Source organism: Euleptes europaea, chromosome 6, assembly GCF_029931775.1.
Source record: "Euleptes europaea isolate rEulEur1 chromosome 6, rEulEur1.hap1, whole genome shotgun sequence".
In the NCBI taxonomy this organism is placed as follows: domain Eukaryota; kingdom Metazoa; phylum Chordata; class Lepidosauria; order Squamata; family Sphaerodactylidae; genus Euleptes; species Euleptes europaea.
The window spans coordinates 61,851,523-61,923,611 of record NC_079317.1 but is presented as its reverse complement, the minus strand read 5'-3'; the positions used below and the strand labels follow the sequence as shown (position 1 = coordinate 61,923,611).

Genomic DNA, 72,089 nt, shown 5'->3' with positions numbered 1-72,089 from the left:
AACTTATTTAGGAATTTAATGTTCAACATTTAGAAACCCCCTTTGCCTTGTTGGAGGTATTGGATCCGCCATGTGCCCCTTGGTCTTATTAGTTTGCTGCCTTTAAAATGGATGCTGTAACAGCAAATGTGGGACTCAATTAAGTGGTTTCATGCTTAGAACGTACTTTTGTCTTGTATGCAATTTGTGGTTATGGATAAGAAGAAGAAGAGTTGATTTTTACATGCCAACTTTCTCTACCACTTAAGGCAGAATCAAACCGGCTTACAATCACCTTTCCCTTCCCCTCCCCACAACAGACACCCTGTGAGGTGGGTGAGGCTGAGAGAGCCTGACTTGCCCAAGGTCACCCAGCTGGCTTCATGTGTAGGAGTGGGGAAACAAATCCAGTTCACCAGATTAGCCTCCACCGCTCATGTGGAGGAGTGGGGAATCAAACCCGGTTCTCCAGATCAGACTCCACCGCTCCAAACCACTGCTCTTAACCACTACACCATGCTGGCTCTCTAAGTCACTAACGTACTCTAGGAAACTTACGTTTAGAAGATGAGGATATAAGCATCCCCCTTGTATTTCTTCACAGCATTTAGTATTTACAGACATACAGCCCTGATCACAAAGTTTCTAGTAAGCTACTATGACCAATAACAGTTTTTATAGGCAGAGCAAATAGTTCTGGATGGAGTCAAGAGCAAGTATGATAGAGTGGGTTGGATTTACATCTCCCCTGCTTTGTGGAAGCCCCATCTGCCCTGAATTTTGTCTTCTGCTAAATCTCATGTAGTTCCTTGTGGCTGATTGTTATATCCACAGTGGGACATTGAACTGATCTTCCACCATCTGTCACAAAACAAAGAGATCTTAAAATGGGCTCTACGTGAATAAATGCCTATCCAAGGTCTTACTTTTTAAACCAATCCATTGCACTAAAAAAAAGTAGTATTAGCATTCTAAAATCTACTGCACCTTGTAGACCTAGAATTGCAACCCTTTTATACTAGGAACACACGGTATGACACCAGTAACAGACACTGGGCAACATATTTTAAGCAGATAGATCACAATGGATAGCCAAGTCAATGACAGTAGAAAAGAGCAAGAGTCCAGTAGAAGTGGGCTGTGGCTCATGAAGCTCATACCCTGCCAGAAATTTTGATAATCTAGGCACTATGTTTTTGTACAACAAATGATTTATTTATTTTATTAATCTTATATCCCGCCCTCCCCAGCAAAGCCAGGCTCAACTGGGATGCATTTCACTCACTCAGAAATTTGTGTGAGCAACCCATGTTTCAAGGAGAAAGAGAAATATACACATCCCAGTGTCTATAGCAGAAAATGGCTCACATTGCCATGATGAAGTATCCCATGGAGCAAGGGATATGGTTGTATTATGTATGCCTTGGAGCCGGAAGGAATGTAAATGCTTCACCCTACCTTCGTGCTGGAATGTGCTTTGGACATGGCCAGCCAGATGCACTCTCTGAGAACGTATCCTAAGAAGCCCCATTGCATTTTATGCTTTCAAGGAAGGTGCCCTTCAAAACAACTAAGAGGTTGAGGATCAAATTGTGGTGTCTCAACTGAAGACAGGGGGGCTTATAGTTCCACTAGGAAGATTTACCATCATCTCTGTCCCAAGGGACAGTGGGGTGGACAATCAGGGAGGTTTCCCCAGTCTGCATATATGGAAGAGCATAGCTTAGGCTCTATCTTGCCCCTTTGGCACACACTGACTTAAAAAGCAGCTTAGTCCCAAGAGTAAGTTTAAGATGTCCTGCTTTGGAGTACATACAAGTTGACAGTATACCTTATATACCTGATGCTCTGTGTTCCTGACTGATAGACATTATATACAGCTGTCATCTGAGACCAGAATACCTGTTTTGTGTGTGGTTGCTGGGGTTAATTCAAGATATTTTTCTTATTTTTCTTCACATGATTGGCCCTCTTCTTGCTATGCATTTGTGGTTATGATGTACAGTTTCTAGAAATGTCTGAGTGGTTGGCCAGTTATTTATAAGTAATTATATTAACTGGTGTTTTCTGTCTACAGTAGAGTGCTCATGGCTATTTGTATGGCATAATATAGCACAATATTAATCTTATATATTTTCTTACTCACTTCACTCCATCTTTCCTGTACACTTTAGCAAGCTAATAAAACAATAAAATGTTCTTAAACTACAGCCTTTACCCTCTACTGATGTACTGAATGCATAATTTAAGTAAGTACACATGAATGCCAAAGCTGCTGAATACAGAATCAGATCATTGGTCCATCAAAGTCAGCATTGTCTCCAGGTTCTTGGGTAGAGTCTTTTTTACATCACCTACAATAAGATGCTTTTAACAGGGGATGCCATGGATTGAAGTGGGGACCTTTAGAATGCCAAGCAAGTGCTTTACCACTGAGCCACAGCCCCTCCCACACCTGCTAGGTTTGCCAGCTGCCAGAAGAAAAAAACGTCCTGCCCTTTAATAGAGGTCTAATGTGATGTTACTTACCAGGTGATGTTTGGCACCTCCCTGCAATGAAGAGCTTCAGCTGCCCATTTCCACACATTGAGCCTCTATTAAAAGGACAGGACATTTTTCTCCAGGCCTGTTTGCAACCCTGCTAACATCTTATTCAAGTATTCAAAAATGAAGAAGCATTCCATGTCTCATAGGTGAACAATGTATAGGTAGGCAGCATAATTCATTAAAGACCTGGTCTGCTTTTGTATTAGCTAGAAAAAAAAATGCCTTAAGAAAACATTGTGCCAAGTTTTTGTAGGGATGAATGTGATATAAGAATCTAATTAAATAGCTACGGTATTGCTATGAAAAGTTTTTAAAATAATTTTCTCTTCAGCAATTCTTTCATGTTTGTAAAAATGTCCTTCCCTTTTAGGTCTGTGTTCCAGAGGGCACATAGGAATAAACACTGACTTCTAATAATCTGTTTTGATGGTGCTGTACCATAATCACTAATGTTATGAAGTCACGGCACAAGAGTCATGCTCAGGGAATTGTTAGCAATATTCAGTTCACACTGCATCAGTTAAAAAATCCCTTTTTAATTTAGATAGTCAATAAGGCATGCATAAATATTTGAAGTTTTTTAAAATTGTGTATTTATTGTGTGATAGGGTTATGGATCCTAGTTGAGGTAATGATGCAGCAACTGGGTCAAGATCACAGACCTCATTAATGCCAAAAATATACTGCCATCCTAGTCAGTGAGAACACTAGAGCAGGAGGACCAAAACTGACTTTTTAAAAGCATATAAAGAAGTTGGTCAGAAATAAAATTAAAAAGCAAAGATTTAGGACATAATTGAGAGGATTATTTATTTCGTTGGGGTTTGTACAGTAGAACTTTCCTGTGGAAGGGAACTCTAAGGCCAATGCCACCTGACAGCCAGTACCAAGGTCCAGGGTGAAACTGCACCATGTAATCAGATGTTTCCATGGCTCCTCCAGCTAAAGGATTCCAAGGATCAGATGTTAGGAAAAACCTTTCCTTGCCAGAAGTTGCCATATGACCTGACTCAGTATAATGCAGCTTCATACATTCATACTTGTTTATTCCAGAATGCCAGATTCCATATAATCTGAAACAGCCCATTTATTCTGATTATATGAATCTGGCATCCTGGAATTAACAATCATGAACATATATGGCAGCCCTACATAAGCCACTGCCCTAACCTGGATAGCCCCAGGCTAGTCTGATCTTGTCAGATACAAGAAGCTAAGCAGGGTTGGCCCTGGTTAGTATTTGGATGGGCAACCTCCAAGGAATATCAGGGTCTCGCCTTGAAAAACCTGCGGAGTCACCCAGCTGTGACTTGATGGCATATATATATAGATAGATAGATAGATAGATAGATAGATAGATAGATAGATAGATAGTTTGGTAATAATGTGTTCTAGTTCTCTGTACCTTCTAGGACTTCTAGGGAGCAATCCCTAAGGGGCTTAATCCAAGGAAATTGTCCTTAAAATGGTAGCCTAGTCTGGTTCAAAAACATCCAATGCCTAAAAATTATTTTAAAAATTCTTAAATGAAATAACAATCCAGAAACGTCTTCCTAAGAAATGTGGAAAGTGTATTTACTTGATCCTAAATTAGGATCATCTGCTTTTGCCACTGAAAGCTAGTTGGCAATGGCATTCAATGATTGGCAGGAAGTATCAAACCACCATAGAAAGAAGTATAAAACATTAAAGTGGTGACACCAGGAATTAAGGCATTTCTAGAAATGACATGCCCATATTTATGTTAACAGAAACAAGCACAGTTCCCGAGACCAGTATTTTGAATTAAATTGGGCAAACAAATACAAAATTAAGATATGGCACATATACATCATCAGAAATGGAGAATGCATTATATTTAATAATTTACAGCTGATATTCTGGCTCATCAATTGTAGTTTTTATGTTAGCTCTCCTGCCTAGTACATAAGGGGCTATCTAACTTGTTATATGGACTTGTGACAATTAGAGAGGAGCAAGCAGGGAACCTGCAAGGACTTGAGGGAGGCATCTCATTTCCCCTCCCCCACTATTTCATCTTTCCTGCTCCTGGCAACCCCCATAGCCTCTCCCCTGTTCCTGCTTCCTTCTCTCATTCCCATCCATCAGCCAACCTACTGTTATCTCTCCCCCTCCAGTCTTCAGTTTTCCCAGCTTCCCTGCCCTGGCAGCCTTTCCCCGGGAAAAGTCTGGGCAAGTTGTGCAGTGTCAGCTGTCAGGTCAGGCCCAATTCAACAGTGGTGAACCTACAAGGACTTGTGAGCCGCAAGTCAGTTTCCCCTGTAACCCTATCTACATATTATTTCCTCTTTTCCTCCTCCTGGCAATCCCCATATCCTCACCTTTCCCTGCTTCCTTCTCACCCACCAACCAAACAGCTTACCTTTTATCTGCCCCATTTTAAGCTATATTTATTTATTTAGAACATTTATACCCTGCCTTTCTCCTCAAAAAAGAAGAGCCCCGTGGTGTAGAGTAGTAAGATGCAGTACTGCAGTCCAAGCTCTTCTCATGACCTGAGTTCAATCCCAATGGAAGTTGGTTTCATGTAGCCGGCTCAAGGTCGACTCAGCCTTCCATCCTTCCAAGGGGTAAAGGGAAGATGACTGGGGAAGGCCCTGGCAAACCACCCCATAAACATAGTCTGCCTAGTAAACGTCGGGATGTGACGTCACCCCATGGGTCAGGAATGACCCAGTGCTTGCACAGGGGACCTTTACCTTTTACCTTTCTCCTCAAAGTGGACCCAAAGCAGCTTACATAATTCTCTTCCATTTTATCTTCACAACCTGTTCCTGAAGGTGAGATGATTGCCCTTTAAAAAGTTTTGTTTAAACACAAAAAGTACACAACTGTAACATGTATGCAAATTTAAGGTGCCCTCCCCTTTTTTTCTTGATGGCACATGTGGGGGGAAAAACAGCAGTCTTCCTTTCAAGAAAATATGAGTATTTATTTTGGTGACTGAAAAATTACACTGTGAAGCAGCAAAACAGAAGAGCTCAGATAAGTTTAAAAGTTTAATGCACTAAAAGGCTATTGCATCGTTTATGAAATATGCTGCAACCCCACTTTTTCCAAAGAAAGTCTAAACCCCAGAAATATTAAGAATTGCTATCTCTCGTTACTTGAAGCTACAAGGCCTAACAGCCATCATTATTTAAATCCAGCAAGAATATAGGTTCAGTTGGATTGTACATGCTCTGGCTAGAGGGACGAGGCTGGCCTATGTATGCAGCATATGGCTGTTGAAAAAATTTTTTGGGTACAATTCGGATCTGGCAAAATCCAGCTCTTTTTGATCCGGGAAATGCCGAAGTCCGAACTCCCCTGCTTCGGTTCTGTGGAATCCGGCCCAATATTTGAGTTTGGGGAAAAATTTCGGCCAAATAAAGCCATAAAAAACACATTTGTGCCTTTCCGCAGCTCCGGGGGGGATTTTTGGGGTTTGAGGTCCCAAACTTTCAGCGTAGCTTGAGGGGGCCCTTCTTGCAAGAACCCCCAAGTTTTGTGAAGATTGGATCAGGGCTCCCCGAGATATGGGGCCCTGAAGGGGCCCCCCTCCTTAATGTGCATCTTTATTCCATTAAAAACACATTTGCACCTTTCCGTGGCTCCAGGGGGGCATGTTTGAAGGTAAAGGTCCCAAACTTTCAGCGTAGCTTGAGGTGACCCTTCTTGCAAGAACCCCCAAGTTTTGTGAAGATTGGATCGGGGGGGGGCGAGATATGCGGTCACCCCCATCCACCCAGTGGAATAAATAGAAATAGACAGACAGTTTGGACTTTGCAAAACCATGCAAGGCAACACATGATGCGACCTTGGGAGTTTGCAAAGCATGAAAAGGGACAGAGGCTATGCATAAGGAGCAGGTGGGGGCGGAATTTCCCCTTTTGCATCGGACTCGGGACTCGGGACTCGGGACTGGGCAAATGCATTATTTAAGTCACAATCTGAAAACCAGTTTTGAGCAAGCATCAATAGACCTAACCCATCTTATGAATGAGGGAAAACTTGAGGATACACAACTGAAGCCCCTCACCCTCAAACCAGGGAGAGAGCGATGCGAGTGGGCACACACACCCAGGCAGAATGGGCGAAGCCCCCCCTCAAGCCAGTGCGGCGCGGCTCAACCCCAAAGGGGAAAAAAAAAACCAAAGAGGAGGAGGCGCGGCCTGGGTGCCAAGCGGAGACTCGCTAGCAGCTGCACAGACTGCTTTACACTTTAAAACTTTAAAAGCAGAACACACACTCCTGCAGAGGCGAGTGGGCGAAAGCCCCCTTTGGCTCCCCCCCACCCACAGAAACTGCTCCCCCCCCACACACACACTCAGACTCTGCTTCCCCACACACACACAGAAAATAAATTATAGAGAAAAGCCCCAAAATGGGTCTTACTGTGCATGTCTTCTCAGGAGTAATCCAATATGATTCCATTTATGCACGGGAGGTTTTGCCTTGGATTTGCCGCTCTCTAGATGCACAGGATCGCACCTGCTCGCAATCATTCCAGTGGGTAAATGGGGGGGACTGCATATCTCGGGGGCCCTGATCCAATTGTCACAAAACTTGGGGGTTCTTGCAAGAAGGGTCACCTCAAGCTATGCTGAAAGTTTGGGACCTCTATCTTCAAACATGCCCCCATCAGCCGCGGAAAGGCGCGAATGTGTTTTTAATGGAATAAAGATGCACATTAAGGAGGGGGGACCCCTTCCGGGCCTAATATCTCCCCCCCGATCCAAACTTTACAAAACTTGGGGGTTCTTGCAAGAAGGGTCACCTCAAGCTACGCTGAAAGTTTGGGACCTCTACCTTCAAACATGCCCCCCCAGGAGCCGCGGAAAGGCGCGAATGTGTTTTTAATGGAATAAAGATGCACATTAAGGAGGGGGGACCCCTTCCGGGCCTCATATCTCGCTCCCCCTGATCCAATCTTAACAAAACTTGGGGGTTCTTGCAAGAAGGGTCACCTCAAGTTACGCTGAAAGTTTGGGACCTCTACCTTCAAACATGCTCCCCCGGAGCCGAGGAAAGGCGCAAATGTGTTTTTAATGGAATAAAGATGCACATTAAGGAGGGGGGCCCCCTTCAGGGCCCCATATCTCCCCCCCCGATCTAATCTTCACAAAACTTGGGGGTTCTTGCAAGAAGGGTCACCTCAAGCTATGCTGAAAGTTTGGGACCTCAACCTTCAAACATGCCCCCCCGGAGCCGTGGAAAGGCACGAATGTGCACATGCACCCCCCCCCAAGGGGATCTCTCTCTCTCACAAATTCTTTCTCTCCTCGGGCCATGCAGCAGCTGGGCTCACGCACTCAACTGCGACTGATTGGCCAGAAGAAGACCCAGCTTGGCCATCGATTGGCCGTGGGAGAATGCTGCTTACTGACGGTTATGCTACTGATTCTGAGCCCCCAAATTTGATGGATTTATTCGGTGAGCCCCAAACTTGCCGAATTCGCTTGTCGTTTTCCCACCTTTTTTGTATTTGGTTCCATCCAAACTGAAAACCGCCGAATTGGGGGAAATTCGGCTGTTTTTCGGTTTGGGACGAACCGAATCAACAGCCCTAATGCAGCAGAATAATATGGGGTGAGCTGGTAGAGTCCCACTGTGGCAGCTGGAATTCAATTCCAATAGCCTCAGGACCACCTTATTCTGATGCATGTATACACTAGGCCCAGTTCCAAAAACCACTGGTCAGATGGTAAAGAAAATAGTGTATACATGATAGTTCAAATCTCTGCATGACCTTATCAAGCAGCTTCATGTGGTAAGCAAGATGTGAGCACAATAAAGTACCCAAGAGAAGTCCAGTGGAAGCGGAAAGAAATAATTTATCCATTCCCCATGACCTGTTTGAGAAGAATGTACTGAAGTATAATCTCATGAACCTTTTCTTCTATTCAGGAAGCTTTTTACACACAGAGAATAGTCATAAACATGACTCCAACATACAACATGAGGTGGAATAATCCAGAATTCTACTACCTCAGCCTGCATAATGGGCAACCTCCATGGAATACCAGGGTCTTGCCTTGAAAACCCTATGGGGTCATCATGTCACCTGTAACTTGATGGCACAAAAATATAGACCACTTTGTGAGCAATCAGATCTAGAGTACTATAGAATTTATAACTAACTTGTCATATGGACTTGTGACAATTAGAGAGGAGCAAGGAGGGAACCTGCAAGGACTGAGGGAGGCATCTCATTTCCCCTCCCCTACTATTTCATCTTTCCTGCTCCTGGCAGCCCCCATAACCTCTCCCCTTTTCTTGCTTCCTTCTCTCATTCCCACCAGCTCTTAGTTCTAAGGAAATGGTATTTTGGATGAGGCTTTTCATTGACTGGGAGTAGGATTATTATAGGAAATACATTACACAATGAAATTCATTTCCATAAGATATGGTGATAATAACTCATTAATATGGCTTGTAAAAGACCAAATTCTGCTAGCATAGGCAAAAACAGCATCTCTGAGTCCTAGATACTAGGGAGAGACATAGATTTTCAGAAGGCTTACCCAGAAAGCAATCAATCCATTTCAAATTAAGGTCTCTTTGCTTTATTTTCAATCCAAGAAATATATTCTGTGCCGCTGTGCCTTTGTACCACCACCAATCCACTTAGCACAAATCGCTGTACCGTCAAGTCACTTCCAGCTTTTGGCCACCCTATGAATTAATGTCCTCCAAAATAGCCTATCATTAACAGCCTTGGTCAGGTCTTGCAAATTGAGGGCTGTGGCTTCCATTATAGGTCAATCCAACTCATGTTTGGTCTTCCTCTTTTCCTGATGCCTTCAACTCTACCAAGCATTATTGTCCTTTCCTGTGAGTCTTCTGTTCGCAGAATGTGACCCAAGTATGATAACCTCAGTTTGGTCATTTTAGCTTCTAGGGACAGCTCAGGCTTGATTTGATCTAGAACCTTCTTCTTTGTCTTGTTTGCAGTCCCTCTCTTCCATGTCATGTGATGTTCTGGCACAATCTTAGAAGCTTCAGTTGAACTGCTCTTTTGGTTAAGATGAGACTGACTGCTGTGTAAAGAGAGCTTCTTTACTGTGTTTTAAGCCTTAGAGCCTGTTAGCCACGTGCTGACAAGTTTAGGAAACGAATTGTAGTTATGAGTTATTAATATATATTCCAAGTTTACCCTTTTGATTAGTAAACCTCTATGCTTTGTGAAGGAAAGCAATGTGTCTTGAATCTTTGTGTGTCTAATTTATGATCCACAAGATCATGATTTATCGCAATCTATCTCAACACAAACCATTAGTTTATTGTGATCAGTATTGTCTACTCAGACTGGAAGTGGCTCCACAGGGTCTTAGGCAGTCTTTCACATGACCTACAACCTGTTTTGAACTGCAGATGCCAGGGATTAAACCTGGGACCTCCTGAGGGCAAAGCAGGTGCTCTGCCACAGAGCCATGATAACATGTTAAGGACCAGTGAAGAATTATTGGAGAAAAAGGAATACACAGTTGGGAATTCTCCCCCAACAGCATGAGTCTGCTGTGCTCTGGAACTCATGAGCAGCCTCCTGCTCCCGTAGTTATGAACTTCAGTGGTCTAGTGCTATTGCATTAACTGCTATGGTTAGGGGGGTGGGTGGGTAAGGGAGCAGAAAAATTCACATCTAGCACCAAACCAGAACATAAGAAAGGCCAGGCTGGATCAGACCAAGGTCCATCAAGTCCAGCAGTCTGTTCACACAGTGGCCAACCAGGTGCCTCTAGGAAGCCCACAAACAAGACGACTGCAGCAGCATTCTCCTGCCTGTGTTTCACAGAACCTAGTATAATAGGCATAGTCCTCTGATTCTGGAGAGAACAGGTATGCATCATGACTAGTATCCATTTTGACTAGTATCCATGAACATGTCCACTCTCCTCTTAAAGCCTTCCAAGTTGGCAGCCATCACATCTTGGGGCAGAGTCCCACAATTTGACTATGCGTTGTGTGAAGAAATACTTCGAGTGGTACAACATTAAAAAAACATATATTTTTACTTTCCCTTTCCTGTACTGTATGGGATATGTGTGTGCAGTATTAGGGATACTGTATCACACATGGGTTTTAAGTGGCCAGTTTCCTCCATTTCTCTGTGTGTGTGCATGTGTTTTTGACTTTCAGCTTTCTGTACTCTATCTCTTGGAATATGCTCTGTCCTCTACTGGTTATATGTTCTGTCTTCTACAGTCATATTTTTCTGCTTTTCTGGGGAGTTTCCCAAGTATGTTCCCTCATTCTATGTATGGGGTGTGTGTTTGTGTGCAGCAGCTGCTCTTGCTTCCTTACGCCGCCCACTTTATATTGTTAAAAACTATTATAGGGCCTCTTCCTGACAGCACTTTGACACCAGAATACCCCACAAGTGAAAGCAGTTATTTTTAAAACAAGGTCCATTGCAGGTATTTTATTGGAGTATCATTCTTGGGTGTAACAAACAAAAGAGGTCAAGAGTAGGTTAGAAATATTAGTTTACTTAGAAGCCATGTAAATGTGCATAGGATAACGTTACTTGAAGTTTAACCATGCAAGCCTACATAAGTTCACTAAAGTCAATGAGTTTAAAAGGGTGTAGCTCTGTTTATGCCCTGACCTGGATGGCCCAGGCTAGCCTGATCTCGTCAGATCTCAGAAGCTAAGCAGGGTCAGCCCTGGTTAGTCTTTGGATGGGAGACCACCAAGGAATACCAGGGTTGCTGTGCAGAGGAAGGCACTGGCAAACCACCTCTGTTAGTCTCCTGCCATGAAAACCCCAAAAGGGGTCACCATAAGTCGGCTGCAACTTGACGGTATTTTACACACACACACACAGCTCTGTTTATAATTATATTTTAAGTCCTGTAGAGATCAATGGGACTTAGTTGAGAGAAAGCATATTAAAAATCCAGTTATCAGTATTTTAATCCCATTACAGCATAGTTCTAATGGTTACAGCTGATAGTGCCAAACACCCCTTTGCAGAAAGTTCACCACGGGATGAAAATAAAAACGGGGCAGGAGTAGAGGGACGCCTGGTGACCTCGCAGGGCTGCTAAAAAGAAAATGAGAAAAACAGCCAAGCAACGCCTGACATCGGACTGATCACCGTTATACTTAACGGGGTGACTTCTGAGCAAATCCGTCTAGGATCGGGCTGCAATTCTCTGCAGCCATCCTCCGGGCTAAGCCCACTGAATCCCACTGAACTAACTTCTGAGCCAACGTCCCTAGGATCGCGCTGCGCCACTGCGCTCCTGACCCCACTTGAGCGGGAGCGAATCCCGTTGCAGCGAGTCGCGTTTCTCCCCGGCCCGAGCACGAAGCGCCGGCTCTGTACGCCCCGCACCGTTTTGGCAATGCAGGGAACCCACGGAGTATGGCGCGGAGGGAAGCGGGGCTGTTTTGGCTGCCAAGGGCGGCTGGCTGGCGAGCGAGGGGGGGGGCGCTCTAGGGCCCAGCCGGGGGCATTAGGGGTGGGAGGTGGGGGATTCCCTTCTGGAGCAGAGGCTGGGCCTGCGAGCCCGCGTCGCTTCCCTCCTCCTCCTCCTCCCCCCGGTTCGGGGGGTCCCCGGGCTCGGCCCCCGAACGCCCCTCTCTTCCGTTCGCCATGTCATTTCCTGTGCTAATAAGATGGTGGTCACGGCCGGGAGGGAGGGAGCCGCCGCCGCAGCTGCCTCTTCCACCCAGCCCGGCCGGGGACTCGTCCTCGCCTGGGACTAGCGGGCCAGGCTGGGCTGGCCGGGCCGGCGCCCGAGCAGGAGGGGGGGGGCACGGCGGCGGCGAAGAAGCGGGGAAAGCGGGGCCTCCCCCGGACGAGGCGCCAGGGCCCCGCAGCGCTGAGGTGAGTCAGCCTTTCGGTAGCCAAGGTGGCCACGAAAATGGCGGCGCGGCGCGGAGGGGGGGGGAGGCAGGCGAGAGAGAGCGAGGCGGCCAGCGCGCGCGGGCCTGCGGTGTGTGTGTGTGTGGGGGGGCGCTGCGGTGAGGGGCGGAGGAGTCCAGGGGGGGACGAAGGAGGAGGGGGGGGGCTCTCCCCGCAGTTCTCCCCAAGCAGCAGAGGGCGCGGCCAGGCAGGCAGGTAAGTGGCCGCCTCGCGCTTCCCTCCTTTCCTCCCCCCCCCCCCGCTCGGGCGAGCGTTGGGCTCGGCCGGCCCCTTCCGGCCACCCTCCTCTCGCCGCCTCCCCTCGCTCTGCCCCCCCCCTCTCTCCTCCCTCTCCGCGGCTGCGTTTCCCCCCCCCTTCTTTCTTTCCTCCCCTCCTCCTCGAGTTGTTACGCTCTATCCGGAGAGTGACGCGGCCGCGGCCCAATCGGCGGCTGAGGAGGGCGGGCGAGGGTTCGGGGATGGAACGTATAGAGGCGGGAGTGACTTAGGGAAGTGCCGCCTGAGGGGGGGGCGGGGAGAAGAGAGAGGCAGTGTGCAAGATGTTGAAAAGAGCAAGAGTCCAGGAGCACTTTAAAGACTAACACAAATATTTTCTGGTAGGGTGTGAGCTTTCTGTCTGCAGTAGCAGAAGTCGGTCTGCAGTAGTAGAAAAGGGCCAGAGTCCAGGAGCACCTTAAGACTAACACAAATATTTTCTGGTAGGGTGTGAGCTTTCTGTCTGCAGTAGTAGAAGTCTGTCTGCATCTTTCTGTTAGTCTGTCTGCAGTAGTAGAAAAGGGACAGAGTCCAGGAGCACCTTAAAGACTAACAACAATATTTTCTGGTCAGGGTAGGAGCTTTCTGTCTGCAGTGGTAGAAGTCTGTCTGCAGACTTTCTGTTAGTCTGTCTGCAGCAGTAGAAAAGGGCAAGAGTCCAGGAGCACCTTAAAGACTAACACAAATATTTTCTGGCAGGGTATGAGCTTTGTTATCTGAAGAAGTGAGCTGTGGCTCACGAAAGCTCCTACCCTGCCAGAAAATATGTTTGTTAGTCTTTAAGGTGCTACTGGACTCTTGCCCTTTTCTGCTACTGCAGACAGACTAACACGGCTACCCACTGTGAATTATCTGCAAGATGTTGAGTGGGCAATCAGCTTAGCCCCGGGGTAGGGGCGGGCACACTATGGGGCTTACTTAGGAGTAAATGTGGCTAGGCTTCAGCCGTAGAGGCGATCTCAGGGCCGGGCGTCCGGGACGAAAGAATTGTTTTGGACAAGATTATATGTGGAGCTGAGGATTTCGTCTTTACGGGTGGGTGTCCAAGGAGGGTTGTTTCCCCGTGTCGTTGTGGTCTGAACGTCAACTTTTTAAAGAGAACACATCTGTTAAGGTAGCCGGCAAACAATACGAGGATCCTCGTGACCTTTACATATTACCCCCACCAATAAAAATGAATAAACCTTGCATTTGTTTAGGTCCTATTGCTTATTTATGAAACTTCTCTTTTTAAGTTGTAATCATTTGCACTTGCAGCGATTGCTATGATGTGTGGGTTAAACAAATAAATAAATGAGCTAACGGATTGATTAGGAGTAAGCCCCTTTGAAATCAATGGGTCCAACTCCTGTGTGTCTTGGATTGCAGCCTGGAAGAATTTGGCTTCATTCCAAACTGAGAATCAATGTGGTATAGTGAGAATACTAGCGTAAACTAGGAACATGAGGCCTGGATTCAAATCCCCCCATGAAAGTTCCTTGGGAGATCCTGTGCCGGAAACTCTCCTTCAGCCCAACCAAAGCCTGGTTTATTTATGACTGGGGAATGAGCTGGAAGAATAGATTGCACCATCTTGGAGTGCTCATATGAATTCCTGCTTTGCTTGCCTCTTCACCTAGAAAACTAATTGGGGGGGGGGCACTTATCCCCCTTGCTGCACTGGCTTCCTATTTATATTGAACTGTTAACAATGGAGAGCATTCCAATATCATGTGTGTACACACACACAGTCTTCTACTTGCAACTTTAGTTAATACAATTTATTCTACAAACTTAATACAATCTATTCTACAAATTTAGCAGTCTACTACCTCTTCCCAGCTCAAGTATAAAGCAGATCCAACTCACAGGGGTGTGGAGGATTAAATGGAGGAGAGGAGAACCTTGTAAACCTTGAGCTGCTTGGAAGAACTGTGGGGTTAAAATATAGCAAAATAAAAAACTGCAGACTTTAACTTGTGGGTAAGCTTAGTTTGAAGCAGATCGAGAATAGAATTGTACACACAAAGTCCTGTAGGTCTTGTAGTCTGCGCTTGGATCAAGTATCTGATCAGTAATTGTGGAGGGGGGGGGAAAGCTTCATCTTAATTTTGAGAAACACTGCTAATTGTCCAGTATACGTTTCTTACATCACAATCCTATACTTGTTTACTTGGGGAGGGGGTGTAGCTCAGTGGTAGAGCTGCTTGGCATGCAGAAGGTCCCAGGTTCAACCCCTGGCATCTCCAGTTAAAGGGACTAGGCGAGTAGGTGACTCGAAGGGAACCCTGGGTACTTACCGTGAAGGTCCTTTCTTCTCTGAGGTAAGGAGAGTATCTTGCAGAGACGGGTGATTCCTGCCTATCCCAAGGAACTGGAAGGGAATCACCGTCTCTGCAAGATGCTCTCCCCCTCAGAAAGAGAAAGACCTCTGCCTGAGAGCCGCTGCCGGTCTGAATAGACAGCACTGACTTTAATGGACCAAGGGTCTGATTCAGTATGACAGCTTCATGTGTTCATGTGTGTACTTGGAAGTAAGCCCTGCTCTGGTGCTTATTCCCAGGTGTACATGTGGATAGGATTGTTGCACTACCAGCGCCCCCTCATTTGTGTTTGGTGCAGGGATCTGTAGGTGCCAGCCAGCAATGAGAGGATAAGGGCAGCTGTGCACTGTGGGTCTCTTGCTCCACTACCTGGGTTGAAACTGGCTGAATGAGACAGGCTGGCAAGTGAGTGGGCAGGAACAGCATCCTTCCATCAACTCCTGCTCTCCCTCATGCTCTGCTCTGGCCAGCCATGAGAGTGGGTGGCTGTGCAGCACGACCTAGCTATATGGCCACCCAACCCTACTGTTGCCCCCACAGCCTCTGTCCCTCACCATCTGCTCTTGAGTTGCTGTTGCAGCAATAGCAGCCAGGGCCGTTGCACAGCAACACCCCCCCCCCCTTCAAGCACCAGTCCTGGGACAGCTTCCCCAGTTGCCCCTTAGCTAAGACTGTCAGTGCCTTGTACGCACATGTTGCTGTTACTCTGACTTGCACAGACCCTATAGAAGCTTTGCAGGTAAATACAAATCTGTATTAGGCTGTGTGCCCAGATATAGTAGCCTGGAAAACTGCTTGCCGATGGGAATGCTTAGGCCCCTGTCCTAACTTGAATTGTAGCCTAATACCATAAAACAGAAGCCCTAGCAGAATTTAGTTTCAAGTTGGCATGCATAGGATTGAAAGGCTTACGTGTTGCTTTAGTCACTCAAGCCGAATGTCTTACCACAAGAGTACTATATTAATGTAAGCATTCTTACAAAAAAAATAACAAAAAGGCAGAACCCAGAAATTGTTATTTAGGTTTCTTCAGCCAGCGAGGGCCAGCATGGTGTAGTGGTTAAGAACGGTGGTTTGGAACGGCAGACTCTAATCTGGAGAACTGGGTTTGATTCCCCACTCCTCCACATGAGTGGCAGACGCTAATCTGGTGAACCAGGTTGGTTTTCCCATTCCTCCACATGAAGCCAGCTGGGTGACCGTGGGCTAGTAACAGCTCTTTTAGAGCTCTCTCAGCCCCACCTACCTCACAGGGTGTCTGTTGTGGGGAAGGGAAGGTGATTGTAAGCTGGTTTGATTCTTCTTTAAGTGGTAGAGAAAGTCAGCATATAAAAACCAACTCTTCTTCAGCTAGGACTTCATGTGTAACATGCTTGAATTTGTTATTAGCATTGTCTCGTATAAGCCATGACTCTGGGAAGGGAACATACACTCTTGGGTGTTGTTGTAATTAATTATATAATTGGTGTTTCCAAGATCTTGAAAGTGATTAAGGAATTGATTTATCCAAGGTTGCAAAGAATATGATTGTGATATCCAAAATTACAATTTTGTAGAATTTCCTGTGCGTGCTTTGAATACATTGTCCCTTTAACCCCATAATTTTAAGGCTCTAATTATACAATAAAAATAAACCATCCAAACATCAAGCAAGTGTTAAATATCTTCTGACAATTGTTCAAACTTAATTATGTAATTAAGTTGGCTGTTTTTTGGTCATACAAATAGTTCTACCATATTACATTATACTTGTTATATCTCAGAATTATGGCTTTATTCATTGTTTATAGTCAGTGATTTTGGCCTACTTTGAGCACATGAGTAAATGGACACGGTGTTCATGGGACGGTAAGGGAGCCTTGATGTATGTTGTGTAAGTTAAATAAACATGTGTGACCAACTCATGAAGTTTACATTTCGTTGCACAACGGTGGCTGAAATAGGAAAACTTGCCTGCAGCTCTTAACAAATTGATGTATCGAGTTTCCAAGGAGCTGAACAGGAGTGTGCAGAATACAGTGTCTCTAGTGAGACTTTGTTAGGTTGCCTAATTGTATACAGGGCTACGCTCCTGCACTATTTAGAAGTGTACACAGCTTGAGTTACTTATATTCTAAACTTTGTTATTGCCATTCTAGCTTATGAAGTGTGACTTTATTCAGTAATTTTTCAAGTAATGCGTCCAGCTGTGTTGTGTTTTGATACATGTTTTCCCTGTATCACTCAATTTGATCATGCTTCAAAATGAATTTGGAAAGGAAATGTAAAGGGCCCCGTTGAGGATAGCTTGCAGGTCTGAGCTGGAAAGCAGAGCATGAGGTGAGAAAATGGAGTAGAGCAGGTCTCAGCTGGGAATCACAAACTTGGGGATTGTTCTTAACGTACAACCCAGGGCGAGGAGTGGGGGAAAGCATGCAGGAGGCCTATAATATGCCTATAATATGCATTAGGGCTGCCACCTGGCCAATTTCAAACCAGTCTGGCTACTTTCTTTGCCATTTTAACACTATTGCATATTTAAGAAGAAGCAGAAGTCCAGACGAAGTAGAGTTTTTTTTTTAACAACACATAAAATCCTATCTCCTCCTTAAACTCGAAAGAGCACAACAATGCTGGGAAATCTGATGGACAACTTACCAGGAATGTGCACAGAAATGTTACTCAGTTTATAATTTTGTTACTTTAGTTATTATAGCTAATGGCTTCTGCTCAGATTCTTTGTATTGCATTTTCCATTGCTTTCAATGGAAAACACATATTTTCCCCTTCCATCCAATTGGGGTGAAATGACAAAAATACAAAGGGTCCCCCCTTTATAGTCAATTAAAACTCTCACTTGCAAGGTAGACACAGAGAAATCATCTTCTGGAGACGTGACTTGATTTTTCAGTGAGATTTACCTTCCTTAGAATTCTTGTGGCTTCTACACAGTTTAATTTTAAATAAATATGGCGTGGAAGGTCAGGGATTTGTTGCTTGGTAAATCTGAGCATTTTTCTCCCGTCTCACTTCTCATGCCTCAATTGGTTTTACCCTACCCTACCTTTAGTTGATGTGTGTGTGTGGGAGGAGTATTTGTGGGCGTGTCCCTCCTCCCTCCATGTGTATTCTGCTTGAGCTACCCTGTCTGTCTTCCAGAGGAAACAGTCAGCACATTTGCTTCTCCCTGAAGGCATTCTGCCTGTCATGAGGGGGAGATTGTAGTCTCTGTCACTTGTTTCTCCTTATTAGTCTGCATGGCCCGCATTAGGACATATCCAACAGAAAGCTTGCCCTACAAGCAAACATGGCACAGAGCAGAAAATTAAGATGTGCTGAAATCTGAATACTGTGTTGATGTGGGTGACTGGTCTACAGCTCTGTGGTATCCTGACAGCCCATGGCTACCCTGGTACGCCGTGCAAGGTGGGCGAGCAAGTGTACAGGGATGGAACACTGCTGTATAGCCAGAGACAAAAGGGGTCTCCTGGCATCCATCTTGTGTGCCAAGCTACAGAGCCGACTGGGAAGTTCAGGCTTGTTTACTATGGGGGTTACCGCATTTGTATTCCCAGCGATGTATTAAGAGTTTGAAAATGTTATAAAAAATACTGTTCGCACTTTCTGTGTATTCCCAGCGATGTATTAAGAGTTTGAAAACGTTATAAAAAATACTGTTCGCACTTTGTTTGGCCCCTTTAGCTGTGAAGACGTCTTGCAACCATTTTTTAGCCGTGGCATCCAAAAATCCTTTTAAAGCGCTGTTTTTTATAACATTTTCAAACTCTTAATACATCGCTGGGAATACAAAGTGCGTTAACCCCCCATGTTTCCCCTTGGGAGAACATCTGGTGTAACTTGGAAACAAAAAGACAAAAGACAGACTTCTTCAGCATTTCTTTAGCTCTCTCATGTGGCAGGTAGGGCACACCTTTCTAATCTCATCAGAGGCAGAACTCCATTTAGAGGATCAGGATGGACACAAATAAATGCATCAAGTTGCTAGCCAAGCCCTCTGATTCACCTGGCAGATAGTTTCCCAGACTTCGCCTTCATCTCAAACTCTATAGCCAATGCTCAGGGGTACTTAGCCAAAAGTACCTAGGTATTGTTTCTAATCTACCTCATCTCTTGTTCTTTTCTCCTTCCTACTCATAATCTCATCAAGAGCAATCAAACCATTTGTCCACTGGCAATGACAGGCTATTACCAGATACTGTCAGGCACAGTGGAACCATACCTCCAACTCCTCTTTTGGGTATAAATATCACCCCGTTTGCCACAGCAATTTGATAGTGTTTCCTTGGATCCAAACGTGAATGACTGAACTTGCATGTACAGTTTTCCTTCGCTTTCCTTATGAGTAGCACTGGTCCTTACTCGTCTCCACACAGCTGCCTCTATCTGGACCTCGCTCCCCAGAATGATAAATATATTTCTCCTTGGGAACCTCTCATTCTTGAGTCCACCCCCTCATACCTTTGCTTTCCTAGCTCTGTGTTTATTGGGATTTGTGTATTTTCCTGTGAATGTGTACATGGATTTGATCATTTTTAATAAAAAAAACCCTTTAAATTTATAAAAAGCGTCTTTATTGGAACCTTTTCCACTGATGCGCTTATGCCCATAAAATTTGGTTCAAAGATCCCCATGCCAACCTCTTGCAAAGCTCTACCAGTCTCCAGCTAATTTTCCCCAATAAAGGAGACCCCTCTGTTTGACGTAACAACAGAGGGATGGAGATGGATCCTGCCCATATACAGGAGGCCAGCATTGGGTTAGGGATCCCAGTGACTGGGGAGCGTGGGAGGTATGGCTGTTGGAGAAGGTGGTATAAAGGAAGGGACCTTTGACCCATCCCAAGATACAATGGTGGTTGGGTAAGGAGTTTGAACCCTTCTCCGACACTGATGTTGTGAATGCTAGGTCCATTAATAATAAGACAGCAACGCTGCAGTGCCACTTTGCAGCTCATGAAGTGGACCTGGTAAGCGTGACCGAGACCTGGGTAAGGGAAGGTGAGACAGTTGCCTTGAAAGAACTGGCTCACCCAGGTTTTCCGGTCTCAAAGGTCTGGGGCCAATGTTCATTTGGGAGGTTGCAATGCTCTTTCAGGGCACTCTGTGCCCCAAAGATCTCCGGTATTGATTATGTTAGTGTGGTGTGGGATGCTGAAAAGAGTTTGGCTATCTGGCTGGTGTACTGGCTGCCTAGCATGCTAGCAGATACCCTGTCAAACCTGTTAGAGGCAGTGTTGGGCTGAGCCTTGGAGTTCTCCAGGCTGATAGTTCTAGGAGACTTCCAACGTCTATAGGTACAGCCTCTTCCTCGCAGGCTGCGGACTTAGGGTCTTCCATGGCGACACTAGGACTTTCTCGTTGTATCAGGTCCCATGCATCAAGCAGATCGCACAATGGATTTGATCTTTGGCATGGGGATAGATGTGGGTCTGGTCTCTACAGATAGAGTGGTGTAGTCAGACCACTTTGCTCTGAAGGCCCATTTGGGTTTCTTAGCCTCTCCCTGCACAGGTGGCTAGCTGGTTTATGCTCACCCATGGAGACTTATGGTTCCAATTGGTTTCCAGAATGCTCTGCAGGATCCGATACCTCCTGGTGACTCGTTAGATGTGCTGGTAGATGACGGCTCCAGGCTTTCCTGGAAGGTACAGTGGCTCTGGGCCTATTTCAATCTGGCTTCCGACCTGGTCATGGGAAGGAGACGGCACTGGTCGCCATCACAGACAATCTCTGTAGACAGCTGGATCGAGGTGGGTTGGCGCTGCTGTTATTACTTGATCTGACAGCAGCGTTCTATACAATCGATTATGACCTGTTGACCAACCACCTCGCCGATACCGGTATACATTGGACAGCCCTTCAACGGCTGGTCTCATGTTTCCAAGATCGGGGACAGAAGGTAGCGCATGGGGAGAGGATGTCACCACAATATCCTTTGTTACGTGGAGTCCCTCAGTGGGCAGTCCTCTCCCCAATGTTATTTAACATCTATATTCGCCCCCTCTCCCAGCTAGTCCAGAGTTTCGAACTATGTTCTAATCAATATGCAGATGACTCCCAGCTGTATCTGTTGATGGGCGGCTAGCCGGATACCACCCCAGATACACTGGCCAGGTGTCTGGAGGCTGTAGTGAAGTGGTTGAAACAGAGTCGGATGAAACTGAATCCATTGAAGACCGAGGTTTTGTGGCTGTGCTGGGGAGACCCGGGTTTGAGACACGAGCTCCCGACACTTGTAATGGTGTACAACTAACACTAGCATTGACTGTCAGGAGCCTGGGTGTGATTCTGGATACCTCCCTTTCAATGGAGGCACAGGTCACAAATGTAGCCAGGGTGGTATTTTTCCACCTTCTTCAGGCTAAGCAGCTGGCACCTTTCCTGTCTCACCCTGACCTAGCCACAGTGATCTATGCAACAGTCACTTCCAGATTAGATTACTGTAACTCACTCTTCTCAGGGCTACCCTTGAGACTGCTCCAGATACTATAGCTGGTTCAGAATATGGTGGTGCAGGTCCTTATGGGGACCGCACGGAGAACCTATATACAGCTGGAGCTTCACTAGCTGCACTGGCTCCAGGTTGAGTACTGGATCAGGTTCAAGGTTTTGGTACTGACCTTTAAAGCCCTAAATGGTCTGGGAGCATTGTACCTGCAGGACCGCCTCTCCCGATACAACTCCCCAAAGAGCATTATGCTCAGCTTGTAAAACTTACTCGTGGTCCCTGGCCATAGAAGCATCCGGCAGTTCTCAATCAGAGCCAGAGCCTTTTTGGCTCTGGCCCCGGCCTGGTGGAACTCTCTATTATATGAGACCCGGGCCCTGTGGGACTTGGCACAATTCCACAGGACCTGTAAGACTGAGTTGTTCCACCAGGCTTATGGTTGAGAACAGCGATGGTTCCATCTTAGCAGGCCTTCCTATCCATCTACCCCATCCATATTTACTTCTTATTCCTTATCTTTTCCTTGCCCTGAGGACCCTCTGTGCGTTCCTTTTGTCTTCCCTTTCTGTCCTCCCTCTTTGACTGGTCTCCTGTTACTGTTATAAGGTTTTTAAGAACTCTATGGAATTGATGGTTTTAACTATAATTTCTATGTAATATATGATTTTAAAATTGTTGAATGTGGTTGTTAGCCGTCCTGAGCCGGACCTTGGTCTGGAAAGGGCGGGATAGAAATAGAAAAACAAACAAAAATGGAATAGCATGCAAGCAAATAGGACTGGCTTATGTATTACACAGTCAAGAATGTCTGCGCAATAACTGGTGGAAAGTGGAAATGCTGTATGTAAAACCGCCCATGGTATGATTCTGTGTAGTGAGAACATCTGTTCTATTTATTTATTTTAAATATTTATAGCATACCTTTCGACAATACCCAAAGCAGCTGAGTTGCTCCCTCCCCTCACTGTTCTTTCTACTGACTTCACCTCATGCAGCTGGGAAAACAGGTCAGCAAGGCTCTGCAATAATGAATTTTCAGGGGAGAATGGTTTCCTGAGATTTTTGACCATTTTTGGTAAACATAATTGGATTACTTGCATCAAAGAACAAAAAGGGGTGGATTTTGGATTAATTTCTGAATGCACATTACTGTACTTGCAATTTCGAAGCATTTTCTAGTGCAATTAAGGGTGAGAGGATCTATGGACAAAATATGTAATATCTGATTAAGGTTTCACATGCACACTCATTCTTTGACAGTAGTTGTTATGCTGGTGACATGTCATCAGTGTTTGACAGTAAATACACAATCCAACATTACAGTATAATTAAGAAAGGACTTGTTGGTAGTAAAGGAATAAATATAGGGTTGCCAGGTCCATCTTCACCACCGGCAGGAGGTTTTTGGGGCAGAGCCTGAGGAGGGTGGAGTTTGAGGAGGGAAGGGACTTCAGTGCCATAGAGTCCAATTGCCAAAGCGGCCATTTTCTCCCGGTGAACTGGTCTCTATCAGCTGGAGATCAGTTGTAATAGCAGGAGATCTCCAGCCAGAACCTGGAGGTTGGCAACCCTAAATAAATAGCACCGTATGCACAACCTAATATGCCAGTGCTGGCATACAGTTTCTGGTATAAAATTCTGCAGCATGAATATTTCCACTATATGTATGGGAATCTTGCTACTGTGCATCAGTAGAATGCTTAGAATTCTTTCCAATCTTATAGAAACTCAGATATAACCAGTACAACAACACTATCTTCTACATGCTCCCCCCATCTCTAGTGATTTCTTCCAACATAGATAAGGCCTTAGAGCTTGTACAAGCCACCTGCTTAAATCTGGGGGAAAAATTGGGAAGAAAAAGTGTTTTTCCCACTAGGTTAAAAAACAAAACATCAAAAATAACATAATTTTCAGGGAAAGAAGGACACTTGCTGACACATCACTAGAAATGATATGTGAAAATAGCAAGGTTCTAGTCCAGTAGCCCGTTAAAGATCAACAAGATTTCCAGGGTATAAGCTGTTGAGAGTCAAAGCTCCCTTTGTCAGATATCTGACAATATTTGGTATCTTCAATATTATGGCAAAAAGTATATTTTGTCATAATATTTTATTAAGTATAATGTTTTGTCATAATATTATAATAAATATTTTTGGTCATAATATTGAATAGCCATGGTAGCTGTGTTTATTGAATATTTGGTATCTGACAAATGGAGATTTGCCTCTGAAAAGCTTATACCTGAGAATTGCTATTGGTCTTTAAGATGATGATGATGATGATGATTTTGCTGTCAGGTCACACTTGACTTATGATGACTCTGGTGGAGTTTTCAAGACAAGAGACATTCAGAAGCGGTTTGCCATTGCCTGTCTCTGCATCACAACCCTGGTATTCCTTGGAGGGCTCCCATCCAAATACTTGCCAGGGTCGACCATGCATAGCTTCTGAGATCTGATGAAATCAGGCTAGCCAACCCTACAAAATGCTTTATGAGGTTCAGCAACCAAAACCATCCAGAGTTTTCCAAATGCAGCTGCATAATAAATCTATTCAAGAATTATGAAGGCTAGGGCAAACCACCTCTTCTTCTAACTTGCCTTGAAAGCCCCTTGAAGGGTGTGTTTGTGTGTGTGTGTGTGTGTGTGTGTGTGTGTGGTCACCATAAGTTGGCTGCAACTTGATGGCACTTTACACACACAATATTTCTTTATATAAGGATGAACAACAGTTGTCTGGGCACTTTTGCACAATGTAGCTGCAGTACAATTTCACTGTGTATAAATGATGAAGCAAAACCATTAGGTGTGCATTTATAAACAGCATATGCAGACATATTCTAAATTGGCATAATTTTTCCTTTCCAAAATTGGGTATTGTAATGAGGCAGAGTAAAATCTTGATTAAAAGCAGTGTAACAAGGCATGGAGGCCCACATGAAGATACTCACAATCAAGATGTGAGAGAATTAACATATCACTGTGTCTTACTTCCAAGAATGATCTCTGTCCTGGCAATTCTGCAGTCCCTCAGCATTTAAAATTGTTAAAAGTAGCTACCGGTAGGTTTCTCAGTCTCCCAGAATGCAAATAAGACGTGACTTTGTATGTTTACAAAGTCAGCAACTTGAATTACATCTAGAAATTTATACACAGTAGTGACTCCCTGTGGAGTGCATGGCAGGACTCCAGGTAAGATGCTTAGTTAGGCCAGTGAGAAGGTCAAATGGGAATTAGCAAATAGATTAGCACCTGAAGCTGCAAAATCTGTCCACCTGGGTCAGATGTACTATGATTCAGGCGTGGGCTGCCACTAGCCAGTTTTGAACTCTGGCAAAGAGTTTAAGAATGCACACCATGCTGTTAATCAGTAGTTGCACATCCTGGCTGTTGTCATCATACAAAGAAATGGACAAGCATGCCTTCGGTACACTGATTCTCCTTAAAGTCAGCCGATCTGGCCACACTGATCCTTGCTTCTGCAACCTTAAAGCAGAATTACTGCAATGTGCTATGCCTTGTGCTGCACTTGAAGATAACCTGGAAACTGCATTTGGCTTAGTCTGTGGCTGCTTGACTATTTTTGGGGCTAGCTGATGGGAACATATCTTGCCTGCTTTAAAATAGCTGCATCAGCTGCCTGTCTGTAATGGTACTGGTTATGATTCTTGAAGCCCCCTCCCCCATGGCTTAGGTCCTATATCTTAGGACCCACATCTGTAAAGGACCATTTGTTCCTTGTAAGCCAACTGTGGTACTCATGATGCCACCTTCTGGCTGTTCCCCTGCTGAAGCCTGTGCTTTTTTCCATTGTTGCTTCCACTTTGTGGAATGGGATGGGGGCATCTCTAGAGGCTCTGCAGGGCTACTTTATGTGCTAAATAGTATGCAGGCATCTTTGGGTGGGGAGGTGTTTGGGGCTATTCTATATGTTTCTCCATTGTAATTTTTAAGCTCCCTTGGGGGAAAGGTGTGATATATAAATATTTTAATAAATAAAAGAAGCACACATCAAAGCTGCCACTTAGTTTAATACTTCAGTTTCTTTCAGTGATCTATAAAAGCAGAAATATAGATGATAACTAGTATAATTGTTCCTTGCAAAATGTCCACAGTTACTATCCCATGAGACATGAAAAATTAGCTTCTTTGCTTACACAGTATGTTTAACTGTTTTGGGTATCAAGAACTCTCTTCTGACTTAGAGTAGCTGCTTTGTCTTTAGAGGTTCTGGCGCAGTTACCAGAGCAGAACAGGTGAGTGACTGTGAATGCCCAGTGCAAACACATAATGTTTGGTGTGGTTCATTCTTTTGTTCTCGGCTCTGACTAGTGCTTCAGGGGGAAAGGCCTGATAATTTTGGAGCCGTTTAGCGCAATTTTGTTTGTGAATTTAGCCAGGAGTACAGGAATTTTACTGTAGAAACATGCCAACTATGAAACATTTTTTTTCCACCAGGTGTCCCTTACCACCTGCAGAAGCTCTACCTGGACCGCTGGCTTTACAGCAGAGACTCACCTGCCAACAAACCTGCTATAGTAGCTGTTGGCCCTGGAAAAAGTGTTTTGTTGTTATCTGGGGATAGCGCTGCTTTTAATGAGACTAAGATTTGTTGGATATAAATCTTTTAAAAAAAACATTCAGAGCCAGATGATTTGAATAAACAAGAGACAAGAGTATTGAATATGGGGAGATGAATAAAAGAGTGGGGGTGGGGGGCTGTTGGGAATATGGAGCTTCTGTAGGTGTATTGCTAGGGAAGATGTTTCTCATGGGACAATATTCTACATCCCTTCCATAGTTCTATTCCATGTAGTTATTCCAAAGACACAAACATGTAAAGATTGCTGCAGACATCAACAGAACAAGCAGTGGTGGCTCAAGGCATTTTGCTGCCTGAGGCTGATTCCTCACTACCACCCTGTCCTTGCTGTTAACTCACCATGTGAGTTGCTGTTAACTCACCATGTCCCCCCACTCCCCGTGGGAGCTGGAAAAGCTAATGCTTCTTGCCTCTTTTCAAATGAAGAAGAAGAAGAGTTGGTGTTTTAGATGCCGACTTTCTCTACCACTTAAGGAAGAATCAAACTGGCTTACAATCACCTTCCCTTCCCCTCCCCACAAGACACCCTGTGAGGTAGGTGGGGCTGAGAGAGCTCTAAGAGAGCTGTAACTTGTCCAGGGTCACCCAGCTGGCTTCATGTGTAGGAGCGGGGAAACAAATCCAGTTCACCAGACTAGCCTTTGCCACTCATGTGGAGGAGTGGGGAATCAAACCCGGTTCTCCAGATCAGAGTCTACCACTCCAAACCACCGCTCTTAACCACTACACCACTCTGGCTCTCTCAAAAATCATTCTAGCCAAACTCTTATGAGGGAATGGAATCTTGCAGGAGTTGAGGAAGCCCCTTAGCATGTGTGGCTTCCCACACTGGTTCTGGACAGGCTTAGGGGTGTGAAAAAAACAAGATGGGTTAGGTTTCCTAGTTCCCAGCCTGGCAGTGAAGGTAGAACTGAAAGTAGGGGCAAGGGTGGCTGCCACAGAGAGGGCAGTTGCTGCCTCCCCTCCCCAATCTGTCACCCGAGACAATTGCCTCGTGGATTAGGTGACCCTGGTAATAAGGAAAAGACTCAAAATGTGTGTATAATTAAACATGTAGAATGCAAATATCACAATTTCAGAGCTTTGAGAGATGTAAATGGAGAGAAAATATTTCCCTTTTTATCAAGTTTCTGAATTTTTAGAGATTTTCACAGACAGGTTCTTCATAGACAATAATAAGTAAAACAGTGTCTAAGTTTGAGACAGTAGCATTATCCCTGTGTTGCATATGTGGGGTGGTGGTGGTGCAAAAGAGGCTTGCCTAAGGCTACCTGAAGAGGTCCCAAACAGGACTTTCTGTATCTCTGCTCTGTCTCTTAGCACTACATGGCTCCAGTTCACCATTGCACTGCTTCCTTAGTGCATTTCTGATTTCAGTGGCTTAAAATAACTACACGAAAGCCTGCTGTGAAAGAATTTATATCAGTACAGAGGCATTATGTTTGATTAAGAGGGCCACCAACAGATAATAATTATCCCATCATGTTTGGATAATGGAAATAAAAATCAGCTGCCTTTGGACTGGTTACCACACCTTTTAAAATGCTGAAATAAAGAATGATCTCATTAGTACCACCTTTTGGAGAGGTATTTCTTAATTTGAGGGTATGGATTTTTTAAATTTTTTACTAATAGCTGTTGTGATGTTAGCATGGTCCCTCTTGTGAGGAATGTGGCTTGGATAGCACTGTTTTCTTCGTTTGTATTTTGTGAATGTTTTAGTAAGTCAACTTCCTAACTTTATCTGCTGTATTAGACATGCTTTTGTCATACAAAAATGGATTTTATAGGGCCTTAAGCCAAGATATATGTAACTGGGAATGGATATCTCCTTTTCCACTGGTTGACAAATTTACATTCACTTTCAAGCAGTACGGAAAAGTAGTGTGGCTGGTATCTGACACTATAAAATCACATAATATGTAGAAGGTAAACACTTAACTGCTGTTGGAAATGTGGAGTCTTGCGTGCAGATATTATTCATGTCTCGTGGAGTTGTCCAAAGATATGGGTAGCCCCTTCCTGGGGTGGGGGGTATTTCTGCAGCAGCCAGGAGCAGCACACCCACGCCTCCTCCTCAGAGGCTTGCCGGCCACCATGGAGGTACAAAAGGTATTTAAAAAACAAAAAATACAGAAAAAAGGAAAAGACGCCCCATTGAGAACAGCGAGGCTACGACACCAAAAATGGTGCGTTCCCAGGGCGAAAGGAGGCAGGACACTGACTAATGTCATCTCCGCCCCAGGAACGCCCTGGGAATGCCTCCCACATGCCGGCGCAGACATTCTCTTCCAGGATTTAGTTGCTCTGGTGGGGGTGGCTGGTGCAGCTCTGCAGTGCCCAGGCGCCACCGTACATCATAAGTGCCCATTATTATGGGATAACTGGGCACTTACGCCGCCGCTGGGCCACGCTGGCTCCCCCACTCAGGAATGCACTCTTAGATTTTCAGGTATGGTTGTAAAGGGGATATACCTTTTGAAATGGATCTGTTAAGGACACTATAATTGTTGATGCTAAACTGAGTTGGGCTTTTGAGTGGCTGAATAGTGGTCACAAACCTTTAAAGGGCTCATTTGTTTTAAAACAACAAAGATACATTAATCATCAACAGGTTTGATAAGGAGTGCTGCCAGTAATTTTTTTAACAGTTAGGTAAGGTTCTGTGTCCTGACCTGGATAGCCCAGGCTAGCACAATCTCGTTCGATCTTGGAAGCTAAGTAGGGGGTCGGCCCTGTTTAGTATTTGGATGGGAGACCACCAAAGAAGTTGAGGGTCATGATACAGAGGCAGGCAATGACAAACCACCTCTGAACGTCTCTTGCCTTGAAAACCCCATGGGATTGTCATAAGTCAGTTGTGAGATTTGATGGCAATAAATAGAAATGGTTACTGAATAGTTCTTTGCTTTGACTTTTATTCTGGAACACCAGAATATGCCAATAATTGCCCACTGCTTACTTTTGTTTTAAGAGGACATAAAAACAGAAATTAACAGCAGCTATTAAAAATGATTTTTAGAAAATGTCTGCAGTCACAGCAGATGGTCAGTAGGAGAAGCTTTGCCACTAATAGGTCTGCCCTGACTGCTTTGATATCAAACAAGCTTGTTAGAAAAGGAAACAGCTATTTTGGAAGACTTTTCTGAACAATGGATAAAATTTCTGAGAAATTGGACTAAGGCATGTGCTATCTGTACTTTATAAGAGCACAGTCTCAACTTCTGTGCAGAGCTCTGTGTAAATTAGATGTGTAGTGTAACTGTTATGGAGAATTTTGGAGCATTATTATAGTTTCGGAACATTATCTTTTGCTTCAGCTAAGTGAAGGTTTGTTTTGAATATCTTTTGCATACCCTCTGCTTTGAAAAGCATCAGCGGAGTTGAAATTGTTGATAAGAATGGAATTAACAGCATAGGTGATAGCAAGGGGGAGAATAAAATGATTTTGGCTGGCCTGTAGATTTTAGAGGGAGGAGTCATGGTATGGAAATCTTATGTGTGAAGATCTCGTGTTCTGAGTGTTTCAAAATTCTCTTTTGGAAGAGGAATGGTATAGCCTCCTGCCTTGGATAAGTTGTGTTTCATCTGTGCCAATACTTCTATCTTGCTTCTCGAAGAGGAAAATCCTAGAAGAAACCATTTTGTTTCATGTTACGTTTTCTTTACACAATGGGAGCGGATTTAAGCATGAATTCCTTCAGTTTTTGTGTTCGTGTTATGCTAAATTTTATTCTTCAAGAAAACAAGCGAAGACACGTTTGTGTGTTTTGGCACTTGATTACCTTGCAGTCTTACTATATACATTTATTTATTCACAGGGCTTGGTACCTCTAGAGGATAGGCATCCCCCCACCCAGCTCCCTTTGCACCTTAAACTGCCCATTTATACCTGGTGGTACTGTTTCTGGAAGGGCAGTATTGATCAGCTTTCAGGCCATGGCATATAGGCAAAGATACTACATTGTGATGGAAAGCCTGCTTGACCAGATAACAATATGTTTGCATGTTTCTGGCTTCTTTTATAAATCTCTCAAGGCTGATTCTAATGTTTGAAAGTGTCAGATAAATCCCATTTGCACAAATTCCATCCTGTGCACGGCTAGACGTGTTTTGCGTAAGAGTTCTACTTGAATGGTGATCTGTTATGAGAGTAAATCTTTATGTTTTGAGGATTTTTTTTGCATGTTTAAAGTGCAATTTTTTTCAAACTTTGCCAGCAATCTGGAAATATTACACTCTGACAAATTTCAGCTTTTATAAATCTCTCAAGGCTGATTAAAATGTCCGAAAGTGTCAGGCAAATCCCATTTGCACACATTCCACCCTGTGTACAGCTAGACATGTTTTGCGTAAGGCTTCTACTTAAATGGTAATCTGTTGTGAGAGTAAAAGTTTATGTTTTGAGAGTTTCTTTGCATGTTTAAAGTGCCATTTTCTCAAACTTCGCCAGCAATCTGGAAATATTACACTCTGTAACGAATTTCATCTTTAAAGCTGGTATGGAAGTACTTTTAACCATTTTGGGGTGTACTCCATGCCTCTGTATAGATTCATGTTTATTAACCTCTCATGCTGATTTGTTACTGAATAAATCTGTTGCTTTTCATAATATGTCAGTTTCTTTCCATGGACTGTATGAGTACTCTGGTATGAAGGAATAGCAGATTTTTTGCTTAGGCTACTTTTTGGGTGGGAATGAATAGAATTTTCTGAACCATTCTGTCTTTAACGGTATATGTGTACACAGTTCAAATGTATTCTTAGAGAACTTATGACAATACTTCCCTATCTTTGTATGAAAGGGAATGACCACCAAGAATTATGGCATTAGGAAATCTCAAACAGGAATCTGATTTCTTGGCTAAATTGATGCTGCTAGTATTTAGACTCAGAAAGAGGGGTCTTCATTTTTGCAGATGCAAAAATATAGGCAAATTTACAAGCCATGAATAATGCTTTTTCCCCTTTGTTATTTATAGAAACAGGATACTTTGCTTTTTTGTGATTTTAAAATTGGTGTGTTCTTGAATTGAATTAAATTTTTAGAAATCTGTCGTCATTGTTTATAAAGTGCCTGAGGTCTCCATTTAACGTTAAATTAGGAGATTGGGAACCTTTGCAGCATTGTTCCGTTCCCACCCTGTTTGCTTTATGAGAGATTCCACGCTGATATTCCTCCCCATACTAACATCATCCCTCCCAGAAACAGGCACAGCACTGCCACGCTCGTTAAAGTACACAGTGGTACATATACCAAATATGGATGAATGGATTTCTGTCCTGGACGACAGACACTCTCCTCCGTAGTAAATTGAAAGCTGGCTTTCTGTGTCATTTTGCTGCGCTGTGTTTTACAGGAATATCTGAGAAGGGCCTTGAGATGTTTCTTAGAGAGACTCAGAGGGCACTATATCGTAATGTCATTTGGTGCTCCCCATTTAAAACAGGGTAGATGAAAAGGATGATCTAGACAAATTGGATATTCTTAAATTTTCATTCCATTGTAAAAAAACAACAACCTGAATTTTATACAAAGAAATACTCTTAAAATTGATTGCATGATCCTTGGTCAAACCAATTTAAGGATTGAAATGATTGAGACCTGACATGAAGCGTTATAAATGTGATGTAATAGATATTTTTACTCCCCCACACACACCGGTAGCCAGGGGATACCTGTCAGTCATATAACACAGATTCATTTCTCATCATGCCTAAAATTTGCTGCAAAACTGGTAAATACCATTCTGTCCATGATAACCATGACACTACTATTTACATTTGGAATTGTAATGACTTCTGAAGCTTGGAAATTCCAGAAAATAAACCTACTGCAGAGAGCAGGCCAAGGCCCGTCCTATCCCAAGATCTAGTAGACAGCTTCACCATACCAGAGGACTTGGTTTTCTTGGGGCCAAAATTTACACTTTACTGGTAATACGACTATTCCAACTCAGGGAAAGACCATGTGGTACACAGTCTTGAGGTCTAATAGTGTTTACTATGACACCTCAGTCAAATACTCTTAATTTAGCTTTACTGGATTGTGAATTTAGTAAGCTCTCTAGTTTAGTATACTGTCATGTGTACTGGTAACCAAACATAAATCCATTTATTTCACAATCTCTTCCAACTTACCCTGTCTCCAGGCAGATATAATTATATACTGCAAAAGGCTTGAGAGCTGTATGATCAGAGACTTTGGATTATGCTTCTAAATAGTATAAAGGTTTTATTTAGTAACAAAAATATTGTTATAGCAACCATTTCGTACAAACTGTTTCCTGACAAATTATTTACAAAATGAGAAACTCAATTTTTGGGGTGATTTTAAATAATTTGCTTTTAAATTTCCATAAAATTAGGGTAGCCAGGTCCCTCTTTGCCACCGGCAGGAAGTTTTTAGAACAGAGCCTGAGGAGGGCGGGGTTTGGGGAGGGGAGGGACTTCAATGCCATAGAGTCCAATTGCCAAAGTGGCTATTTTCTCCAGGTGATCTAATCTCTATCAGCTGGAGATCAGTTGTAATAGCAGGAGATCTCCAGCTATTACCTGGAGGTTGGCAACCCTGCTTAAAATCAATTACTGTGATCTCTAAAATCAGAATTGAAATGCTTCTGGTAGTGTCTGAAGGAATCATATTGAATGCCTTCCTCAGTGCCAATATGGAATTCATGCTTCCTCTCATAAAAGTCTGAAGTTAATCCAACCAGGCTCTTCCAGACTTACAAAAACATCTCCCTTACCCCCAGCTTTGGTTGACCCCATTGTGCAGTGTCTTTGCCCTGCTTGGTGAGGCCACAATGAAAACTAAATATATGATGACAGGAAAAAAATGTTTTCAAGAATTCTGCTTTAATCCATGTGATCTAAATCCCCTGTCACTTCATATATGATGATAAAATGAGAACCTGTTCGGCAAAAGGAGGGACAGAAGTTCCGACAAACTGTTTTGGTGTAGCTCATCACTGTAGGCCAACAAAGCATGATGGGAAAAGTTTTATTTAATTTTTTTAATTTTTCCATCTTCAGTATAAGGCAATCCCTAATCCATGTCTGGATTACGATATGTAGGCAGTCTCTGCAGAGGCTAACATACCAGCATTCCAAAGCTTATCTCCAATTGATAGGGTTGCCAACCTCCAGGTTGTGGCTGTAGATCTCCTGCTATTACATCTGATCTCCAGCCGATCGAGATCAGTTCACCTGGAGAAAATGGCTGCTTTGGCAATTGGACCCTATGGCATTGAAGTCCCTCCCCTCCCCAAACCCCACCCTCCTCAGGCTCCACCCCAAAAATCTCCCGTCGGTGGCAAAGAGGGACCTGGCAACCCTACCAATTGAGTTGTGTCTCATGGACCATTGCCAATCTGCTGAAAAATTCATTGCATTATATAAAAATCGGCCTCCTGATTATTTAATAATATCTTCTACGTTATAATCCATCAATTCAAGTTTCTTCAGAATGTGACCCATACAACATGGTCAGCAGTTCATCTTCCTTCAGACTGAATACCATACCACACGGTCACCTGTCTTTGCCTGAGTTGAACTAGTTATATTACTTGTAAAATATACATTTTTGGCCCCAATGAAACCAAGTCCTCTGGTATGGTGAAGCTGTCTACTGGATCTTGGGACGGGGAGAGGCCTTGGCCTGCTCTCTGCGCTAGGTTTATTTTCCAAAATTTCCAAGCTTCAGAAGTAATTACAATTGCAAATGAAATTACTGGCATTATGGTTATTAAGGACAGAATGGCCTTACCAGATTTGCAGCAGATTTCAGGCATGGTGGGAGCAGAAAGGAATCTGTGTGATGCGGTTGATCGTTACTCCCCAGCCGGTGGGGTGGGGTGGGGTGGGAGCTCACCAGGAGCAAAAAGAGGCCTAGGCCAGTGATGCAGTGGCGTCAATTCTGAAAGTTACAGCATGATGTCACTGGCATCATGACAGCGCTCTGGTATTTGGGCAAAACCTCTGTGGTAGAAGTCATTTTTACCATAGGTTTTTTGCCCTGATACCCAGGTATCCCTGCATCGCCTGTGATGTGATGTCATAACTTCCAGTGCATGCTACCAGTAATTTCCTGCCAGCCAGCTGATTGACACTGGGGGGAAGTGCCCCACAGCAGGGTATTCCCCCAGCCCTGGTGAGGGCCTGGCAAGCCTATTATGTGAATTTCTAACATGTTCAAGGGAAAGTGAGGTATTAAGTGTTGCCCACGTGCTCCCTTATGGTGGGAGAGCTCCTGCTGGTGAACCAACCCTCCTGTTGCTGCTTACCAGACTAGCAGGAGAAGGGCCAGTTAGTGCACGTGACATTGTGAAATGTGTGATATCATGTTCAGCAGAAAACTTGGAAATGATGTAAGCACATCAAGCAACATTGTGGCTCTCCCTGAAAACTCCTAAGTTTATGTGGACACCCAGAGCGTTGCCCAAAGTACTTAACATCACATCTGGGGTTTGGCCAGACGTGATATAATCTCCAACCCGGCCGCACCCCTGAAGCTCCCAGGGATTCCCATCACCAGCCTGGCATCACTATCTATCGTGATTCAGCATCATGCAAGCTAGTCCTCTTAGTCCACTGCTGAGTTTAGCAGCCAGAGGAGTTATAAATTAACCCAGTGGCTTGCCATTTGATTATTGGAGGGAGAGTGGTGCTGGATCTGGGCACCAAAAAGTAACTGACTTTTTATTACCAGATAACATGGGGTTTGCTTGGTTCTCTTATCGAGTGGAGACTCTAAAGGGCTTTACGGGGGGAAACTGTTTTGAAGTGATAGCTAATGGGTTTGATCCTATAGAGGATTTCCATCTGTGGAGCTCAGCTTTCTCACTTGCCCCCTAAAATTCTGCTTAGGGATGGGAACCCCCACAAACAGCATGAGTGGATTGTTGGAAGACTACCACAGTAGGAGGGAATCAACAACAACAACAAAACCCTCAACTTGCAGAAATCTTCCATGGGGTCCAAGCCAGTGTTCCCAACATCATTTTTTTCAGCTGCTTTGGTTTTCCTTATAGAACATGAGTGAAAAACTGAATGACTGCTTGATCCAGAACCAAGCTTCCTTGGGGGAGATGGTTACCATCAAGACAGAGCCCTGCTCACCATGCCAGGAAGAAGAATATGGACAGCTTTGGTAAGAGGACACAGTAAGCTACTAGATTTAAACCTCCTGCCCTGTTCCACGCTGAGTTGTCTGTCAAGAAGGTTCTAGCACGTTGCAGAGTATTCTTAGACGTATTCTGGGCTATACTTTTGATTTATGCAAAGCACCAGATAATGCTGATGGGACTAAAGATGTTTGATATATCTGTAAAAGAGAGCAGTTCAGGTTGGGAAAATGGTCATTTGAGCATTCCCATAGTCAAATAGCAATGGCCTTCTGGTTAGCAATGTAGCAAAATTCCTTCTGGCTATTCACAGTGGCCTGCAGGCATTTCCAAAAACAGAACATACAGACTTGGTTCAGTGGCATGGGTTGTTCAATTCCTCTTACCAAAGTTGTGGTTGGGGTGGTGATAATTGATCCAGCTGCCTGCACAGTAAAAGTCTTGCAGAGGTTTGAATTCTTTCAGAAGTAAGCAAAGATATAATACTAAATTTAAGGACTGGCAGACAAAAGCCAAATAGTTTGTCTGGTATTTTTTGAAAAATCAGCTTGTTCTTTGAAGTAATTTTTTTATTGTTCTCTGCATTCTCTTCAGCTCAGGAAAGGTTGATTCCCAATCTGTAGACATGGAGCCTAAGAAAATGAAAGGAAAGCAGGATTTGATGATGTCCAAGAGCTTTCAGCAAGTCGATTTCTGGTGTAAGTGTCTCCTTACTGAATGCATTATTTAACTATTTGAAATTGTTCTCTTTATTATTGTTGTTGTTTCACTTTAATACCCCACTCTTTCTAGCCGAGACCAGGCTCAGAGCAGCTTGTGTGTGTGTAAAGTGCCTTCAAGTCGCAGCTGACTTATGGCGACCCCTTTTGGGGTATTCATGGCAAGAGACTAACAGAGGTGGTAACCCATTTACAGTGCATTCCTGAGAGGAATGCCTGCACTGGGCTTAGGAGGCAACGCAGCTGCACTGCCTCCAATGGAGGTTTTGGCCCAGCCGAAACCTCCTCCTGGTACCAAAAATCCGTGCAGCCCTCATAGGGATACCTCCTGGGATGCCGAGACGCCCCAAAAATGCCTCCCAGGACACTGGAATGGCCTTTGATGCTGTTTGGACACCAGCAGAAGGCTCCGTCGGTGTCCCGGGCCGGCTCTGCCATGGCAGCGCCCTGCGATCAGCATCCAGGCCTTCCTGCCGGCGTTCGGGCCACTAATGCCAGCGTTAGCTGCCCGGACGCCGGTGCAGGGGGCCTGGACGCTGGTGCGGCGCCTTCCTGACTTCCTAAGGGCTTTTGCCCTTAGATCTCAGGAATGTGCTGATAATCAATAAAACCATTAAAACAGCATTTAAAATAGCCCTAAAGTTCTAAAAACACCAATTATCCTAAAACTACTTAGGCGACTAGTAAGTTTTAACTAGGCGCCTAAGTAGTTTTAGGATAAAACTTAGTTTAAAAAGTTTTAACTAGGCGAGCAGATGGATTAAGTTACAACAATGGTGAGGATTGGGAGGCCAGCAATCATATATAGGAAACTGTAGCTGGCCTCAATCATAAGCCTGGTGGAATAGCTCTGTTTTACAGGCCCTGTGGGACTCTTTAAGGTCTTGCAGGGCCCTGGTCTCACTCGAGAGGCTATTCCATCAGGTGGGGGCCAGGGCCGAAAAAACCCTGGCCCTGGTCGAGGCCAGCTGGACATTCTTCAGGCTGGGGACCACCAAAAGATTGGTATTAGTTGAACGAAGAGTCCTGGGGGGAACATACCAGGAGAAAGCTTTCAGTGTTTAGAAAGGAGAAAGTCAAAACTCCACAGCTGCCATCTGGTCAGCAGTAAGTGGGGCAAATGGGTTTCCCTCTTTTTAAGTATTAGAGTTGAGCTGCAGGCCATTTTTGGCATGTGCAACTGCATGTCTTGATCAAAGAATGGATCCACAACATTGGCTTCAATGGTGAATCTCGAAGGCAAAGACTCTAGTACAGAGACTTAGTAGAACTATTGATAAAGAGACACCGTTTTTGTCTTGGAATTAGATATCAGAGAAAACTGTCCTGTCTGCTTTGGGGGCATACTTCTTGTACTACTTCTTGTACTCCTTCCTATATATGCTAGTTGAAATGAACAAAAATAATGCACTAATTTTTCCTGGAAATAGTAAAACTTTGCTCTGCTTAAATCAAGTGCAACATAAGTTGGTAACATAGGGTTGAATTCTGTGCAGCACCAGCAAAAGGTGGTGAAGGGGAAATATTTTTCCACCTGTTTTTGTCCTTTCTCCCCACCTATGAGCCTCAAAAATCAATGCTGAATGTTTGCAGACTTGCTTGGAGGAAAAGCCATTGAACACAGGCCGATGTGCTGAGTACTGGCAGAATTGGCAAGGGGCAGTTTTGCCCACTTTCCCCGTTCTGGTGGGTCAATTACCCTTGCAACCCTTCTCTCTGGGATTTGTTGTTCTTGTCTGCAGTTGAAATATAGAAACAATACAGTTAACAAACTGACTGTACTTGGCTACCTAAATTGATCTGTGGGGTAGAATTAGTAGTACTTGGTCCTCCTTTCTGGCAGTGGTTGGATTATCTGACTTTTGATTCTCTTTAGTTCTGCGATTCATTTTATGAATCATGCTTTTATTCTATAAACTACTGCTTTTCTATATTTACGGTTGCACAGGCCTGAAATCCTTTTGCCAGTTTTTGGGGGCTCGATCAGAGGCTGCACGACTGCCTCTTTGTCAGGTTTGAGGCTGTAAAGCTCTGAGGCTGGCAATCCACTTCCATGAAACTGTTTAATACTCTAGCACAGAACTTGCCTACTGGTTTGATGGGAAGTGCAGCTTAGTCAAAAGAACAAGTTTCAGTGTAATAAAGCCAGAAAAATTAGACAGTGTTCCAGTTGACATCTGTTTCATTATTTGATTCTTCAGAGTAATTCCTAGTTTGGTTTGATTTTGTTGCCTCTTCTTCCTTCAGTCTGCGAGTCCTGCCAGGAGTATTTTGTAGATGAATGTCCAAACCATGGTCCACCCGTGTTTGTGTCAGATGCTCCAGTACCTATTGGAATCCCTGATCGAGCTGCAATGACTGTTCCTCCTGGCATGGAGGTGATGAAAGAGCCTAGTGGGGAGCGGGATGTGCGCTGTGTGAACGAGGTTATCCCCAAAGGTCGCATCTTTGGCCCATACGAAGGAAAACTCTCCAGTCAGGACAAGTCAGCAGGATTCTTCTCTTGGCTGGTAAGTATCCTAACTGTGAAACTCAGAAAGGGTTGATACTGGGAAACTGAGTACCTCTAACTGAGGTACTAGTGAGGCTCCTCCTGTTTACAGCAAGGAACAGTTTAAACTGCTGATTGGAACAAATAAAGCTGGAGCAGGGTTGTTGCCCTACTGAAACAGTCAAATAGTTTATTTAGAAGAAATACTTCTGTAGACCCTTTTTAGCGTTGTTCCAAACTGCTATTCATGAAACTATTGTTTTCAAAGTGAAATGTTTTGAGGAATATATCTTGCCATCCTTATAGAACCTACATTAGCTGTCAGTTTGCTTCCAAGCACAACTTGGAGTTCTAATGATTACCTATAAAGTTGTAAATTACTCCAGAATAATTAAAGGATTGCTTGATGCCATCTGTTAAGAACGCCTTTGGAAGCTCTGCTCCATATGCCCCCGTCTTTGTGGTTGCTGGCCAGTAGGGACAGGATCCTCGCTTGTATGCCTTAGTCTTGGAATGTCCTCACTACAGCTAAGCACCTGTTGCCAAGTCTTCTTAGTGTTTGGTGCCATATAAATACATACCGTATTTTTCGCTCCATAAGACGCACCTGACCATAAGACGCACCTAGTTTTTAGAGGAGGAAAACAAGAAAAAATATATTCTGAATCAAATGGTATACTGCCCTTGGAAGCCCGGCGGGGTCTTCCCAGGCAGCGGAGAGCACTTTCAAGACACCCCCCGCCAGCCTGGCTTCTAGGGACTCCCTGGAAGCCCGGCGGGGGGGTCTTTAAACTCCTCCGCGCTGCCATCCCAGGCAGCGCAGAGCACTTTCAAGACACGCCCCCCCCCCCCCGCCTGGCTTCTAGGGACTCCCTGGAAGCCGTGCGGGGGGGTCTTTAAACTCCTCCGCGCTGCCATCCCAGGCAGCACAGAGCACTTTCAAGACCCCCCCGCCCGGCTTCCAGGGAGTCCCTGAAACCTCGGCGGGGGGGTGTATTTAAACTGCTCTGCGCTGCCTGGGATGGCAGCGTGGAGAACTTTCAAGACCCCCCTGCCCGGCTTCCAGGGACTCCCTGGAAGCCGGGTGGGGGGTATTTAAACTGCGCGCAGAGCAGTTTAACCTCCCCCCTCCCCCCCCACGCTTCCCGGTCCCGAGGCTCAGCTGTTGGGCGGGGAACCGGCCAACAGCTGAGCCTCGGGACCAGGAAGTGTGGGGGGAGGTTAAACTGCTCTGTGCTGCCTGGGCAGGCAGCGCAGAGCAGTTTAACCTCCGCACACACACCCCCCACTTCTCGGTCCCGAGGCTCAGCTGTTGGTCGGGGACCCGGGAAGCGCAGGGGAGGTTAAACTGCTCTGCGCTGCCTGGGCAAGCAGAGCAGTTTAAAGACCCACCGCCCCCCTTCCCGGGAGTCCTGGGGAGGGGGGCGGTGAGGATTTAAACTGCTCCGTGCTGCCTGCCCAGGCAGCACGGAGCAGTTTAAAGACCGCCCCGCCCAGTTTCCTGGGACTCCAAGGAAACCGGGCGGGGCGGTCTTTAAAGGCGGGAAAAGGTGGGGGGGTCTTGAAAGTGCTCTACGCTTCCTGGGATGACAGCGCGGAGGAGTTTAAAGACCCATCCACCGGGCTTCCAGGGAGTCCTTGGCTTTGATGGCTTTGATGGTACAGATTTTTAGGCCTCTTTTTACTTTTTTAAAATTATTGGCGCTTGCCTAACTTTCTTCCAACTACCTGAGGTAGAGTTGAGTCCAGTAGTACCAAAGAGACCAACAAGATTTTTGGAGTATAAGCTTTCGAGAATCAAAGCTGATGAAGGGAGCTTTGACTCTCAAAAGTTTAACTCCAAAAATCTTGTTAGTCTCAGGTGCTACTGGACTCAACTTGTCAGACACCAGCTACCTGTTTGCATTTTCTGCTTTTATGATGATTATTACTTTCAAAATGAGATTGGTAGCTTTAATTTTAAGTTGGAAGCCACCTGTGGAGGTTCTGTAGCTAAGAGCAGAGAGTATAAATTTCTTAATAAATAAAGGTTAATTATTCCACTTCCTCATTCTGGCTCAGCGTGTCCTCCTGCTAGACTGTGTTTTTTTTTTTGTTTTTTTTTAGATTGTTGATAAGAACAACCGCTATAAATCCATAGATGGGACAGATGAAACTACATCAAACTGGATGAGGTGAGTCTAGTTCTTGGTTATTCTTTTTTCCTTATTCAAAAGATTTATGCTTAGACAAAAATCAAAACCTGTTGCTTCTCTATTGTGATGATACTTCAGAAAATGACAGTATTTTAGATAGATTCTTAACTACATCATCAAACATTCTTCCATTTTCTCCTTTATTTTGGAATTTTAGAGTTTCACAGCAGGTGTGGGAGGAGGATTCAGAAAATTTAGCAGCACACATAACCCTTTCTGAAGTGGCTATCTCTCTCTGACTTAAAATAAATCTGGAAAGTTTTTTTCTTTTCTTTAAATTATTCTTTCCCCTTCTCATTTTATCATTCTCTTCAAACAATGGAAAAATTTAGGTTTCTGTGTATATCTGAAAGGGATCTTCCTTTGTAGTTTTCTTGTGTGGGTTTTTTTGTTTGTTTTTATGATTTTGGTTGGTGACTGCATTGCTAGTTTTAGTTGTACAGTTGAAGAAATTTAATTAATCTCGTATACATGGTGCTTCTGCAGAGAAGCTAACATCCACATTTTTTAAAAGTTCTCTTAATGTAGGTTGTATCAGAGGGAATCTGTGTTGGTTTGCAGTAGAAGAGCTAGATTCGAGTCCACGAGCACCTTTCAGACCAATAAGATTTTGGGGGTATAAGCTTTCATGAATCAAAGCTGATGAAGGGAGTTTTGACTCTTGAAAACTTATACCCCAGAGATTTTGTTGGTGTCTAAGGTATTACTGGATCTAAGGTACTACTGGACTCAAATCTAGCTCTTTTACTGCTTACTCCACAAAGTCCCACATTCCTCTTTGGCTTAAATTCCTTTGCTGCTTGTGGAGAGCAAAACAAATTGGTTAAAATAGTCATGTTGATGCTTTCTCATTGGCCAAAGTTGAGTTTTAATGAAGGGATCTCCCACTAAACATGGCCTGCTGGCCATATAATAGTAGAACTCCAAAACACTTTAAAAAAGCCAACAGTGGTGGTAGATTTTCCATTTAACACTACTGTGCAGAAATAGTTTGATATCCATATGGTATATTCTACTGAATCATTAATGCAACCCTTGTAGTCCACATACTAATATTTTTATTTTAAATACTGATACAGTAATATAGTTTAAGAGTTGCCATATAAGACATTGCAAAATTATGAAAGTTCAAACAGTGTGACAATAGCAAACTTCCTAAAAGGGGGCTAGCTATTTTCACCTCAGTCAAGAACTCCATCTTCAGTGGCTGCTTCTTATGACTAGGGTTCAATCACACATACACTTACTTGTGACTGAAACTCACTGAGCTGGGAGTAGCACCCTTCCAAATAAGCATGTGTAAGGTTGGGTTGCAAGGGTTGCTGATAACTGTTTGGTATTGATAGTGCTCAGTAACATGTTTAAATCGATATAGATTATTTTTGTGTTTTGTAGTCTGTGACTTGGTTGTTTTATAGAAGAATAAAAAAGCGTTTCAAAAACTGTTAATCGGGGAGGTTTTTTTTAAAATATGTGTATTAAACCATTCTGCTGGGCTAATTACCAAGACATTTAGGGCAGTGTTTCACCATTAGGCATGGACCCTTGGAACTGTTATTAACTGTGGGAGGAGGGCAAGTACAATACAGGTATCTTACTTTTTTTTTTACTGTGGCTGTGGTGGGAAGGAGAGTTTTTTGGGGAAACAGCACAAAGAGTATAAAGGGTTAAACCTGTTCTCCTTCTTGCCCCTCAGTACAACTCCTATCCAAATCAAGGACCCTATGTCTGCTTTTTAATGATAACAATTACTTGAAATGTATAACATGGTCTTATTGCTTTCCTGTACCTCAACTGTTTCCCCCCTCAGAGTTTGTGTCTTTCTTTTTTGGGTCCTGTATTGCCTTCTTGGTCATAGAGAAGCTTCTACCATTTCAACTGTGAAATAGGAGGTGGGAGGTGTGGGAAATTTAGTCTGGAGAGGAGACAACTGATATAATAACCATCTTCAAGTACTTGAAGGGTTGTCGTATACAGGATGGTGTGGAGTTGTTTTCTGTTGCCTCAGAAGGTTGGACCAGAACCAACGGGCTGAAATTAAATCAAAAGAGTTTCTAGCTAAACATTAGGAAGAACTTCCTGACAGTTAGAGCAGTTCCTCAGTGGAACATTTGCTGACAAATGTGAACTTAGACAGATTGTGAGAAGGAGGGCAGGAAGGTTTGCGTCAATGCTTGGCTCTTGTGGCCCTTTCTTATATGTTCAGGGAAATGCCGATTGCCACTTTGGGGTCAGGAAGCAATTTTCCTCCAGGCCAGTTTGGCTAGGGATCCTGGAGGTTTTTTTGCCATCTTCTGGGCAGGGAGCGTGGGGAGGAGGTGGTTGTGAATTTCTGCATTGTCCAGGGGGTTGGACTGGATGACCCTGGTGGTCTCTTCCAACTCTTATGTTTCTATGATTCTAGGAAATGAAAATTAATCTGTCCCATGAAGAGGAAAAGGAAGGTACTTTGTGATCTCACAGCACTGACTGCCTTTTCCTCCTTCATTCTTCTAAAGAAAAAGATGTAGCCCATCAGCTAAGACAAACAAGAAGACCAATAGTCCTTGTTGAAACACAATTGTGAAGCATAATTATCTTTACAAAGACTGTACCATGATAGATAATTCTCTTTCTAATGATTGCTTGGGAGGGAAGGAAGTATACTGGTGGTGAAATAATTCATTTTATGGCTTTTCAAACTGTCAGTAAACTGGCTGAGTTCAGTTTTCTTTAAAACTAATGCTTTTAGCAAATCTAGATTGCTTTTTGTATGCTAAGTTGTGCTTCTATACATATGTGTGTAGTATAACTCAAGTGTTCTGGTACTGAATGCTAAGACTTTTTCATACATTTTGTTCAATTAACAGGTATATAAGAGTTATCTCATACATGTACCCATACATGAACTAAACATATTTATTTATTTTACAAAATGTACACCCTGCCTTTCTGCCCTGATCAGGGCCAACAAGACAGCTAACAAATTAAAACATACATAATAAAATGACATTTTAAAAACCATTAAAACCAAAAAAGCACACATTGATAAAACAATTAAAAACCGAGCTAAATGCATACAAAAAATATAAAATACAACAATTGAAACATTGGGTAGAAAAAAGTGATCACTGAAGGAATGCCATATGAAACAAAAAAAAAGTCTTCATCCACTGGTGGAAGATGACCATAGAAGGGAACTGGCAAATCATGGAATGTGTGGCTAGAGCACCAAATGTTTAGCCTTTAGGTTTGTGGAAAGTTACCCAAGCTGATATAGATGCAAACTACTGACCATATGACTGTATGGTATTTTTCTTGTGATATATTTATCCTGTGCAAACCTCCTTGCCCATTTTTAGGAGATTGTTGTACATGGAAGAAAGCATTCCATTTGAGGTCTAGTTCATATGTAGATATGTCCCCCATAATGTAAGCTTTGGGTTAGGGTAAGAGAATTACTAAGTGTTTACAGACATTGGGAAGTCTAGGTTGGCTCCAGGGGGAAAGACTGTCTTGAGTGAATCTCACAGGCACATCACAAGTACTAGGGGTACTTGTACAACATGAAATGGTCCTGAAATAGCTAAAGTAGAACTGAAAATTTCAGGCATGAAGCCTCTAATGTGAACGTTTTATAAAATTTTGTGAAAGAACGTGATTGTGTGGGTGTGCTTGGAGGTTTTTGAAGATGCTTTCTCCATAAGCCAGTATGTCGGTTTTGAAATAAAACCATGTTACATTCTGGCATCTCACGTTTTCTCAATTTCCTTTTACCTCTGGTAGCAGTATCAGGCAAATAATTGGGACACATAACTCACGGTAAAGTTCCTAGATGTAGGAAGTCCGCAATAGTTCTGCAATCTGAAATACACTTTCCTAGAAGAAAGCCCCTCTGAATTATGTAGCATTTACTGTGGATTAGACCTGCTTAACAGGTCTAATCCACAGTACCCATGCATGGACTGTTTCTTATAGTTGGTTTTAACCAATTAATTCATTTGGGTTGCATCTAGATACTAACAGCCCATTCCTGAGCCTTCAGAGACAATGTGGCCGAGGCTCCACTGCGGGACCTCCAAAGCCATTCCCTGGCTGCCAAAAGGCTTTAAAAAGCCTTTTAATTAAAAAAAAAATAGGACATTTTGCTCCACTGAAAAGAGCAAAAAGCTGGCGCAGAAACTCTGTGGTTGTGGATGGTGTACTGGGGCGAAAGGGGTTAGGAAGCTGCCTACTGGCAGCTCCACCCTCCAGCACACACCCTGGGATGCCAGCGTGGGGCTTTGCATCGGTGGGATGCTGTCAGGAGGCTAAGCTGGTGTCCCTGGGCTGGCTGCCGCAGTAGCCCAGGGAGGCTGGTGTGAGTGGCCCAATGCTGACATCCCTGCCTCTCGCGGTGGCGCAAGAAGCCCTGGCACTTGTGTAAGCAGCCCGGATGCCAGTGTGGGCACTCACACTCCTCCTGAACTCTTTCGGGCCAAGAGGTGGCTGAAAATGTATTTAATGCTCCTGTTTAAAAAACAAAAAACAGTCCATGTCATTGTAGATCCCCAGAATTTATTTTGTGTTTCGAATGTGCTGTATTGTATTGTAAAAGAATGACTGAGTCTGCAGTCCTAAGCACACTTCCTAGAAAATAAGCCCTCTTGAACTGAATAGGACTCACTTTTGAGTGTGTATTTTGGGGAGTGCCTTGCACATTTCTCAGTATGAGACAATACCACCAAATATTTGTTTTAGTTGAAAATGTTACGTTTGCTACCAACAGTACATGGTATGGGATGTGTGTTGTTTTTTTCTCCAGCTACTGTTATTTTAGAAGTAAAGTATCTGCTACTTTTTGGAAAAGCTGAAAGCTTTGTATGGGCTGAGGAGAAGGTGAGCATGAATATACAACTGGCCAAGTTTCTTGCCTGTAGTGTTGGGGGTGCCTTACATTGATTTCATTTTACCCATTTGTGCTTTGTGGGATATTGAACTCAAGGAACATGTCTGAACGAAAGAGGAAGCCCAAGTTCTCCAAGGAGGAGCTGGACATTCTGGTCACTGAAGTGACTCGGAACGAAGCCAGGCTGTTTGGAAGGGAGACGATACGTCTATCCCATGCCGACAGGGACAAGATCTGGGAAGGCATAGCCAGAAAAATCACATCGGTGAGCCAGGTCCCCAGATCTGTTAAAGATATTAAGCACAGATGGGATGACATGAAGAGAAGGACCAGAGACAAACTGGCATTCATGCAGAGGTCCCTCTCCAGTCCCGGCAGCATGGGGAGGCCCTCGGCCATTGTCCTGACCGCCCACGAGAGAGCCATCGAGTCGACGCTGCATTCGTCACACCAGATGCACGGCTTCCGGAGAGCGGATCTGGACGTGGTTGACAGCCCATCAACCAGCTGTAAGTATTACCTTTCCTCCCCTGTCCCCTGCTGTACATATCAGTTCTGACAAAAAAGTGTATTATGTAAAAGGTCAAACTGCCCTACTAGTGAAACCATGCTCTTAGGTTTAGTGTTTTCTGTTGTACTTTGGTCTTCCTACCCTGCTGCCTTCCTGAGTCTTAGCTAATGAATAGATTGTCTTCAGCTGTACATTACATGTGATGGTATATGCTAGGATGCTTTTTTGCTAATTTGGTCAAAAGTAGGTATTATGCAGCTGCTCTCAGCCTATGGAGATGCTTGGAGTTTTTACACACACATGTATCTAGGGTGGGGAGGTGGGACACAAAAGGTTTGAACCAAGTCTTCATCGTTAATTAATCCAGGACATAGATTAGGGGTTGGTTCACATGGAGGAGAGAATGGGCCTCCATTACATGTAAGATGCATGGACTGGCCATATACATTACAGTGAATGGATGGTAATCTCAGTTTCCACAATATACTCACCCCTCTACTGAGACCAAAAGGTTGCAGAGATTGGGATATAACATGTGTGGGCATTCAATTAAGACAGGGGTCCCCAACCTTTTTGAGCCTCGGGCATATTTGGAATTCTGAGACGGCATGGTTAGCACAGCAACGTAATGGAGACCACAAAATGGCTGCCGTAGGAGGTGGAGCCAGCCACAAAATGATTGCCACAGCTTAACTTGAACAACAGTGCAGATCCTTAGGCTGTAGTGGCAGCTGCTGCCACAACAGCACTTAAAAAAATCTGCACAATGCTTAAAAAAAATCTGCACAGCCACTCAGAAGACTTGCTCGGCAAAAGCCCTACCTGCCCTCACCCACTTCCTAAAAACACTTGATGAGCATCAGAAAAGGTGCTGGCGGGCGCTATGGTTCCCATGGGCACTATATGGGGCAACCCCTGATTTAATACATATAGTACTTTTTGTGCCCACGCTGCAATCCCTGTCAGGATCCTCACTTTCTTCCTCAGACTACTCATCAGATTGAATCCCAATCCATGGGATTTCTGATAAGTAATTTGAGGAAGAAATGTGAGTTGGGGGGTTACCTATCCCCCCCCCCCAGTGTCCACAGAGACTGCAGTGGCGGTGGGCATGGTTATGAAGTTCCATAGTGCCAAGGTTTACAAAACATAGTCAAAAGTATACCTACAACTTTGGTAAGGTTCAATATTTCATCAGAGACCTCATATCTTTGACTATTTATGAAACGAACATCCTATCATGTTAGAGAATAATTTAATTTGCATTAAACAATCTTAACTGAATTCTCAGGAGTGCTTTTCTGGGTGTCCCTTAATCATAGAAATGCTCATCCAGGGCCCTTGACGATGGGGGTTGGGGTATTCCTCATTGTCCTTGATGAAAACCAGAGAACTTTAGCCAAGCCACAAGAGCACTTTTATTGCAATCTCTAAATCACAAGATTGTTGAAATAAGCATGCATGGCACTTAAAAATATTCACATGCCTTTGGTCTCTGCAGGTGCTGGGGGGGGGGATTTAAGGAGACGACCATTCTCTTTAATCTGGGGTTCTCTTCCTCAAAGTTCAGGAACTTCACAAGCTCATGAAAATGAACCCTCAGGAATAAAAAGAGAGATCAAAATCCTAAACAGGAAGTAGCTAGAGGAATTCCATCATCTCTAGTATGAACCATCCTTTTGTGCTAACCTCTTTAAGACAAACACGATATTGTTGTATTCAGTCGGTTTTATGTTTTTACTTTTGTGATGTTTATGATGATATATTCAACTGTGTATTCAAATCTGTTGGAAGCCACCTCAGGAGCATTCTGCTGATAACATGAGATACAGTTTTTAAAAATAATAATAATTAAAACAGGCATTTGAGGATTGACCACTTAAAGCATTCTATTTGGTAATGGTAAAATTCAAGGTAAACATCACAAATCTATAAGAATTTACTTTTCATATTTTTTATGGACAAAAGCTAATGACTATGCATAAGACTGCTTTAGCAGTAGTTTGCAGCTGCCAGTATGGTGGGTTAAACCTGGGGAAGATTCTAGAAGTACATAATTGTCCTTCAAGCGATGCTTTGGTCTACTGGCTTTAGGTTCAGTTGACTATGGGTAGAATGGCATCAATAATGATTAAGGGAGAGGCTGTGGCCCATCGTCTCATGCTCAGGTCGGTACTGAACCACGAAGCCATTCTAGATGCTTATTACCATAGCCCTTACAATGAAGTACATCCAAGCTCCTTTTAATTGGCTTTCGTACTTTGTATTGGTGTTGAGCTTGTAACTTTTAGATGATGTATGGTAGAAATGAATGGGTTGCCTGTGCAATAAACTGTGCTACTACCTGTCAATGGTGAAAACATTTGACTTGGATGCACAGGCTGCAGATTTGTGGGTGTGCCCATGTTGCTTTTGAGCTTATGTTGAGTCAGATCAGTGTACTCTAGCTTAGTGCAGTCTGTGCCAACTGGAAGAAGTTCCCAGGCTATTTATTTAGAAAGTTCATATGCTGCCTCTGTCTAGGCCTACTTGAGGCAGCTCATAAGTAAAAACAATACTTTAAAATCATAACAATTACCAATAAATTATCAATATTCAAAACAATCTAGGGGCCTAAAATAGCATAAAACAAACACGGAGCAGTATTAAAAAATCCACAAAACAGTCCTTGGCTATAAGCAGACCATTAAAGGTCCCAGCGTCAATTGCTTGCATCTCAAATCAAGAGGATCAGGCAGTAGGTGATATGAAAAACCTTAACCCAGGACTCTGGAGAGCTGCTGCCAGTCAGAGTAGACAGTGCTGACATTAGTACACCAGTGGTCTAACTCAGTATATGGCAGCTTCCTGTGTTCAAAACAACTGGGGGGAAATGAAACTCGTTAATTAAAAGCTTGGTATAAAAAAAAGAAGTTTCGACCTGATCCCTAAAAAACTGTGGTAGGCACCAGCCTCAAAGGGGATGGCATTCCAAAGGTGAGGTGCCACCACAGAAAAACCGTTTCTAGTCGCTACCTGCCTCACCTCTGCGGGTGGGGGTACAGAGAGCAGGGTTTGGGGAGGCAGATCACTGGTGGGCTGCACAGTGCGGAAGGATGCAGTTCCCCAGCCCCAAGCCATTTCCAGCTTTAAAGGTGCCCATAAACAGACAGGCAGCCAGTGCAAATCTTTTATCAACAAAGGTATGATATGATTCCTGTGTCCAGCCCCTGTCAGTAGTCTGACTGCCACATTCTGGACCAATTGAAGTATTCAGACAGTTTTAAAAAGGCAGACATGCATAGACTACATTACAGTAATCGATCCACACTTTTTGAGGAACAGCTGTAGCTTGAGATTTAGCAAAAGCACATAAAAGGTGCAGTGTGCCTCTAAAGAGGCAAGAGCCTTCATCCATAGGTTAGGATCTAGCATCCTCCTCAAGCTATGAACCTGCTCATTCAGGGGAAGTGCAGCCCCCTCCAGGACAAGCTGACCCCTCAGTTCTCAAGCAGGTTTATCACTGACCAACAAAACCCCAGTCTTGAAGGTCTGAGCTTCAACTTATTGGGCCTTGTCCACCCCATCCTTCTGACACCTATTCAGGACCTCCACAGACCCGCCTGACACAACTGATAGGGACAAATAGTGTTCGGTGTAGTCTATATGTTGGCAGCACATCACTCCAGTCCTCTGAATTATCTTTCCCAGTGGCTTCATCTAGATGTCAAATAGTGGCGGGACAAGATGGACCCTTGCAGGACTCCATAGTATAAATGCCATGGGCCTCCAGCAACCCTTCTGGAACTGTCCAATCAAGTAAAAGCAGAGCCTCTGAAGCATGGTGCATCTCCACCCCAGGTCCCAACTCTGCCATTCTCTGCAGAAGAATACCATGGTTGATGGCAGGGCTTTTCTATGGCAGTACTCATTGGTAGTGAGGACAGCATCTTTGTGGGGAGGCACTTTCCCAAGTCCTGAGGGGGAAATCAGTCAACCTTATATATGAGTAGCAGCACCTTTTCTTTTTACAAAATATGCACTGGTTGATAGTATCAAAAGCTGCCAAGAGGTCCAGGAGACCCAATAGGGGTGCACTCACATAGTCACTCCTCTAGCAAAGATCATCAGTTAGGATGACCAAGGACATTTCCATCTCAAACCCAGGCCTCAATCCAGATAGAAATGGGCGTTGGGCAGTCAACCTTGCTACTGATGTCCTTCACCTGGAGAAGCAGAGATTGAATGTAGGATCTTCTGCATGCTAACCATGTTTCCAGCCACTGAGCTACAACCTTCCTCTAATGAGCTATGCATGCCTTTGACCCATGTTTCCAGATTCCATATAAGTAATGGCAGAAATTGATTAAGATTTCTCACAGGATAAAGCAGAAAGTGATTTCCTGTAACTGATGCGATGCGCCTTGGGTTCCTGATATATAGTTATCTAGTATGTGTTTAGAACAAGCAAGATATCAGCTGTTGCAGTTTTGAGTATTAAGAGAAGTGTTGTGTTTCAGCATTTGTTTGTACGTGTCTTATATACAAGTAGATGCAGTCCATTTACCTGAGATCTGTGACTTCAAAGCAGTAGCACCCAGTCATGTAATCCAATGGACATTAAGCAGAATACATAGTGAAAACTCCAATAATAACCTGGGAGTAAAGCCTTCTTTGTGCACATTGCTCCTTAAAACCAAAGCACTGTCCATCCATCTTGTCTTAGCTTTTGATAATATGGCTCCGGTCTTTCCTGTTACGATGACATATTTATTCTGCCTCCCCTGTATTTCTTAAATGGACATTCCATTTCACAAGAAGTGATGATTAGGTGAATCCTTTGATCTGTCTAGAAAAGCCATTGGATTTTACCAAAATTCCAAGAATTTGTTCGTTGTATTTGAAGCAGATTGTTGAAGGAAAGTCCTCTTGCAAATAATCCATATTTCTTTTTCATTTTCAAGCTGATGAGGGTGAAGAGGTTCCAGGCCCCTCGCAGAAACATCATTTTTCATCTCTACAGAGGGATTCAGCAGAAACTGACCAGCTGTCTGTGTCACCTTTCCTTCATTCTTCATCTTTGTCAGATCATGTGGATGTGATTAGCCAAAGGCAGAACGTGAAGCACTCAAACCCATATCCCCGGTCTTCCTGCAAGCCTTCTTGGTCACGTGCTCGAAACTCTCCTGTCTCTGGTTTTGACCATCAGCTCCTCAACTCCCACATTCAACAGACAGAGCTATTCAGGCAGTTCTGTCAAGAACTGGTGACAATCCACAGAGACATGGCAAATAACATGCTTATGATTAGCCAGAAGATGGCTGATCTGACTGGACAGGTTAGTCAGATGTGCCAGACCCTGACCAAAATCAGGGATGAGCTCCAAACTTTGAATAAAGGCCAGGTCTCCAGTGTGAGTCAGGTTATTAATTTGCAGACAGGTGTATCAAAGAGCCCTTCTGAACTCAAGACAGATATTAACCTCCGTCATCCCAAACAGACCCCTTCTCGTACTACTAGGTCGCAGAAGAGAAAGCACAATTTTTAGCTTTCTTTGTATTGTGGGGGGAGTGATTGATGTTGACTTGGCACTCTTCTTAAGCATGATTATGGGAGGCCAGTAGTATTCCTCTCCTTAGAGTAATAAACCATGGCAGCTCAGCAGTAGGACTTGGCTCTTTGCACTTTGAATCGCAGCACTAGAACATGCAGTGACACTAAAAGAATAAGCGATATTTAAGAGATTTTCCTGAACAACAGTCAAGGTTACATAGATCTGTTTCCTTGACCACTAGTTCTCAGGAAACATGATCATTTAAGCTTATTTACACATTTTACATTTAAAATCAAAACAATACACAAAAATATTTTTTTCTCCTGCTTTGCTTCTGCAAATGGCACTATGTAGAATTGCACTGTTAGAACACTTTCTTGGGAGGAAACCCCACTGAAAGCCCTAAGTAGGATTCAGAGTTGACCTCTGTTAGAGAGCTTTCGCAGCTATCAAGGCTTATGCAAATAGCCAACCATATTTACCTTGAATGTGGGCTACAGAAACTTTGTATATTAAAACTGGATAAATGGTGGCGAGGTGGAAAATGCAGGGGGGGGGAAGGGGAAAATCCCCCCTCCCAAAAAAGGATGAGAAAATGTCAAAGCTTGCTAACACCTGTAGATTATTTTCTCAACCACTTTTGTCTTGCTCTGAAGTTAGAGGCAAAAATTCTGGCAGGGAATTTTTAACAAGATTGTTAGGAAGGGATTGGGTGACATCTCTTCAGAATTCTAGAATGCAGTAGTACATAAACTTGCATTTTAGAAGTATGCTTGCTTGAAGAGAAATTATTCTGAAGCCAGTAGTACTTGCTTTCAAGCAAATATTTTGTATGGCAATAGCAATTAACCTATTGATTATTCTTCATTATCTGTCTCCATCTGCAGTACTTCAGAATTTGATTACTGGGGTATGATTAGCTGGCAAACTCTGCTGTTTTTCATAACTTGCAAGGAGGGGGAGGAACAGGTGGCTTTGCAGAATCAAGCAAAAATGGAGCATGCCCAGATTCTGGTAGATACACCACTGTAGTCCTGCCTGCAACAGAATCGCTGTGTTATGTTAGAGATGCTGCAAACATGCTTTCTTTTGGCCTTCTTGTCTGTCAGAGACTTGCTTGCATATGTTTTCTTATGCCAGCTTACTGTTTAACATTGTGAAGGGCAAATGAAGACATATACCTATCCCAGATTGCTTGAATTATGACATGTCCTTGCTTTATATAGCTTGGCTAGGCTCAGCTAGCTGTTAGGAGTTTAAACAGTGTCTCACGCCTGTTTCATAGCACATATGGTTAAACTGTATGGACACTGCAACTTTCTCACACCTGCACTTGCTCCCCTGCCTGTATGTAGCACTGCATAGTGCAGCCTTGTGTAAGGAGAGAATCCCCTTAAGCCACAGCTGCATGCAACCACATTTGACGCCTGTTCTGTAGTGAGCTTGATAAAATAAACTTAGCAAAGCTCTGATCGTACTGATTTAAAGGAACTCTGTTTCAGAGAAGCCTACTTTTCTTATAGTATTGTTGCCTAGTTACAGGGAGAAAAAGCCATATGACATCCAGTAAAGAAAAACTTGTGGGTTTGAATTAACTAGATTAAATATGTGTATATTCATCACATGAATTCACCAGATAAAATATTTGTGTATTTTGTTCCTGCTACAGCACCAGTTATTTTACTTGAAGGAAATAGTGCACAGAATATGGAAGCATTCCACCACTGAAATAAGTGGGTCTTGCTCCCTGCAAATATGTGTAGATTGTAAGCCCCTTGGGGCAGGGATGCACATCTGTTTATGTTAATTCTATCAGGTACCCTGTGTGTTGATGGTGCTATATATTGGAATGGCAATTATTACTGAACAGTGATGATCACATTTCTTACGTAGGTTCCCAAGCCATTGGGATTAATGAAGTTGCTGTGTTTTATCCTTGTCAGAGGTGGTGTTGGTGGTATAATTGCAGAAGCAGCCTCCAGGATTTCAGTCCTGGAAGAATTGCCGCTGTATAAGCTTTACAAGTAGTTGCCATTCTTGGCTACTGCTAAGCTTTTCTCAGAGAACTAGTTATTCTGGGTTTCAGGAACTTGGAAATCTTTGCTCTTGTATTTGGTAACATTTACATGGATGATCTGGGCTGATTTCCTTTAGAGGAGAATACAAAGACTAAAGCCCAAACGTAAGAAAAGTAGGATATGCATATGAAGGTACATCCCACAGTTTACTACTTTGGTGTGAAGAATTAGCAAGAAGGGATGCATTTTCTTCTCTTTTAAATGCTTAAATGTGATTATTTAAACCTGGCCCCTTTGGATTTTAATGCTGTGCTTATCCAATATTTTATTTCTTATACATGATGGAAATTATTACTATTTTTGTTAACAATAAACATATTTAAACTCACATTTTTGGTCGGGTCATTCTTCTGTCTGTGGCTGAAGTCCTGAGACGTCTTGTTCCAAGCGAAGTATAGTTTTGACATTCATGTATCTCCTTTTGATTCCATGATTCCTAAAGTGACATTCTGGTACAATATTCAGATGTAAGTGCTATGTTTTCTTGAAGCTCTTCTTTGTTTCTTGTGATTTGGCCAGATGTTTTAGCTCCTGCCCACTTGAGAAACTTCTCAGTGCAGTTGTTTGTACTGATTGCTGGCCATTAGGCTGGCATAATACTCCCCCCCAAAAAGAACTACTGCCTTCAGTTACCTATTGTGTCTTATTTACCTTTGTAGGTGTCTAGATCAGGGGGTTACTTCTTGAGCGTAGCTAGGGCAAGTGAAGCTGATGGGAAAGGATTTGACTATTTCGTGCAAAAACATTGTTTGAGAGGAAATAATTGCAAATAACTGGTTGCTGTCCAAAGCAAGCAAAAATATATAATGTGGTTAACAGTATTTTTAGTATATGTGAAAGGCGTGTTTTTTAAATTATTTTAAAAATGTCTAATCATACAGTGTTTATTGTTTGAGATGGTAGTTTCTTGGTAAGCAGCTATTACTGGTATATTTGCTATGTGGTTACGAGCAGATTGTTGGAAGGATAAAATTAAAGCATTTAAACAAAAAAGTAATAACCAAACCATATTATAGGTATTTGAAAATTGTAGATTATAATGATTAATGAATACTGATCAGTGGTTTATTCTAGTGGGCTACAGGGCATTAGGAACAGCCTTGAAGAACCAGACTAGGAGCAAAGGATATGTACAGCCAATGACGGATAGTGGAAATGCACTGCTGAGGACTGATTTGGGAAACAGGTATCTCATTGCTTGGGCAATAGAATCCAGAGCAGCAAGGAGTGAAAACAGAGAACTGTTTCTCACAGAGGTGGTAAACCTGAGGGCACTTTCACACAGCCCAAATAATGCACTATCAATCCACTTTCAGTTCACCTTAACGATCATTTGCAAGTGAATTTTGCGAGTTCACAAAGTAAAATCCACCTTCAAAGTGCATTGAAAGTGGATTGAAAGCGCATTATTTTGGCTGTGTGAAAGTGCCCTCTCTTTTTGATTCAGATTGTGTTTGGGGGCTCACAGGATTGAATGCTCCTCTGTACAAAGATTCTGTCCATGTGGAAAGCTAGAAGCCAGAGAGAAGAGTTCTAGTCCAGCCTTCTCCTTGACATGCTGACTGTATATGTGCAGATTTTTTTTTAAAGGAGAATTTAGGGCTTTTTAAAAGTGTGGGGTATAAATGTTTTTGAATACATGTGAGATCACACTTGCAGTCTAGAATGATGCAGCTGAGAGAGGAGGCAGAGTGAAGGTCAGAAGCCAGATCTGCAGGACCAGGGACAGTTCCAAAGCAGCAGACCAGTTGCTCTGAAAAGAGACAAAATTCAACTGTTGCCTGTATCTCTTGCTGAAGTCCTCGATGACTGTCCAACCTATTCCTCAGTGAAACATTGCTCTGGCTTGGAGTCTTGCATTCCTACTGCTCTTGGTAGCCTGTAGATGTGCCTTCTGAGATTTGGGGTGGAGGTTCAAAGGGAGAAAGGTCTTGAAAAGGCGTTGGCATTTGTCTCACATTTGTTTTCACCACAGTGTCTGAGCTGTTCCCTCTCAGAGTATCAGCAGAACTTGGAACATACGTTGCCTCTGAACCAGTTTTGATATAGGCCTCTGAGTCACTCCTAGGGACCCAAGGTCATGACAATCAGTTCTGTGCAAGCTGGGAGCCTGCAAGAAATCAGGGAGATACAACTGTGAAATCCTCCCTATATACAAATAACACCCCCTGCAGGAATCTCTAAACTCTCATGACGCCAGCAGGATGACTTCTCCCGCTCTCCCTCTTTGTTTCCTTTTAACTGACACTTGGATTATCTCAGCATGCCATCCCTTCTGGAATGCTGTCAGTCCTCCTCAGACCACTTCTTTACACAGTTGTTCTTTATTCCTTTGGTTAAATTAGAAAGTCATTTTTCTACATATCTGGAGATTGCCCCAAGTGAGAAGAGACCACTTCCTTGATTGTGGTGGCCTTGTTTTGCGGCTTTCATCGCCCACACAAGGTCAGCCAGTTGACTATTACACATAACAATGATTGCCACTTTAAGGGCTACAAGTGCACTGCTTTTCTTCACTCAACATATATTTTGATATTGTGTTAGTTTGAAAATGCCTACAATGTCTTCATGTTCTGGAAAAACCATACTTTACACAAAAACACCACAAATTTGCACATTTTACCTTTTATGCATAAAACAATGGCATTTGATTTTATCTGATCACATAACTTTACTTGTCCTGTGAAATCAGTTTGACAGAGGGGTCCAGTAGATGATGATGATTTGAAACATTTATTACCTGCTTTTCTACCTTGCAGAACTCAAGGCGGCTTCCAATGTAAATACAATTATTTTATTTTTTTTAAAAATGTAAGACCACAATTTAAATCTTAATTAGGAGGGCCAATAGTTAAAACTATATTAATCAATTGCAGTTCTAAGTAAAATAAATGAATATACCCTACTATGAACTAACACAGTTTCTTGTACTGCATGCATGTTTGAAATATTTAATAGCTTAAAACTGATGTTAAAGTAAAACGAAAAAGGAGCCAGGGGAGAGAGATTTAGTCAAAGGTAACGTGACCTCTAAATAACTAAAAATTTGGTCAATGTCAGTGGCAGCAAGCATGTGCCAACCCTGCACCTGGAAAAACAGTTGATTCTTAAGAGGTTGTTTAGCTAAAATGGCAACATCTTCCCCTGCCACTCTCATCTAGGCAATGCGAGGGGCTTGGTTTACCATACAGTCTCCGGACCCCCTTTCCTAAGTGTGTAAAGCTTCATATTTGGGATCCCTGTATGCTGTTTCCATAATTACTAGTATCTTGGGCTTTGTGCATGCATCTCCTTTACTGGCCACTCAAAAATACATATGGAAGCATATTTCTCCTTTAAATAAAAGGAATTACATGCCCACACATTGCATGGGAATAGTTAAATCAGTTGGTGTTTGAACAGTGGATAACTGAATCTATGTGGAAAAAAAGAGGGCAATCCATTCTGTGTCATTCCAAAGGGTCTGCACCAATTTAGCCATGCCAGATCCTAACCAGATTTCAATTTCTCATTCGGTGCATAATATGTAAAGGCTTAGAGTTTGTTTGTTGCTTCTAAAGCTGCTTTTCAACTTGATGGTTAAGACTTTTATCATAAAACAAGTGTGTTATAATATAGTACAAGCTAGATGCTATGACCCTGATTTGACCCTGATATACACTTTGAGAAGATCTTTTCTATTCATAGATGCATTCGATTGTGGAATTTGATTGATCGCCTTGTGGGAAAGACTGAAGCAGAGTTTAAAGTTGTTGTTTTTTTCAAGCAGAGATAAATACTACATGAGTCCCGCTTCATTTTTCCTCTAACATATTCCACCTCCAGAGTATGGTTAGAATCTGGCAGACACTGCTGCTACACACCATTCATTAATCTGAATTAAATCGGGAGCAAGGTTCCCTTTCAAATCCCCAACCACTCTTGTGGCTTTCCTTTGAAACATGCAGATTATCAATAGACACATAACAAGTAATAGCATGATTCATTAGAAAGAGTGAGGTTAGTTTTTCAGCTATGAGGATTGGCTGTGATCCAGGATATCAGTGGTTCAAATTTTGCCTTTCCTGTGATCTTTAGGTAGTCTTAGGAAGGCCTTTAACTAGCATCCCTTCTAACTGCTATACTGGAGAAATAATATAGCAGCTTTGCAGAGTTGTCATATGAGCCATTAATAGAATATTGATGATGCACTTTGAACACTCTTCAAGCATGATATAGATGCTAAGCATTACTGTTATTCAAGCTGTAATTTGGTGGCTTGGTGATAGATGAAAACAGATTTTTTTTCACTGTCTTTCTGAGAACTTGTTTTTTAATGGCTGGGGTTTGTCTTGCACTGATGCAGTGGCAGCAGCATGGCTGCTTGATAAGAGCATTACTCCTTTACAACAAACGTATTACACCTCAAGAGTAATGATACAGGAATTTGGTCATTGCTCGCCACAACTATCCCTTCCTGTTTGTCTCACCGAACTGAAACATTCAAAGAAAAAGAATGTAGTGGCCCTTTCAAAGTTTCCAGGTGGAATAAAAAAAAAATACAACGAAACGTATAGTTGCAGAGCAGAAGCTGCTCTCAACTGCTTTCTTGTAGAAGGTGTTCCACGTAGTGGCTGGTGGTAAGAATCTGCAGCTCTTGATTCTAGGTGTATAAAGAGAAACAATGTAGTCCAAGGGCCGTGAATTGTATTTCAGTCAAATAAGCACTTTGCAAACATGCTCAAGCTCTTGGGTGGGGAAGAAGCCCTCTTGAGAACAATTAGATCTCTTCCCAGGCAGAAATGACACACCAGTCTCAAGAAGTCCTTAAACATTCCTTAGACGTGCATGTTGTTTTCTTACTGCTCTGTCAGTTTGCACACTGTTAATCTTGCCATTGAATGCTCATGTTTCTGTGGTACTTTCAGGGTCACCTTCTGACATGGTTGTAGAGAAGGTTAATTTTTATTTCCGTGAAGCCTACCGGTGAGTCAAAATCTGCCCTGTCATCCTAACAGGTATGTGGCCATATCACGAGAGGAGAGAGAACAGAACCTAATGGCATTCCAGCACAGTGAGAGGATCTACTTCCGAACCTGTCGGGACATCCGGCCAGGAGAGAGGCTGAGAGTCTGGTACAGTGAGGATTACATGAAGAGGTTGCACAGCATGTCTCAGGAGACCATCAACAGAAACCTCACAAGAGGTGGGTGATTTCTCTTCTTCATTTCTTTCTGAATGTTTAGCACACGTCAGCCAACGAAAGCTCTCAGAGCAGGAACAAACCTAGTAACATTTTCAGTACACAATGAAGCTGACAAAAAAATGCCGTGTCTAGAGACGGATATGTGCGGAAAACCCAGCTGAAATAAATTATTACTGGTTGGGCATTCTGGGTGTGTGGAGACTCTCCATTTAGTTGATTCTAATTTCTAGGCATGTATTATCAAGTCAACAGTGGGGTCCTGTACTTGATTCTCGGTGCACGTCTGTGTCCTGACTGAGATTTTTTCTCTGTCTACTGGAATTTCACTCTGGTCTACTGAATTCGATGGAACTTTGAGGAAGGAGCAAACTAAACAGAGAACTCTCTTCCCCTGATTCTGTGGTGTGCTTGGTGACTGCAGACACCAGAGAATTTTTCCACAAGTTCCTTGGATGTGTAGTTTCACAGCCAGGGCTTCAAGGACTCTAGCAGAACCATATCCATAGCACAGTGAAAGCATTATGTGAAACATAGAAACAGAAGAGAAAATAGAAGAAAATCCATTCAAAACCAGCCATGTCTGTGCTGCAGTACTAACAGATATGCTTGGGGGCTTACAAAGGGCTATTTTTAAATGTTTTCTTTTTCCTGCCCCCCCCCCAATTTATTGGGAGTCGCTGATGTGCTTTCCTGAGATCCCTGAATCTCAGTTTTGCGAAAGTGTACATCCACGGGTCTTTGCAACCAGGGGATTTTTTAAAGTCTCCACAGACACTGGAAGAAGAAAATTGGGGGCTGGGGAGAGCACAGAAAGCACCCCCCAACTGCTTGCTGGTAATGCCATAGATTGGTTTTTGAGCCAAAGGACAACCTAAAGGGAGGAGGGCCATCAGCATGCTATTGCCAAATCCACAGTGATAGGATTTCCTGATCCTTCGAAGTTTTTAACAGTACAGGTTGAGGGGGAACACCTGGCCAGATCTCCAGGGACGACATTGGTCCGGCCATCCATCAACAGATATAACTGGGTGTCATCTGCGTATTGATGACAGCCCAACCTGAAACTTAACATATAGATGTTAAAAAGCATCAGGGAGAGGATCGCCCCCTGAGGGACCCCACAAGCTATGGTGGGGTTGAAAAAAGGGTAGTAGTCAAATACATGAAGAACAGGGCTACCTATGACTACTTGCTGTGATACCTAAATATAAAAGTGCCATATTATCACTCTGCATGGCAGTGGTTTTGTTAGATCTGTGTTCCTGTGTTCCATCATAACAAAGTATTCTAGACCGGATTAACTTGGGTTTCCCTTGTGTTTGTGTATTGTGGTCACACAGAGTTTATGTTCATACACTTCTCTTTTCTCTGTACTTTTGAAATGGCACTTTCACGGAACTACATCAGACATTTCAAATATGTTCTTACTGTACCATCTGTGGATGTGTCCTTTGGATGTGTTTTCACTTTGGGGGTGTAGAAGAGGAATTTCACCTGGAATACATAAAACTGGTAACTGAGCTTAAGCTCATATACACACAACTTGTGAGATCTCCTTTTTCATACATAATGAATTAAAACTGCTATTCTGTTGTGCGCTGAGGAATAAACACAATGGACCTGATCCAGTGCCCTGTATTGGCTACATACTCAGATTAAAAACAATTAGTACTAAATTGGCTGTGATCGGTCATGTAGTGCTGTGGCCAAAGGATTTATGAAGGGCTGTTGTACTATAACCTAAACATAAGCAGATATGACCCTCAAGAGGCAAATTACTTACCTTTGTCTCAGGAATTCTTACCAGCATCATCATTTTCAACTGCTGCTTTGATGCTTTGACTTGGTAAAAGACATTCCTTCATAAAATGTGGCTCCCTGGAAAGTGGATGAGTTGTTCTTGGGCCCACTGTTATACGTGAGTGCATGGAACGTATTACCAAGGTGCTATGTTAGTACTCTAAATAAGATTTCATCCCCCCACCCATACACACACAAAGATACTAAACATCAAGCACTTCGAATTTCAAAAGCATATTTAAAAAAAGTGAGAGAGAACTGAGGAGAATAATGTCCTGAGGGTTAAAATGTATCAGCTGCTAATTAAGGGAATGCCACATACTGAACCATCTCTATAAGGCAATGAAGCCCTGGTTTCCCCACAAACTTCAGGGTTGGGGGCTATCTGCCTGTGAAGATACCTTACTGTGCATGAAGGTATTTGTCATAGGGGCAGGAGCGAGGAGATGTTGAGACAGAAGCAGATATAGAGGGGCTAGAGCCTGATCTACGCACATAGCAGAAAGCAGTGGCAAAGTGCTCAGGAGGTAGAATCAATCAGATCATAGTAAAAAACAAAGCAAAAAGCCCAACTAACAACATGTGGAGGGACAGGTCAGAAACTTTTTCTCCAAAGTGCTATTTTTTCTTTTAATTTGGAGAGTTTTTTTACATGAGGGATCATTAAGAATATGCAATGAACACCCTCCCCAACAGCCTGTCCATTTTACTGTCTCAGATCTCTACCATCAAATTCTGCTGTATGTGTAGACTAGGCCCTTCAGCAGTAAGGCAGTTCATCTCACAAGATGAACCCACGAATATTACAGCTCTGGCCCTTTCCTAGCAGCCATCTGGAGAGAGGGTCAAAGCTTCCTTCAGTCATGGATTTCCTGGGTGCTCATTGGAGACTGAAGGGTCTTGGTTTATGAGATTCCCTAAACAGAGAGCGGGGCTTATGCTCCTTTCCTGGTCTCTCATCTTGGGTGCAGGACTGAGACCCACATGCTTTATTTTAGAGAGGCTTGTGAGATTGGTCTCTATGAGACTCTGATGTTGTAGAGCTCAGAAACCCAGTCTCCTGTCCTCTCATCAGCAGAAGATTCCATCATATCTTCGCCTCTATGTAAGACATCTCTATATTTAAGTTTCTCACACATACTCCTTATTCCAATTGTATATACAAATACAGTTTTAAATTGTGGTACTCTGTAATTTTATCCTTGATATAATTGCAATTAAGAGAGGGAGGTGGTCATCTTAGTACATTTACATGGTCTGGGTGTCACCATCTGTCACAAAATACCCAAGATCCTTAAATTCTAGCAGTTCATGTAAGAGCTTCCCATACCCTGAGGTAAGCCTCTCTCATTATAAAATGAGAATGCTTGATGAAGGCATTGAGACATGCCCATAGACATTTAATTTCACAAGAGAAGGCTTTATTGGGGAGGAAGGTACTGAGCACCATAGTCAATGAGATCAGGTAAAATCCCAACACATATTTCTTATATCAGTGGCTTTGCCCTAACGCGCGAATTTTTCCTGATTTTAAAACTTAATGCCTCTTTTATAAGAATTTCTTAAATTGTTTTTCTTGTCATTTGCCTCTAAATTTTTTATTGTTTTCAAAGGGAAGTCTTTTAAGCAACCTGCTTTGTTTCTGGCCGGTCTTCTATTAAAGGAAAAATAATGAAAAATTCATGCTCAGGGATGTGTATACATAGCACTTTTTTTTAAAAAAAGGTTAAAAAACGGAATCTGTGAAAATCACACAAGTTATCCATGTTTGTAATCATTTGCTTAATTTATTCAGCACTTGCTAATCATAGGAAGGTGTGGCGGAACAGCCCCACTGACCTGCAAGCCCTGTTCTGTCTTGCCCTTCTGAGGCCATCCAAGGTCTCAGTCTGGTTTTCCCAACCCTCGGAATAGTTTTTCTCTCCCTCTTTCAGTTCAAGCACTGCTACCATCTAACCTTTGTAGGAACTTCCTGCTGAGGGGACCAAGGCTCCCAGCTTCCATTCCCTGCATTGCCATTCTAAGGCCTTACCTCGTGCCTCTGTCTCTAGTTGGCATCTGGTTACCACAGGGACAGCTTACTGAACTTGTGGACCACTGGTGGAGTAGCAACTTTCCAGGTGCTTGTTTTAAAATAACGTGTCCAAAACAGTGAAGATCTGTCAGTAACAGAAAACAGTTACCAACATGAAGAGTTGTAAAACATTTATTAAAAAGAAAATGCCCACACACATTCTCTCAGCACAGCAACAGATTGATCAAAGGATCCAAAAGAAAAGTGTAAATGTGTTAAGTTCCTCGGTCCCTCCCTCTATATGTGCCCTAGCTGATGTTAATCTAAGGCAGGCTTCTTAATTTTAAAAAGTCCCAGGGGTTCTAAACGGTTCCCATTGCCTGGGAGTTTCTGTTCAGGCCTGCCGTCCCCCACATGGCAACGGCTGCTTTCAGCAGGAGCTCGGATGTAACAACTCCAATGGCATGGATGGAATCAACACAAAAGGATTTTGTGCCAAGGAGTTTTAACAACTCTGTTTGCCCACCCCCAGGCAGGGCAGGTCAAAGAAGCTTCTCCTGAAGTCTCCAGGAAAAGATTTCTCTATGGTTTTCAACCTCAAAACTCTGCTCCCTACTAGATGTCACCTTGACTTGACCATCTCATTGTATCCAGCCAGGCTTCCCATTACCATGACTGAACCCTGATTGGGTGAAGCTGGAAGGCAATTGAATTTGACTTCCCCCATCCTGCCTATTCTCTGCCAAGGGGGAGAAAAACTTTTTCAAACTAAAGGTGAAGGTTTTGCTCAGTCCAAAGAAAAAATGCATTTCTCCACAGAGTGTTAAGGAACTCTGCCCTGCAGCTCTGAATTGTTAGGAATATGACTGCCTCAAGTTTCTGAGATATAATCAAGCAGTGCCCATTGTAGACTTTCAGTTTTCATATGTGTGAGGGTTTCAAACTCGTTCTTTTGTTTTAAGGGGAAGTAAATATCCTTGGTAGGATGAATTCTGCGCCAAGTACCAAATAACATGCTGACTTGGAATCACAAAACAAACACTGCACTGTCCATTTTTAGGAACAATTCACAACCCCCGTTGCAAACTAATATCTTGCATGAATATTAAACTGTAGCTGTGTAGTTTAAAGAGCCTCCCCCATTCAGTGTCATACCCCAGTTAGGTTGAGTCATATATATTTTACATTTCCTGCCACAGCATCCTAAGACTTGCAAATGCTGAAACAGCATTTCTATATAATATGGTAGTTGCATAGCTGCACCAATTGCAATGTCACAAAGCCCTTTAGCAGCTTTACAGTAGCATTACAGAGAACATCAGAGCAAAATGTCTAGGCCTGTAGTATCGGCATTTGAAATTCCACACACCCTGTAGTTGTTACAAGACCATAAATATTCTTTCAAAATGGAAAAAGCAGCATAAAGCAGCGTCTTGTTTGGGAAGCAACCATGTGTCTTGATGCTTGGAGTTATTTACAAGATAGAAGATGGAAATTGACCCAAACTCAACATCTTTTGAATTTCAAGGTAAGGATATCTGGCTATTCCCTTTGTTCTAATTGCTAATATGCATAATGTCTCCACTGTTTTGATAAACTTTAAACAGTGGCCATACACTTAGCAACCGTTTGAGACTAGCACATGCTCCAGTCTTGGATGTCATTTGCTAGGTTCTAACTCAATTTGGTACTAAGCAGAATGGAAACTGACTGTAATTTCCTTGTGTTCTTGTGTCACACTTGAATAAAATAGAAAAGGTCCATACATTTTTCTGATTTCATACGGAAATCTGTGGATTTCAAGCTTCATGATTTACTGAATACCTTTTACCAAGTCAAAGCTATCGATACATTTTCAAGAAGTCAATGTTATAGTCTCATGTTGATACAGTTTGGCTATCTATCGTGCTAAGCCAGCTATTTTTAATTTGTCTTCTCTTATAAGTGTCTGAGGCCTACTTCTGTATGGCAGTCTAGATATTGCTTTGCTTTTAAAATAATCTCCTCCTGAACCTTTGTTCCAATAATTTTCAGCATTATGTAATGCAACATTTAAAGTGCAGAAGTTTGTTCTTTTTTTGTTTTAGCTTTGGGTTGAGGAATGTTGCAAAGTTCCCACTGATAGTTCCAACTCCTGACTTTTTTGCCTTTTAGGAGATAAAAGATTACTAAGGGAAAGATCAGAAAGAAATATTGAAAATCAAGAGGATATGAGCTATCCCCTTGAGCTCACCATGTTAAAGCAAGGGAAGAGTTCTTACAAACGCAGCTTTGAAGAAGGGGTACCTCCTCCCCAAACAAAGAAAAAGAAAATAGATCTCATCTTCAAAGATGTCCTAGAGGCTTCCCTGGAATCAACAAAGCCAGAAGAGTACAGATTTACAAAAAATACTACCCCTTCCACTAGGAAGTCCACCAGATTCCAAACTCAAGATGTCTCAGAAAGTAGCGGACCTGGTATTCAACACAGCTCTCCAAATCTCAGAAGCAAAAATGAGGATGAATGGAAGGTTCTCCAGGGCTCCTCTTTCACCATGTCCAAAGAAACTGGCCTGCTGGAAGATGAAGATGAAGAACCCTTGTCATTTAAAGTGAACAGCTCTACTGATCTGACTCTGACACCAGCTCAAGAAGAAGCCCTTGATATCCCAACAACTTCATTGTGTCCCAATTGCATACGATTGAAGAAGAAGATTCGTGAGTTGCAGGCTGAATTAAATATGCTAAGATCTGGCAAATTAGCTGAGCCACCTCTACTACCTCCTCAGGTACCTGAGTACCAAGCATTTTCCTACCCCACAGGTAAGTCATACACCATAAAAGTGTTCCTCAGACACTATGTAAGAAGAATTCTTTTTGACATTCATATCCAGCTTTGAGTATTCTTGAAAAGCATCTGATCTCACTAAAGTCTTATGCTTGGGTGTTGTAATGTGGGTACCTAGTCCTGTGTGAAAAAAGCCTTGAGATTGTGTCTGTAATGATAGAACATCTTACTTCTTTTCATTGTAATATATTCACTTTCAATAAAAACATCCATTACAGCGAATCTGTTTGCTGTATTCTTGATGCTTTCCCTTGCAGAAAAAGTAGCATGTTGTGTTGATTTCTACCTAGAAAGTGCAACTGGTTTTCAGTGTCGAGAGTGAAACATACTGGCTTGTGGCAGCTGTGTGAAGTATGAAATGAATCCTTTCCTTCTCCCTCAACTCCAAAGCAACATTGTTTATCTCTGTTGTGTGTTTCTGTTTTAAAAGTTCTTTAATTTCCTCTCAGGTCCTACTCTCTCAGTAAAATCTTCTGTGAATCCAAAGGCAGACAGAATGTTAAATTATGTTTGGATTATTAGAAACTGTAACTTAACAATTAAGGAGAACCCCAAAGTATTCATATACCAATTTTTACCATAGTAATATTTGCTAAGTTGTGATTTTTTTAAAAAAATAACACGTGTAGTCAAAGATGCAACGCGAGGTGGTAGTACTGCCCATGTTTTTATGGCATTTTATATACCTCTTTCTGAACCTTTCTCCACTATTTTGCAGCTTCTGAAAGCATCATGTCTGTCCCCACTATCATGGAGGATGATGACCAGGAGGTAGATTCTGCAGACGAATCAGTCTCAAATGACATGATAACAGCTACAGATGAGCCCTCCAAGATGTCTGCTGTCACTAGGAGGATTCGCCGCTTCAAGCAAGAATGGCTGAAGAAGTTTTGGTTTCTGCGGTACTCCCCTACGCTGAATGAAATGTGGTGTCATGTCTGCCGGCAATATACGGTGCAATCTTCTCGGACTTCAGCCTTCATCATTGGCTCTAAGCAATTTAAGATACACACTATCAAACTTCACAGCCAGAGCAACCTCCACAAAAAGTGCCTGCAGCTCTACAGGCTCAGGATGCACCCAGAGAAGACGGAAGAGATGTGCCGAAATATGACTTTGCTCTTCAACACCGCCTACCACTTAGCTATGGAAGGCCGGCCCTATTGTGATTTTAGGCCTCTTGCAGAACTACTGAGGAAATGTGAACTCAAAGTCGTGGATCAGTACATGAACGAGGGAGATTGTCAAATCTTAATTCATCACGTTGCTCGAGCTCTTAGGGAAGATCTAGTTGAGCGGATCAGGCAGTCTCCCTTTCTCAGTATCATTTTGGATGGGCAGAGCGATGACTTACTGGCTGACACAGTTGCAGTTTACGTGCAGTATATCAGCAGTGATGGCCCCCCAGCCACTGAATTTCTCTCTCTCCAAGAGCTGGGCTTTTCTACAGCGGATAGTTACATCCAGGCACTGGACAGGGCTTTTTCCTCCCTAGGAATAAGGTTGCAGGATGAAAAGCCATCTGTTGGTCTGGGGGTAGATGGTGCTAACATTACTGCCAGCCTTAGAGCCAACATGTACATGACAATCAGAAAGACTCTGCCTTGGTTGCTCTGCCTACCCCTTATGGTACACAAACCACACCTGGAAATATTGGATGCAATAAGTGGGAAAGAGCTTCCTTGCCTGGAGGAACTAGAGAACAACTTGAAACAGTTACTCAGCTTTTATCGCTATTCCCCGAGACTGATGTGTGAGCTGAGGGTTACTGCTGCTACCCTCTGTGAAGAGACTGAGTTCCTGGGAGACATTAGAGCAGTCAAGTGGATCATTGGGGAGCAAAATGTCCTCAATGCTCTGATTAAGGACTACCTGGAAGTGGTGGCCCATCTCAAAGATGTCAGTGGCCAAACCCAAAGGGCAGATGCATCTGCCATTGCCTTGGCTCTCCTGCAGTTTCTTATGGACTACCAGTCAATTAAGCTGATATATTTTTTGCTGGATGTAATTGCTGTGCTTTCACGCCTTGCCTTCGTCTTCCAAGGTGAATACCTCCTTGTCTCTCAAGTGGATGACAAAATAGAGGAGGCCATCCAAGAGATCAGCAGACTGGCAGATTCCCCTGGTGAATATCTACAGGAATTCGAGGAAAACTTCCGTGAAAGCTTTAATGGTGTTGCTGTGAAAAACCTACGGGTGGCTGAAGCCAAATTCCAGTCAATTCGAGAAAAAATATGCCAGAAGACGCAGGTGATTCTAGCACAAAGGTTTGAGCCCCGCAGCCGGGGGTTTGTGAAAGCATGCCAGGTATTTGACCTTGCGGTTTGGCCAAGGAGTGCAGAGGAACTCATGAGCTATGGCAGGGAGGACATGGTTCAAATATTTGAACATCTGGAATCAGTGCCGACCTTTTCCACAGAAGTCAGCAGAGAGGGCATGGACACCAGAGGGAGTTTGCTCATGGAATGGAGAGAACTCAAGGTGGATTATTATACCAAAAATGGTTTTAAAGATTTAATCAGTCACATTTGTAAATATAGGCAGAGATTTCCACTTTTAAATAAAATAATCCAGATTCTCAAAGTCCTTCCCACCTCCACAGCCTGTTGTGAAAAGGGTCGCAGTGCCCTGCAGAGAGTACGCAAAAATAATCGTTCTCGGCTCACTCTGGAGCAGCTCAGTGATCTTCTGACAGTTGCTGTTAACGGACCGCCTATTGCCAACTTTGAGGCCAAGAGGGCACTAGATAGTTGGTTTGAGGAGAAATCTAGCAATAGTTATGCACTGTCTGCAGAGATGTTGAGCAGGATGTCCTCCCTGGATCAGAAACCAGTGCTGCAGAGCATGGACCATGGATCGGAATTTTACCCTGATATTTAGCGAGGAATGCCTCTTGTTTAGAAAGCTGTTGAATCTTTTTTTTTAATCGATACTCTAAGCTTTGATATATTATATGAAATATATATATATATTATATATAAATATATGTATTATGTAAACTCCACACTGAATTTTTAAACTTACCTGATGGAAGCTACAAGGAATTTTTAAGAATGAGACAAACACTTAACATTTACGGACATCTTCAACTGTGGCAGCTGCAGTATAGGTGGCAACATTTCATTCTTCAGAAACGTGCTGGGGCCATAGTCTACATTTTTTCAATTCAAATCAAGGCCCAAGCTAGACGTGGCGGGCCGATGTCATCATACTTCTCACTATACTTTTGTGTGTGTGTATTTTATTTCTGCCATTTTCCCTTTGTCAGTCAGCTAATGAGCCATTTCAGCCCTTTACTAATGATCATCCAAGCCCTGTGGAGTTCTTGCCTAATTGGGAGTTCTTGCCTAATTTCATCCAGGTTATAGTAGATTCCTGCATCTCTTTTAAGAATCCAGTTAACTATTTGTTTCTGATCCTTTCTTGGTCTTGTACACCCGTGGGCATTTTGAGTGCAAAAGAAATCATTTTGCCACTCCTGTGAAAATTCTACTAACAATTCATATATCTTACAGTATGGTATAGCATGTGCAAACAAAAATAGCAGAAAGTGGGCTTTTTGTGGTTGTTTTTGCATTTATATTTTTCATATTGTAGGGAATAAGCAAAAAAAAAAAAAAAAAATTACAACTCTTGACTGAAAACCCAGGCTGCTGTGGATGCTAGATGGCCAATGAGTCAAGTCCCATGGTAGGGTGGAGACTCCAGGGCTTAAAATATATGTATGCTAATTTTGTGTTATTTATACTCTGTCTTTATAATGGGTTGTGTCTTCTGTTTCTATAGGTTTTTAATAAGTATAAGAAATGCCTGCGCTAATTCTATTGCAGGAGATATCAATGCAAGATCTATCTTTAGTTGTTATCATGGGGTTGTTTGGAGCCTCACATATCCTCCTCAAGTTCAACGTTCTATCACGGGACAAAAGAAAAATGGAACATTGTACTAATTCCTGTAAACTGTTTCTTTTGACGAGTGTGTGGTCTGGTAGAAGTTTGGAAATGGGACTTGCAACTGAAACAGTAATGTTTGATGAGATTTTTTTTTTAAAAAACCCAGTGGTTCAGGTTAAATAAATAAGCCAAAACAATCCCAAAATCATCACTCATGCTTGTGCCATGTTTTTTTTTTTTTTTTTAAGATGGCTCAAGACATCTCTGTGATAATACTGGATGATCACAGGAATAAAAGGAAACCCTGTCGTCCCCCCTACCCCCCCCAAAAAAAAAAGCCTACTAGGGTGGCATGTTTCCTGGAGGGACAAATCTCATGCCAGTCTTCATCATTTTAGAAATACAGTTATAATGTCAGTGACACTGAACTTTTCCTCATCCCCCGCCCCAGTTTTCTCCCGTTTCTTCTCCACTGGTCATGGTGCTAAGGTATCTCTGGAACTGTTGCTGCTAGATGATAGCTTTTCATGTGTATAAATAATTTTCATCAGTATGTTTTCAGTGGTAATGTAGCATGTTATTAAGGCAATTTCTCTTCAGGTATATCTGCACCGGGTCCCTTGTCACATTTTTCCCCCCCATTTCAGTTTGCCTTCATGGTCCCATGTACAATCGTTGCATATTTTTTCATACAGCCTTATTTTTAGGACCCTTGGTTATTTTTTTCTGACAATAACTGATAGTAAATTTTAAAAGTGAATGTGGAGATATGTCTGTGGCATTCATTGTCTATGGGATTGTGAAGGGGCTAAAATGAGCAAAGATAAGAAACAACAAGCACATATTCCCCTCTCTCCCTATAGACAAATGAAGAAACAAATTAGCTGAAGAAAGTAGCAAGTTGTCCATAGCAAATGCACAAAATTAACGTGAAAGAATTATTTAAAAAGTTAAAGTAAGGGGAATGCATGAAAATACTAGGAGGAGAAATGTCATAAAACTTTATCGGAAGAAACGTAGTACCTCTTTAATGTGGTACTAACTTTCATGCGGCAAATAAAAACAGGAAGAGAAGGACTGATCTGGGACAAGAAATAGGATGGGGTGCATATTGTACCAGTTCCCTGACTTAAGAAGAACTGGTGCAGATATACCTTTTAGTCACTTCCACTGCCAATGTTCATGCACTGCCTTCTCACACTTCCTCCCCTCTGACTGAAAAAGAAGCACAAAAATATGACAGAAGTCTATGGTTTTTCTTCTTTTCCATAGTTTCTCTGTCTTATCTTCACAAGCAACATTTTATTTACTGGATCTTTAAAAAAAATACCTATATGTATATTATCTTCTGTGAGACTGAAGAATGATTGTGTGACAGCATGTGTGAGTAAAGGGGAGAGAAAGGGAATTATAAAGTAAAGAATGAAATGTTTTAGGCAACATTAAAGCCAAATAGTTTTTAATATTTTTTTACAGTAATTAGAGCACCATTAGTATTAACACCTCTACAGTTACTAATGTAGAATAGTTTACAGGACAATATACCACAGCACTTTTCCCTAAGCATAGCAACAGCATTGAGATTCAAAAAGGTTTTATATGCTCAATGTCAACTGTATGCCATAGGCAATAAGAGAATACACTGCAAATAACGGTTTACACAAATATCCTTGTGTTTTACCCATTAGTGAAACTAATTTCGGAATAGCTGTTGTCACTCTTCAAATCATAACAGTTTACTGCTTATACAGCCAACACAAAAATCAGTCACTACTAGAATTCTCTTACTGCCAATGGTTTTTGGTCATGTCTACTCTTGAAATAATCTATGACCCCATGTAATCTGTTTAAAAGAACACTTTTACCAGTTGATTTTTGAAAGATTGCCAATTAGTGACAGAGCCTCTAGATCCAAGTACTGATGCGCGTGGATAGAGACAGTGGGTTGGATCCCATGCAAAATCTGTGCTGACAGAAAGGATTTTCCTTAGTAGAGCAAGACTTTGCCTCCCCCTCCCACTGCATCCAAAAATGCCCCTGAAATACTACTTCTAGGGGACAGTGGACCTAGGGTTGCCAACCTCCCCAAACCCCGCCATCCTCAGGTCCAACTTCCAAAATCTCTAGGTACTTCTCAATCTGAAGCTGGCAACCCTGAGTGGACCCCCAGGAAAAGCATGAAGGAGCATCAAAGTTCTGCCGTGGGGGGATTGCTCCTGTTCTGTCAACAAAAATTTCCACTGGGTCCCACCCAATTTACGAGTTACAAAAAATAGTTTACGTTTTTCAGTGCACATCTTTTTCTATGCATATAAATGTTAAAGCAAAGAGAATTCACTAGGTAGAGACTACGATGAATCCAAATGGTTCATAAACCCACACAGGATTTCATGTACTATGAATGGCACTGGGAGTCATCTTTCCCCACCCCAAATTATCAACAAATTACCTAAGTCTCAGTAGCTTCTATTTTACTTTGCATTGCATTCTTCATTATTAATCTGAACAGGAAAGATCTTCCTAGAACACAGGTCATCCTCACCCTCTGCCAGGAATGTAAGATGCTATTCAGTTAATGTTCCTAAGACCATCTGGACTATTCCCTTTCTGTAGTCATTTCTCACTGTTAATTAGCAAGGGAAGTTGGAACGCCCATTTCTGTGCTCCAGTTTATGCCTAAACATTAATGGATTACAGAAGATGCAAAATTAAATCACCTGTAAGAGCTGTTTGGTAATCTATATATAAATGGACAATGAAAGGAAAGACTTTCATTAATGTTAAGAGTTAAAAGGTCATAGAAGTTTGTTTCCCAATGTTTAGGATGTTCAGAGAAAT

At 42.9% G+C, this 72,089-nt stretch overlaps 1 protein-coding gene across 2 annotated transcripts; it reads left to right on the top strand.

The window, feature by feature from the left end:
- Nucleotides 1-12,316: 12,316 nt before the first annotated feature.
- Nucleotides 12,317-68,339, top strand: PRDM11 (PR/SET domain 11). Of its 2 annotated transcripts, XM_056850850.1 has the most exons (8): nt 12,317-12,364; nt 35,046-35,164; nt 35,733-35,836; nt 38,105-38,367; nt 40,455-40,522; nt 58,530-58,717; nt 64,686-65,333; nt 66,077-68,339. In XM_056850850.1, exons 2-8 carry the CDS (start codon nt 35,049-35,051, stop codon nt 68,236-68,238), a joined length of 3,549 nt encoding a protein of 1,182 aa, XP_056706828.1. In that variant the 5' UTR covers nt 12,317-12,364; nt 35,046-35,048; the 3' UTR covers nt 68,239-68,339. The 2 variants fall into 2 exon arrangements, with proteins under 2 accessions (XP_056706828.1, XP_056706829.1); XM_056850851.1 differs by lacking the exon at nt 64,686-65,333.
- Nucleotides 68,340-72,089: the final 3,750 nt, after the last annotated feature.

Bases quoted from the DNA above. Each gene is read 5' to 3' on its own strand.
- PRDM11 (XM_056850850.1), top strand. From the start codon at position 35,049: ATGAGTGAAAAACTGAATGACTGCTTGATCCAGAACCAAGCTTCCTTG. The intron at 40,523-58,529 runs GTGAGTCTAGTT...TCATCCTAACAG, and splicing joins ACTACATCAAACTGGATGAG to GTATGTGGCCATATCACGAG. The intron at 58,718-64,685 runs GTGGGTGATTTC...TTTGCCTTTTAG, and splicing joins CAACAGAAACCTCACAAGAG to GAGATAAAAGATTACTAAGG.